General features: G+C 34.0%; 1 protein-coding gene across 1 annotated transcript; it reads right to left on the bottom strand.

The window, feature by feature from the left end:
* Window positions 1–35,450: 35,450 nt before the first annotated feature.
* On the bottom strand, window positions 35,451–65,766 carry LOC128228366 (lachesin-like). Its single transcript, XM_052939652.1, has 7 exons — window positions 65,493–65,766; window positions 41,342–41,441; window positions 38,361–38,482; window positions 37,522–37,735; window positions 37,076–37,387; window positions 36,457–36,480; window positions 35,451–36,301 (listed from the first exon to the last, which is right to left on the bottom strand). Exons 2-7 carry the CDS (start codon window positions 41,412–41,414, stop codon window positions 36,174–36,176), a joined length of 873 nt encoding a protein of 290 aa, XP_052795612.1. The 5' UTR covers window positions 41,415–41,441; window positions 65,493–65,766; the 3' UTR covers window positions 35,451–36,173.
* Window positions 65,767–72,089: the final 6,323 nt, after the last annotated feature.

The following is a 72,089-nucleotide window of genomic DNA, read 5'->3' as shown; positions in this document are numbered from 1 at the left end:
ATTAGCGGATTGAAACGGTCAGTAAAACAGAGTTCACACGCGTTAACTAGGGCCTTGAACTAATTTATTACTGTTTCAAAAACAATCTAATATCAATCAATAAATGCCAAATTCAAAAATGAGACTGCTTTAAAACCAATAAAAACTAATATAAAATTTACAAATAAACTGATTAACGATATTTGGAACGAACATCCGCATTCGAATGTCACCTGCAAGAGACTAAATGATCAACATGCCAACTCTTAATCAGTACGATGCAGACATTTAAATACAGTTATATAAAATTTGGTTCATGTTTTGTAATGAAAAAATATCTTAAGACAAGGATAGGAATAATGAGCGGCGTAGAGGGGTCTCTAGCATGTTAATCTACGATGGGTACTGAAACCAACAAAAACAACGGCATCCATGCTACGTACATTATACCGAGTTGAATCGATCCTATTTGCTTTAATAAGGAACAATATATTTATCCAAATTTGAAGATTATGAACCAGTATTTAACGTAATCCTACATTGAAGGATATTTCGGACCACCCTGAAAGTTGTATGATAATACATGACACCGTAGAAGCCTTAAAAAGAACGTCTTTATTTGACAGTCCAACGCTAAGGAATTTGAAGTTGAAGAATGTTTATGGTTATGTCTCCCTAAGTATGTATCCAGGATTTATCTCTTTACGTCTCATTACTGCTTCGTCGATTTATATTTCCAGGTATTATTTTGTTTTCCGTAAAACTTTTTTCCAGGCTGCACGTGCTATTCGAAAAAGGAGGGAAGCTTTATACAGTTCCTATGTCAAAAGAAACCTGTATTTTGCCAGTTGAACGACAGCTAAAACCTCTTAAAAATACTGCTGTTCCAAATATAGAACATATTTCCATACTTGCGAAATATCGGGGTAGGGTGATTTGATGTTTACATAACGTGATGTTACATGGTGACTTTGTTACCATCATATTAATAAATGGATGCGAAACGAACTGTTTTCTTTAAGCACAAATTAATGCATAAATTTAACATTGGCTTTAGTAATGCATAGCGTATTTTAATGATTAGATAGGATTCATTTCAAAGGTGAGAAAATGTTTCAAGATTTTGTGGGTCGCCCTTCAGTGTAATTCTCATTGTATTTCTAAGTTATACCTGTTAAAATCAAGTCGAAACCCGATTCAAAAATCAGTATGGATATCATTAGAATACCAATGTGTTTGGTTACTAGTATTATAATTGTTGACAATTTAAAAGAGAGCATCACCATTAAGCAAAAACTAGAAATGATCATTTATGCAACACTTGTAAAAAAACGAAATTGGAGATTTCTATTAGTTTATAAGATTTTCCCACTTTTCTTACGACCGAAAAATGTTATTGCATTATGTAAGTTGCAATACCGAACAAATTTTTGTTGATCTTTTTTCGAGCTCTACTATTTTTGAGCTGAGTTTCGAAAGTTGAACATTTAATTTTTGATATTTACATTACATGTAATAATCTCATTTCAGATAGTATAGTTATTAAGTGTTGAGTGTGAATTAAAAACATGAGATGGCACGGAAACATTTTTTTCTGAAAATTAGTATCCTTTCCAAAGCATCCTAAAACCATCATCAAAACAAAATCAAATTTGAACCGCGAATGGTTTAAATGATTCCATTGTCTAGGAAGAAACATCACTTGTGGCGCAAAATGTGTTCTTTATGTTGAATTGTGATTACATATGCCACAAAATATTTGCATTTTGACTGTTATCGACGTAATAATAGCTTCATTTTCAAAATTACTCCGACTACTAATGTTACCGACCGTCCCATTTGTTTTCCAGTCTAGACTTGCTTATAAATACCACGTCAATTTACAGTAAGATCTCTGTTTCATTCTTAGTTATACGGCTTTATTTTCATCTAACAACACTCATATCAACTTTATATGGTGAGTTTTTTTTATAAGTCATCAAATGAAGTCCCGATATAAAGCACGATAATTTTGGAACATACGTGTAGTTGCCCGGATGTATTGATGTATTATAGTCAAGTAAGAATGTAATCGTATTTGTCGTGCGCTCATGGAGTATGAACGAAACAAACTGTATCTGTATTTCCGGTGAATGTTTGAACTGTTCTAAATTCAAACTATAGAGTATTAAGGGAAAAGTAAATTATTGCCATTTAACGTCATTGAAAAGGAATGACGGATATTTGAAACGTCGTTTGCCAAGGCTAAAAAACATCGCGCTTGTCCAATCAGAGAATATATATATATAACAAACAGTTACGTCATAACGCCGCGCGGTTCATTAAAAATAAAAGTCAGATTTACCCTCGAGAAAGTCCTACGCTATTTCAAATGGTGAACTATAAAAACTGTTTTGCTAACAGTAAAACGTTCGAAATTGTAAATGTCACTTTGCCATCGTCGAACCGGAAATCAGAAAGTTTTACCCCGCTTTCATTTTCCGGTTTAAGCATTACCTAGTAAAAAAGGGTTAAATTTCGATTGATTTTCCCAAGGCTAAAGCAAACATCTCAGTCTTTGCTTATGAAACAGGCATATAATTTTAAACTTAATTGAGAATTTGGTGTCTTGTTAACGTTTTAACATTTGTATGTATTGTACATGTTTAAATTTGTGGTCTCCACTAAAACGTTTTGCTTAAATACCTCTGTGTTTTCATTCGGAGTTATTTTCTTTTAAAATATTTTAAATAAAGAGCGGTCTGTAATGTGGTTTGGTTGTAGATCATGGTGCAAGGAGTTGTTGATTGTAGTGCGTTATCTTCACTCATCAGTTAGTTACAATATTTTCCCAGCTACATTTGTCGAATGATGTGGCAAATATGAGCCTTATCGATATATTGTCTTTCATTGAATGCAAATAAGTAATTCTAGAAATTTTGATACCTTATTGTACTCTTTTACCTTCCATCAAAACATTGGCACTATTAAATAATGAATTATTTCCCCATGCTGTGTTCGTGTTGATAATGGATCTCTGCTCATCCAGCATCTATTAGTTGTACATACTTGACGCAAATGATATAATAAAATATCATTTAAGGTGCAGACAGTTTGCATAGATCTAGACTATTTTCGATAAGGTTACCAGTTGGGCTATTAAGAACGCAGACTGATGGATAACACCTCTTTACCCATTTTGATGTATTTCCAAAACGACACGGATGAAATATATATCAATATGCAGTAGGCATGGGACAGTTATAGATTTCGTCAAATTTATTTCGCTCATTGTGTTAATTAAGGTAGCCAAGCAACATAAATCTAGAAAGCACTTGTCTAGTTCCAACCAATCAGACGGCTGAACAAATTTACATGCTGGTGTTAATCCAATCAGATAACGCATTCTCTTTTGTTTCAAAATGATTCAGCGTGGAAGCCACGCTTGAATTTTGAAAGTTTTTACCACCACAATCCTCCCCCATCAACCTCTTGTAATTGTACTTTTGAATTTGTATGTATACTTATGTTGCCTTCTATGTTAAAATATGCATTTATTGTAATGCTGAAGGTTTTTGTGCGGATCAGTCATTATGTTTTGTTGTACTGGGAGGCGTTTCTGGACAGCCCGGATATGTAAAAATGTTTTGTTATACATCCTTTTTTCCTTTTAATGGCATTTTTGTAATAAATGCCCAGTTATTAACCAACAAACACGGTGTCGTTGTATATCATTTTAACCTACTAGTGACACTTTAACCTCTATCTCGTCGTTGTAATTAGATCACATAAATATTGTATACATGTCCGGTTGATGTAGCTCTCTCAAACCAGTACACATGGAAATGTTTACCTACACGTAATGCTTCACAATTCTCCTACCGATAAAAATATCGTGATTTTTACCTAGTCAATCACGAATATCAAATATTGAAAATTACATTTTTACATAATTGATAAGAAAATCAAATTGTTTAAATATGCAACAATGCTGGAAACATGTATTCACATCTGCGATATCCGGTCGTTGCACTGCATAGTGGATCGCGTAAATTACAGTTCATTGTTATTATTAAACGGACAGATTTTTAATGCATTAATTTAACGAGCAATCCATGCTAATGGCTTGTTTATCCATTTGGTAATTGATTTCAGAATAACTGATTGCACGTTCTTTTATACATGATTCTTCCTTTAAAACCGTATACAAAAGGGAACAAAAGACGGTGAACAAGGGATGTCCGAGGTGGTAACCCTAATATGTATTAATACGGGCTTGAAGACAAACGCGAAGCGTTTGTCTGTACAAGCCCTCTTACGGTTTGTACGTGTATGCAAGGGACGACTTCTTTTTTGCCGAAGTGATAGGCATTAAAACATTTGGGCACCACTGAACCGTGAAAATGAGAACCAGAAAAGCTCGTCATACATTGTTCATATAAAGCGCGTGCATGCCGGCAAGCAAATTGTACATGTTTAGGGCGGGGTTTGACCTCCGTTAACCAATGAAAATCAATACGGAAATACCCGAGGTACATGTGCAATCCACCTTCGGCACTTCCATAAAAGGAGTGGAGAACACATATAATGATTACACATCTAAAGAGTACTTCTTTTAACCGGAAATTATATTTCATAACTCTGCAATAATAATACAAAACGAACAGGGTTTGTCATAACAGTTGTTTTTTTAGCCCCACATCTTAAAAATTACCCTCTAAACCGGATATCTATATAATTAAGATAAATGTATTTATGCGCATTTTGCGACAGTTGATGTAAACAATGATTTACATATATCATGATTCAATAACACGGATTTAACATTGTTTTCACGGTGAGTTGAACTAAGAATTATACTTGTTATTGTAAATTCAATCGCTCATTCGTTGCTGTTTGGACACCATAATGACATAACGTTGTTTTTTACGTAATGAACAAGCTAAAGTGATGCAAACAGTATCCACATCAATTCCAAAGTGGGTGGGGAAGGTCAAAAACTAAAACGTTGAAAATGCTCGCTTTATTTAGATTTGAGAAACGATCTTTTTGGGGGTTGAAACATTTATTTTTGGCGACATGTTTGGGGCTATTTAGGAGTTGAACAAATTTTACAAAAAAAGATTTTAACGGATTATGGATCAAAAAGCATTCACATTATTACGAAAAAGTCTGTCGACATAAGTACTTCGTCATTATGTCAAAATGCCACAGAATACTTATTGTAGTGTGTGTGGGTAAGAACCAGCCACCCGGTAAGCTCAGTTGGTTAGAGCGCCGTGCTAGTGTTCCGGCGGTCGTGGGTTCGAGCCCCACACCGGGCGCACTTTTCCTCCCAGGTTTACTTTACTGGTGGCAGCGGTTAACTGCAGGAGTGCCTCCGTCGGCCTAAAAAGGTTAATGGGGGGAGGAGTGTAGTGTATGTGGGTAAGAACCAGCCGCCCGGTAAGCTCAGTTGGTTAGAGCGCCGTGCTAGTGTTCCGGCGGTCGTGGGTTCGAGCCCCACACCGGGCGCACTTTACCTCCCACGTTGACTTTATTATCCAACAATGTCTTGAGAGATCCTGATAATATTTTGTCAAATAAGAATGTTATTCAGAAAAATAGTGAATTTTACCGGTTGAAATTCATTTCCGGGTTACAAAAATGCATAAATCTTTTTAAAAATAGCTGCAATCAACACAAATTGATTGGGAAATCCCGATAAATTTGACTCTCAAACATATTATTTTTGCTTTACGACATTTCTGGGAAAGCGTTAATTTATGCTTTTTGAAAGGAAATCTAATAAAATATTCTTTTCATAAAAATTGTTCAACTCCTTATTACAGCTTTTTATGTTGCATCGGATGTATAAGTCATGCTTGTTAAATATTGAACTTCAAAATTACATAGAAGTTGATTTTTTCAATATTTTAGAATTTTGGTCCTTCAATCGACTTTTTCATCGCTAAGTAGTGAAAACTAAATCTAAAAAAAAACATTTGACATTCATTAAAAATCATTGTGCATGATTATGGTAAACCTGAGAAGAAAAGTGTGCCTGGTGTGGGGCTCAGACTCACGGCCGCAGGAACACTATCACGGCGCTCTTGCCAACTGAGTTAAACGGGCAGCTGGTCACACAGTCTAGACTCGTCCGCCCATTAAAAGGGGCGTCTCACAGATGATAAAATAAAAATTAACATTTTTGTCATGGCAGAGTGGGGCAGATGACTCGCGAATACTTTAAGCGATAAAGATGTATGAATGAAATTACAGAAAATCACTTCAGCACAAATAATGAAATCAAATGTTTAGTAATTCATAAAAAAAGTTCAGGGGAGGGATCAGGAGGGGTTTCCCCTCCCGACAACCATCAAATTTGGCGTGTTTGACCTGGTTTCAACAAGCATAATAATGTGAGTATTATAGATTATGAACCCGGGGGAGATTTCAGCATAAAAGGCAGCGTTTCTTTTTGGCAGAATTACATGATAATACTATAGCTACAGCGTCTTACTGGTGATTTTATTTACCAAGGTTTTCAGAAGGATACCTTTAGACGAGATGAAATGTATTGACACGTCTCGCTTAAACTGGCACATATTTCTGCACAACATTTCTTTAAGTTAACATATTTTCAAAATTATTCAGCTGAAGGCATGTATAAGCATGCAAGACAGTTTTAGACAAACTCTTTCCTACAAAGTAAAATATGACATTTAGGTAATTAATTATCTAAATGGGGTGGGTTAGGGAGGGGTTTCCCCTCACGACAAGCAATGTTTATAATACCTTTTTTCTTCTGCATATAATCAGAAAATGCGGGGTCATCAGTTCAGCACAAAAACAGTGGCGGTTTTCGCAATGTTTTTCAGAAGTTTTTAACATGCTTGTAGATTAATGATTTTTCTTCGTGCAGTGTGCAATTTACTCTTCCTAACTGCTGTTTCGACTTGAGAGAGATATACAAATTATAATTTGTTGCCCTACTTCAATAATTATAATTGAATGCCTTTTTATACACTTTTAGGATCTAAAATAAATTATTATATTTGTGATAGATCGCAAAATATTTCAGTTCGTTACTCTTATTAAGTTAAAATATAGCTTTTGATTCTCACTCAGTGAAATTCATGTACATCAGGATTATACACTAAAACAAAACAAATTCACTATTTATTCTTTCTTTAAGTTATAGCACATATAGGTTATGGCATGGTTCCATCCTTTTTATTTAGATTGTCAGAAAATGTGAATGCATCTCAGTAGCTCAGTTGGTGAAGAACTCGCCCTGTTAGCAAAGGGGTCCTGGGTTCCAGCCCTGCAATTGTCGTACATTTTTCTGTTCCCAATTGTACTTCAATGGATAAATTCAAATTCTGACAATAAAAATGACAATTTAGCAGGTGGAGCTATGATCCTATTCATGTCATGTGTTTTCATTTCTCAGTGATTGAATTTAAAGCTGCACAGTAACTCTCACAGATTAACTGTTTTTACCTTATTTTTTTGCCTTGGAAAGAGCAAATTTTTGCGTAAATATCTGCAAACCAATGATACAGATTGCTGATAAAAGATCTGATTGCAGATTTTTATATTTCCTTAAAATTATGCACCAGTAAATTGTAACCACGCCCCCCCCCCCCACCCCAGGTCTGGGGGTATACCGGGGATAGCCGGGGAAATGGGCCATGTTTTTACTTTCCAGTTGGCCCCGCAGGGCCGGTGACCGTGGTGGTTTTGTCTTAGCGCTAAACTTAGCGGAGATTGGGCCTTATATTGAGTCTCTGGGGTGCGGGGGCATTTGGCCGGGGTTTTACCACCAGTTCGTTCCCACAGAACAGGGATTTTACCCGGGGTTGGCTGGACCGAAAGTCAAAGTCCCCGCTATTCCCCGGACTTGGGGGGGGGGGGGGGGCGTGGTTACATTTGTTTTGTTTTTAAAACGTTACTAACGGTTTAAGAAAAATGAATAAAAAATCATTTTTTTGAAAAAAGATATAAACATCTGCGATCAAATTTTTTGTCAGCAGTCTTATATAATTTGTTTCCATGCATTTACACATTGGCTCGTTAAAAGACAAAAATAAGAAAGTTGTCAAAATGTTAAATCTGTGGAAGTGCAACTTTAAGGGACACCAGATTGTACAGTTGCAAGAAAAAGAAATAGTGAAAACCTTTGCTTATGGCGCAATGTTTCTTTCGCTGTTTTTTGTCTTTTACCAATTTAAAATTTAACTGTTTGTGTACCATATAAATACCTGTTGATTTAAAAATATTGTCAGTATATGAGTCTGTTCTTATCAAGCCACTTTTACATGCCAAATATTCACAATATGAACTGGGAAATAATATATTTGCTGATTTTTGGACCATCTGGTGTCTTAGTCCTTTCATAAACCATCTAGCTGCCAATGTGAGTTTTAGATGCATATTGGACAGTTTCATTGGAATTTATTTAGTATAAAAAATATCTTTCATGGCTAAAAGGGTAGTACTTACTCAGGGCTTTTTCTATAGTACCCACGGGTTCGACTTTCGGGCCCATTCCTAAAGCAAAATAAATGTTTTTCCCAATCTTCAGAATTTTTTTTTTAGAAAGTCTTTTAAAATGTACTGGTTCATTTTCAACATCCTAATAAATTATGTGATGTAAAGTTTGTTTGATAATTGTACTCGGAAATCATTGATTTTCATCACATTCAGATATGTCTGTATGAAATATTATCTGTCATGATTGATTAATTGCAATAGATATTTACACACAAGGATTGATATTTCAGCCATTTTGGTTCTATTAAAGGGAATTAAACTAATATAAAATCATTTCCTAATTCGCAGGAGACTAAACAGCTTTTTCTTTTAACAGTTAATTTTCCCAATTTCAGCATTTTCATACGCAAAATTATCCAAAATGTCTAGAGCTTTTACCCAAATTGGGCAGAAAAAGCCCTGTTACTTAATAATGTTTTAGGAAAAGAGTAATTCAAGGGACATTTTCATACACTTGAGATCTGTTTATGTAATGACACAAAAATAAGCTGATTCTTTCATCTAATACAAAGACTAAATAATGTCTAAACTGTCAAATGTGAAGTTGCATCTGTAAACTTCATGTTTGTTAAGGAAATCTGTGAATATAACTTTCACCCCCCAGAACATTAATATCAATATAAGAAGTAAAAGTATTCTAGTTACTAGTTTCTCATGTCAGGGACAATTCAATTGAAAAATCGATGGAAAAAACTGTTAAATACTATCATGTTGTTGTTTTTTCTAACTTTTAATTATATTTATTCCCTGTGGTCGGTCGGTTTGTCGGTTGGTCCGTTGCAACTTTGTCCGGAACAAAACTTAAAAACTACTGGATGGAATTGGATTAAACTTAATACAATGGTAGAGCATAATGAGAGGAAGTGCCGTGTACAATAACCATAACTCTATTCTTGCTTAATACTGAGCTATTGCCCTTTGTTACTTTTTTGTCTGGAGTATAACTTGAAAAGTACTGGATAGAATTCATTGGAACTTCATACAATGGTAAAGCACAATGAGAGGAAGTGCAGTGTTTAAGAACCATAACTCTACTTTAGCTAATTACTGAGTTATTGCCCTTTATTTGTTTTTTTGCTGTCAATTGTTTTTTCAGACATTAACTTGCAAACTACTATACGGAATTTATTGAAACTTTAAACAATGTTAAAGCACAATGAGAGGAAGTGCAGTGCACAAGAACCATAACTCTATTTTAGCTTATTACAGAGTTATGGCCTTTAATACTTTTTTCTTGTCCCGAGCATAACTTGAAAACTATTGGATGGAATTTAATAAAGCTTCATACAGTGATAGATCATGATGAGAGGAAGTGCAGTGTATAGGAACCTCAATTCTATTTTAGCTAATTACAGAGTTACTGCCCTTTGTTAGTTTTTCTTGTCCGGAGCATAACTTGAAAACTATTGGATGCAATTTAATTAAACTTCATAAAGTTGTCATTTATAGGTTGGCTTTCCAAATAGTTGACTGCAATTTCATATCAGGGCGGCGTTCGGGGGTATTATTCACCTTCATTGGTAGCTCTAGTTACCTTTCAGGTGGCCCCGCAGTGCCGGATGAATGTGGTGGTTTTGTCTTTGCGCAAAATATAGCGGAGAATGGACCTACCAAGAGTCCCTGGGGTGCGGGGCATTTGACAGGGATTTTACCATTTGTTCGTCCCCGCAGGGCGGAGATTTTAGTCGGGGTCGGCTTGACCGGAAGTCAAAGTCCCTGCTATTCCCCGGACCTGGGGGGGGGGGTACAATTGACAGGTGCATAAATGCCAGCTTCACCAACCCAACTCGAAGCCTTAAGTGTATGTCCTTATGAAAATATGATTTTTAGTAATTACATCAACCAGGTATAGTGGTCATCTTTTAGTAATCCAATTCCTTAATAATTTATTATTAATTTGTTATTGTTTGCAACAGGTTGGAGATGGGGATGATGACAGACCAGCCAGCCGAACTCAAATTGGATTAGACATCAAGCAGTAAATTATTAGTATTTCACAATCACTTTATGAAAATGTATCCAAACTGTAGCGGGTTTGAATCTTTTAAGTTTATCTTTTCTGTTTGTTTCATTCCTAAATAACATTGTTTCATGCTGGTTGTAAATCATTTCCGGTCACGGCCATGAGATTATATCATTTTCTAATGAACTATTTTGTTTGCTTTTTTATAAATTTCAGGTTTTTGACTTATCTCTCAATACTTCTTAATACATTTCAACATTCTGTAAAAGCACAAATGTATTGGTTCTTTATTTATAGCCACCTGATTGCTCGAGACGACCTTTATGGACAAAAAATCCTGTTCTGTCTGTATTTCCCTACCACCTCCAGAGAATGGAAAATGACCTCAAGTAAGAAGAGATTCTAAGCAAGTGCATTACTGACTCCTCAAAAATGCTTCTTTGTAGTCAATTACCTTGGAGTTGTTTAATACTCATTGCAAAATATTCAAACATAATATATTTCATATATTTTGTCTTGATCTTTGAATCTGTCAAATTACACTATGACTATCATTATGTGACTATATCAACGTTATCAATGTTGACGTCATCTGATGTTGACGTCATTTCCTGTTCATTATATACATACAACCTGATGAAGGCTGAATGGCCGAAACGTTGTTTCATAAATAAATAATTTGTGTTGAAGTTGGACTTCTTTAATTATCACCATATGTGACTATATCAAATTAATGACTACATAAAGAAGTGGGTATGCCTCAAATGATTGTTAACTGGTATACCTTCACAGTAGTAGTTAGTACTTTTATTCTTTTAAAAACATTGCATTTTGTGTTATTTGCAGTTTCTGATGTGCCAGCAGCCTGAAGTGGTCAAACAATTTGAAACTGGATGCAGCACAGAATCCCATATTTCAAGAGAATGCAGTTGTTAGTCACCCCTGAAAAACTTGTTTGTGTGAATAATACAGAATGTGACATTTACAGCAACTATGTAATAATTGAGCAACGTATAGACAATTGCAAAACTCTGTTCTGTTAATTTTGTGCCATATTTAGCATTTAAAACCAGATACTTTCAGTTTTTGCTGGTGTGTTCGGTTTCTTTAATTCATGATTTTTTCAAGAAGACACCAGTTTGGTATATAGTAGTTATGGTGTTTTAACCGTCAATGAATCCAAGATCACTGTATGTTGTCGAACTGATATATATGTTAAACATTGAAGATCCAGCTGTCAGTACAGAAAACATTGATTGTGCTTTTCAGAACACTGAATTTTATCAACATAATTTGGCACTGTACATATTGCAAGCATTTTTTTCAAATCTATATAAATTAATAGTAGATAACTGTAGCCCTAATTTTTGCATATTAACATATGTGAATAGTTTAATAGCCTCATGATGTCATTCTGTATAAATTATATAATATAATCATTTTAATTGTTTTAATTTTTTCATATATAAATGGTTTTGGAACTGAAATTTGGTCTTGCTCTATTGGCTGGTACACTCAACAAATATAAAATATATATGAAATAGTGCTTAGTGAGCTCAGCTGACAGTTTTTCACTGGGTTCTTGTTTGGGTGTGTTCCAACAATATCACAGACTTGATTACTTTTATTGTATATTCTATATAGGTGCTAAATTTAGAATATATTTTCAGCTCTGTTGAATGTTGATTGTAATTGCAATTTATCATTTCTTTTTAGATCACCCTGTGGGTTAAACATTATGTGAGGGTTAGAAGTCATTTGTTTGTAATTACACCTTGATAAGTTTAATCTTTAATACACTGGGTCTTGAAAGTCCCATGATATGAACAATTGGTTTTGACTATTTTCATGCTTCATTTAGAATATACCTCATAAGAGGTCATAACATATTGGGCCTATAAAAGTTAGAATATTTTAACATTAATTTATTTATACAATTTTATTTCCCACCAGATGTAAAGAACAACAACCTTTTTATCAAAAAGCAAGACAAAAAGGTCACTGTTGGTGATCTGTAAAAAAAATACATGTGTTGCTGCATATTTAACTGTCACAGGTCGTTTGGTTTATACCTGATTTATGCAAAGCTGTTTACAATATTCGTTAATTGAAAATTAGATAATTTTGATCATTAGACATGATATTTGTCAGATTTGTTATTGCAAACACAAATTATTTTAAAGTTTATTGAAAGCATCGTTAAGATAATTCTGTAATTAAAGCAGAATTATATTTGCCCTTAAAATCTAAACAACACATTTGTTCATAATTAACATTTTGCAACTTTTTTGGCGGGGGTGTGGTGTGTTTTTGTAACAAACAAATAAGAATATATTCTGTATTCTCACTGAGATATTTTGCAGATAATTTTCCAGAGCTGCTTGTCTACATATTATTCATATACAATCATAATTATTAGCAATTGATTAAATGTTTTGCCATGTTTTACCATCATATTTAAATAAATTTTTGCCCATTCAATTCTAGTTAAAATTATAATTACCCCTGCTTGTAATATACTTCAGTGCAACATTATTGATATGTGATCATTTTTAGCTTGACTATTCGATGAATAAGGAGAGCTATCCTAGTCACCCGAGTGTCAGCGTCAGCATTACCACTTATGTTAAAGTTTGCTTACCACCTCAAATATTTTCAAAGTCCATTGACATACTGTTTTGAAACTTCGCACGCTTGTTCACCATCATGCTCCCAACCTGTACACAGGAGGAGGTCACTATATCGAGCATTTTTACAGAATTACGCCCCTTTTTTACTTAGAATTTACGTGTAAGTTTGGGTACCACCTCAAATATTTTCAAAGTCCATTGACATCTGGCTTCGAAACTTTGCACGCTTGTTTACCATCATGCCCCCAACCTGTACACAGGAGGCGGTAACTCTATCAAGCATTTTGACAAAATTATGCCCCTTTTTCAACTTACAATTTATGTTAAAGTTTGCGTACCACTTCAAATATTTTCCAATTCAATTTATGTGAATATCTCAGCACATCATGTATTGCATTGAAATCTAATATAACAGTGATCAATGCATGTTTCTCCAAAACTTTTCAGTCCATACACCGAAAAGCGGCGGAAAAGTCGAGCGCGCTGTCTTTGTATTATTTTTATTTTCTGTTTGTAACATATTCTTCAAATGCGTTTGTGAACTTGATCTCAAATGCATAGTAGCTTTATTTAAGTTAATTAAGAAGAATAACTCTAAACTTCATATAAAATATAGAGTAATGCATTATACATAATGTATACACTATTATTGAAGATTGTTGCGTATACACTAAATAAATTGCTAACAGCAACAGAACTGCTTGTTATTTAAAAAGTTTTATTAACATATACAAAAAAACGTTTCCCTTTTACTCCTAGTATGTTTCACTTAGTCATTAAGTAAACTTAAAGTGTCCGGCAATACCACTTCAAGCCCGTAGAGGCAGCGCCTTAGTTCATATTAAAGATATGTTGATGTATGTGTAGTCTTCCTTTGTTGTTCAGTGGAATTTTGTGTATCCCGTTAAATGTCTTATAGGCCTTATCATTTTGTCTATAAACAGGGTCTGTTTTCCGCCTGTAGTTTTATTATATTATCAAATAGGCATTCTTTAAAGGAAATAACCAATAACTTTTCACTTGTTGATGAGCAACTATAATGACTAGAAGAGTTTTAAAGAAACATTACGTAATTCTGTATCGGCCGGTCTGTAATAATGCAGCTATTAATATAACTTATTGCACATGTTTAAAGCAATGCCACATCGAATACAATAATACAAAAGAAAAAAGCCTGGCAGCGAAGTATTGAACATGACCTTTAAACAATGTTTATCAATTTGTAGTCAAGTGTAAATGCGCTCACAAACTTGTATTACACCCCGTGAGGTTTTAATTAGCTTTCACTAACCGTGCCAAGGCGATTACCCACGGTGTTCACTAGTTACAATGATTTGATGTATAAAGTCAAAATAATTAAGGCCAAAGATCATTACACGAATGTCACATAACGTCACAAGGACAACGAAACACCACACGAAGGGCACAAACGTCATAAGGCACCGTACAATTTAACCACAAGCTCGGCGAAAAAAGTGATGTTTCTCTGGTGAGCCCCAGAAGATTTACTTTCTTACATCGTCTGTAAACGTGTTCTAATAGGCGATACTTTACACAGAAACCAGTTGTTTCATTTGCATATATTGTCACGCGAATTGCTTTTCACTTAACAAACACCTGGTGAACTTCTTTCAAGACCGACGAATAACAATTCATTTCCAATGGAATATTTATAAAACACTCATCTTAGTCAACGAGGTCAATTGCTTCTGTTTGGGTCATTTACAGGCATCAGTATATTTTACCGAGTACCACTACAGATTATACATCATGCAGTTCAATATTAACTGTGTATAATTTAGATTTATTAGCAGTATCTATATTTGACAATATTAACAGCATGACAACAATTATTTTGAACAGACTAATATGTACATGTTACAATCTTCAAGACTAACTTATTCTACATAATACAGTCAATGACTATGAGATGGAAAAAGTGTATGAACCATCTTTCTATCTCGATCACATTTAGGCCTTTCGCCTCAATATCCACACAAAACTGATATTATAACTGCATTTCTACGATTGCGTTACGGGTACTGGCTTTACTTTCAAGGGAAGTTTAAAAGCCGCCAACAATCCACTAACTGTTAGAATCACTCATAATATCATTCTTTTTCAAGATGAGACATAACGTAAACACAATAGCGTAATGGTTTTTTTTTATTATATGTGATACCAAACGGAAACAGTTGCTGCAGAAAATGATAACGATACCGATGAATCACATTTCATTGTCATATAAGAAGTGTGAATTTGCGAATGCAGTTATTCCTTGGAGAAACTCGCAAGGTCACTGTCACTGGCATATGATATGTGAGATTAACAGTCTTTTACGGTGCAATATAAGGTTATCCTGTAGAACGGTCTAAAATGCATTTTATGACCACATGTTTAGTCCCACTTTGACACATCGTAGTGGCTGGTTTACTTTGTATAAAACAATTATAGACACAATAGGTATGCCAGGGCACATTAAGTGACATGCCACATGCCGTTAACGGATCCCTACACAAAACTTGGCCAGTATGTGTATAATAAGCACACACAAGGCCGAGAAACGGGCTGAACTCGAGGATGAGTATTGATCGGATTGGAGATTTGCAGAGTTGTCTAATTCTGTCCCTGGATTAAAAATACAGTGTTAAGGAACAGAAAGAGTGAACGCATCATCAGTTACTTCAAAAGTGTCATCTTTTCGATGAAGAAATTGTTTCTTCTTTCATTTCACTAAGGATATCAATGTGATTAATGAAATGTATTGTAGTTCAGTTTACCTTACCTCTTTTCATGTGTGAGGTTTAATACTCAATCTCTAATAAAATCATTGAACAGAGAATAACTTAATAGATTTTTCAACGATATCAATAAAATTTTCACCACCATCCTTTTGGAGGGTAAATCTAACGTTTACTTTTCACAAATGGCAATACAATACTTACCTATGAGTTTTTTTATAACCGATTGAGAATACTGTGTTATATTATTACACACCTACAGATGAGAAAAAGACTGAATCACTTTATTTGATCAATAAGAGAATATACGGAAGGCCTTATTAATGAATTGTCTAGTCATGTTTCTTATTTGAAAATAATATAACCATCTTAATGTCGTTTTGTTCTAAATACAGCAACTCCAAATATTAACTTCAGATTGGATGATATTTTGTTGCAATTAAGATTATTACAACCTACAACTGTTTTCGTTAATGGTCCATTCTCGGCTATGGTGAGTTCAATGGTTTATATCTAGATAAATAGCCGGTTGAAATTGGCCTCTTTAAAATTTCCCATTACCCAAATACCCGATAGCTGAAGTGCCCACAAAAATGAAAAACATTTTTTTTTTCAATTTCGATTAAATTGTGTTTATTGTTAAACAAAACCCTCTCAGAGTAATTGTGTACAACTAAGTCTTAAACTGTCACCTTAATTTAGTTTTTGTCCATATTGTTTTGTAGAGTTGTACAGTTGTTTGCATGGAACACAAGACTACGATCATTGATTTGTTTACTATATAGTTGATACCGTTATTTGATACAACTCCAGAAGAAAGAAAAGTGTATTACTTCGAAACGAAATAGCGTACGTCAAAAACAAATAAAAACAACTTTTAAAGTTTCAGGGTATGAATGGAAAACGTTATTGTTTGCTGTTTTAAACTCCTCGGGAGTGGAGAGCTGAACATAAAGAGTGACAGCCGTTTCAGATGCAAATTGATTTGATGGTATTGCTTTTTCCCAAGCCGCGAATGTGATTAAAGGATAGATTGCGCTGCTATTCAAGATGGAATGATGATTAGAATATACATTATGCTGCTATTTTTTATATGGGATGGACCTCTTACAGAAGCATTATTGAAAACTTTAGATTTCAGTGTTTTATCTGAAATGAAGACATTAAAAACCAAACGTAATGGTCTTTGGTAAGGATGCATAGTTAAAAGGTCCCCGCTTTGGACTTATCGAATAAGGGTTTCTTTCTTACCGTTACTAAAAACTTACAACTAAACAGAGGTACTCTAAGGAAACACTCTTATCCATAATCCAAACTCACTTAAGCCAAGCCGGGAATCGAACACGGTGTTGGAGAGAAATGCGTTTACCACTGTGTTAACCTGGCATCCTATCTGTTCTTATTCTTATATTTATTGTTAATTTTCTAGGCTTAGAAATTTCCTTACATGTATGTTCGTTAGGTAATACATTCAATGGAGATCTACACCTCATTTTGTCATATTGCCCGACGTACCTTTCTGTACGAAATATATAAAAGTTTGAACAGAAAAACCTTTAAAGCAGCTGTAGGCCATATAAAAATATTTCAAACCTATTGAACTTACTTCTGACCTTTGTGTAGATCAAGCAATTAATTATAACGTTATTTTTTTCCGTCTGAATTCAAATTCTTTACAGAAAACAGTAGTCCGACTTTCCCTTTAAGCACGAACTATTTATTGTGCAATCAATACCAGCATACTCGGTCAATGCTGTCAAAAGGTTAATTAAGCCATTCTTACAGATATCACATAAATATTAACACTTCTATTATAATTCATGGAGGAGTAAAAAGCGATTGTATGACGTTATTTAAATGTCAAAACCAATGCCGCCTCACATGAAAAGAACTCAAGCTAATAATATTCGAAATACGAAACTAAGGATCAATAATTATGCAGAGAAATGCGAGCCCGTGTGGAAGAAACATACCGACCGAACACCACGGCAATGAATTGATATGAACGATATATCAATATCATTTCCGACCATATTGGTTGATAGAATGAGCTATCCGTATGGCATGGTGATCCGTACATGTTTGCTATTCTCATCTCATATCACAAGAAATGTTCATTAGACGAGGAGTTATGAAAAACAAACATGTCTGCAAATAAGAAAAATGGCTTGCAAATTACTATTACTAAAATTTTCCACTCAGGCAAGCTAGGACGTTGCATTGACTGCGACTTCGACATTTAAAAAACTCATCCAGGGAGTCGTTAATTGTGTGCAAACGATCTTGCAAGACATGTTCTGCGGTTATAATGACTTCCAAAAAATAGGGGTTATACGGGAAATATGTATCAGACTTTAATTAAGATTTATAAATCTCATTATACGTAAAGTCGTTAATTTAAAAAGAATACATATATTGCTCACATCAGACACACTGCACGTTTTCGTTTGGACTGAAATGAGCCAAGTGCTAGATGAGCTAAACTTACCTTAATCACGTCAAGAACTACATTCGGCCAACCCAAAAATGGGCAACTTATTTTGAACCGATTTGTTGATTCTACTCTGTGACATAAAAAGTACGCTGTTATTCTTTCCTCTACCACAATTTTCACGTCAATGTATATCCCTCTATTTCAATATTCACTTAGTAATTCATTTCACTATGTATCGGGCAAATATTTTTGTTCAAAGTATATGTTTTTCATTTTTTTCTCCACAATTTTCCAACCACGTCCCAGGTGCAGCACAAAGAAATTATAACATGTATATAGACATGGAATAAGCTTAAGGCCTTCTTCACAGTTAACAATATCAATGTAATAATTGTTCTCCGAAAATACATGATTTTGTTATACGTGTTTGAATTGTCTGTCCTATTGCATGCTAAGATAAACATTGGTTACACCAATATACACTGTAACGTGTGTTAAAACAGCCACATATGCTGAGCTAAACTAGTTAAATGGATATGTGTCCATTGCTATTAGTAATAATGCGCCAAAATAACGAATTTAGCACAAATCAAATCTATCAGATCTATGGGAACAATCCTAGTGGGAGAATATAAGATCTAAGGTCCCAAGATATTAAAGTAAAATCTCAGTCCCAATCTCAACTCATTTTTACTCGTTATAAAAGCACATTCTCGCATTGAATATGTTGATTAAAAACTTTGATCAAGATTCCAAGAAATGTCCTACAGCGAATGAGGTAATCGTTTACTAATCATTTTTTATCAATTAGGTACATTTTGGCTATTGAATAAGATTTTGCCAAGTATTGACAAAGTGTTTTTTTAAAACATTTGGTGAACAAAAAAGCTTTACAAACAGTAAAAACATACAAGATTTTGATAAATATATTGTTTATCGTGGTAAAATGAGTTGCAATTGCAATTGAGATTTGACTCAAGTATATTTTTGATATTGGTACAAAGACCATATGTGTATATCATTATGAATGTATGCATGCATGTATGTATGTATTATTTAGATCTTTCAATCTTGGAAAGTCACTGAAAGTGCTATGATATAGTTTCCAAAAGGATATTTTTGGCCGTTAATACTAAATCAAAGCAGAGGAGAATTGTCTTATTTCGAGAAGAACCTTTACGTACCATACCTTGCTTGAAGCATGGGAACACATGAGACACATTTCCTAGGTTTAACCAGTTCCCTCAAAATACTGTACACAATACAATATGAAAATGAGTCAAGCTACCTTTTGGGTATGCCCCTTTACTTCGATATACGTATAAATATATTTTCCTCACTTATCTTTAACAGTTTTCACTGCCAGAAATGAGCATTGAAGAAATGAGAGCAATTAGCAAATACCGGTGGAATGTATGTTTTCAACCAAGCTTCAAATGCAAATCGCTCGTGATTACGACGAACTCTTTAACTAGAATGATTAAAACCTTCAATTTAACTACAATTGACCCAACGGTTGACTTTAACTGTATGGTTGCCTGGTTGCTTTCACTTTAAATTTCTTACGTAATTGTTTCCTGCTTGCAAACCCCTGTTTCTCGGCAGTTAGTTTTGTGATATATTGTCTTTTTATCTCTGAAAGGCTCTCTCTGAAAGGTTAAATGAGGGGGAAATAGATTGCCTCTACAATGCGTTATATAACGTCTTCATCAATAAACGTCTCCGATCATATACATAACATCATGTCCGAAAGAGTATAGATTATTTTTAAGAAGTTACTCTAAAATACCTTGGTGTCACAAGATAACAGACTTGTTTTTTATGTGGGTCTCTAAACCTAAGGTATTGTGCCACATCAAAAAAAAAATCGTAGAAATGGTAAACCATTTTCCATTGACACTTAATTAATCAATCCCAGCATTAAGTAAATAGCAATGCTGACTATTTATGATAGGTTTTGGTCAAATATGTATTTGTATATAAAATATCTTAGCAGGTTATTATAACAAAAACAAAGGGCATAACCTGATTAAAATAATGTAAATATAACTATACTGGTGTGTTTAATTCGATGTTAAAACAAATAGTCCCAAAATAATAGCCCTCACATTTATATTGCACAAGGAGGAAAAGTCATTTTCCAAAAAGTAAAAAACCTAAATGATCAGATAAATTATTAAATGAATCACCTATTCCAAATAAACTTCTTATTAGATATAAGCTTAGCTACAAAAGTTACAAAAGTAATAATGATGGCGTAATTTTACGATCTCGTTGTGGTGTGAATGCGTCTCGCTCAGCACGCCACAACGAGAACACGACATTAAAGAGAACTTGGTGCCAATCTGCCATTTTCGGGTGCGCCAGAATGACAAATTTAGTGTCATGATCGTACTGAGGTATATCAAAATGTCGCATTAGCGCCCTTGTTTACTCGTCTTGGCATGTTGCTGTTAACAGTAAGTAGAGCAAGTTCTCTGATAAAATGAAAATAAAATTGTGTGATTCACATTCGAATAAACAAAAAGATTGGACGTGATTTATATCACGCCCTTGAATTCGTACTTTTCTGCTCTTTCTTGTACTTCTTATATCGCCTGCGTAGCATATCAGACGAATCAGGATCATGTTATCAGGCGTCGTCGTTCGTGTCACTGTCGTCTGCGGCGTCACATTTTCTTGTTCGATTTGACTGGAAAGATATTTTAGTTCTTTTCAACACAATTTCTAGACACTATTAATGGACCAAATATCTCCAAAACGTTTTTAAAATAGTCAGATATCGATTAACTCACCCTGGACTTATGTTGTTTGAATTGTTCAATTCTACCAAAACATTTTTTTCAGGAATCTTAACCAATCTCTTTCTCCATTGGATTTCTGTTTCGATGACTGTTCCAAGGCGTTAATTTCATGTTATCTTAAACACTATGTTGATGCGTGTGTTGTCAATTCGTGGTGTTTGTACATTTGTTTTGCTAGTTGGTGTCACTTGGACCATATTTATGTTCTTCTAAGCTGGATTTATTCTTGAAATTTCAATAGCCACATCTTTCTGTTCACTTTGAGGTTATGGTCCTGCAATGTGAAAGTCTTATCAAATTCATCTTGAACACTTTGGTGCGGTAAATCCGTGGTTTTGTGGGCCTGAGTGGCATTTTGAAAGAAAGAAGGCTTTGATCGAAAATGACCAAAATCTTATCGTAGAAATATGCCATCATTATTACGTTTGTAACTTTTGTAGCTAAGCTTATATCAAATAAGTTAAATTTGGAATTGGTGATTCATTTAATAATTTATCTGAACATTTAGGTTTTCTCGTTTATTAAGTTATTTACTTTTGGAAAATGACTTTTCCTCCTTGTGCAATATAAATGTGAGGGCTATTATTTTGGGACTATTTGTTTTAACATTGAATTAAACACACCAGTATAGTTATATTTACATTATCTTAATCAGGTTATGCCCTTTGTTTTTGTTATAATAACCTGCTAAGATATTTTATATACAAATACATATTTGACCAAAACCTATCATAAATAGTCAGCATTGCTATTTACTTAATGCTGGGATTGATTAATTAAGTGTCAAAGGAAAATGGTTTACCCTTTTCTACGATTGTTTTTTGATGTGGCACAATACCTTAGTTTTAGAGACCCACATAAAAAACAAGTCTGTTATCTTGTGACACCAAGGTATTTTAGAGTAACTTCTTAAAAAAAATCTATACTCTTTCGGACATGATTTTACGTATATGATCGGAGACGATTATTGATGAAGACGTTATATAACGCACTGCAGAAGTAATCTATTTCCCCCTCGTTTAACCTTTCAGAGAGAGCTTTTCCGAGGTAAATAGACAATATATCACAAACCTAACTCCCGAGAAACAGAGGTTTGCAAGAAGGAAACAATTACGTAAGAAATTTAAAGTGAAAGCAACCAGGCAACCATACAGTTAAAGTCAACCGTTGGGTCAATTGTAGTTAAATTGAAGGTTTTAATCATTCTAGTTAAAGAGTTCGTCGTAATCACGAGCAATTTGCATTTGAAGTTTGGTTGAAAACATACATACCGCCGGTATTTGCTAATTGCTCTCATTTCTTCAATGCTCATTTCTGGCAGTGAAAACTGTTAAAGATAAGTGAGGAAAATATATTTATACGTATATCGAAGTAAAGGGGCATACCAAAAGGTAGCTTGACTCATTTTCATATTGTATTGTGTACAGTATTTTGAGGGAACTGGTTAAACCTAGGAAATGTGTCTCATGTGTTCCCATGCTTCAAGCAAGGTATGGTACGTAAAGGTTCTTCTCGAAATAAGACAATTCTCATCCGCTTTGATTTAGTATTAACGGCCAAAAATATCCTTTTGGAAACTATACCATAGCACTTTCAGTGACTTTCCAAGATTGAAAGATCTAAATAATACATACATACATACATGTATACATTCATAATGATATACACATATGGTCTTGGTACCAATATCAAAAATATACTTGAGTCAAATCTCAATGCAATTGCAACTCATTTTACCACGATAAACAATACATTTATCAAAATCTTGTATGTTTTTACTGTTTGCAAAGCTTTTTTGTTCACCAAATGTTTTAAAAAAAAACACTTTGTCAATACTTGGCATAATCTTAATCAATAGCAAAAATGTATCTAATTGATAAAAAATGATAAGTAAACGATTACCTCTTTCGCTGTAGGACATTTCTTGGAATCTTGATCAAAGTTTTTAATCAAAATATTCAATGCGAGAATGTGCTTTTATAACGAGTAAAAATGAGTTGAGATTGGGACTGAGATTTTACTTTAATATCTTGGGACCTTAGATCTTATATTCTCCCACTAGGATTGTTCCCATAGATCTGATAGATTTGAGATTAGCTTGAGTTCTTTTCATGTGAGGACGCATTGGTTTTGACATTTAAATAACGTCATACAATCGCTTTTAACTCCTCCATGAATTATAATAGAATTGTTAATATTTATGTGATATCTGTAAGAATGGCTTAATTAACCTTTTGACAGCATTGACCGAGTATGCTGGTATTGATTGCACAATAAACAGTTCGTGCTTAAAGGGAAAGTCGGACTACTGTTTTCTGTAAAGAATTTGAATTCAGACGGAAAAAATAACGTTATAATTAATTGCTTGATCTACACAAAGGTCAGAAGTAAGTTCAATAGGTTTGAAATATCTTTAGATGGCCTACTGCTGCTATAAAGGTTTTTCTGTTCAAACTTTTATTTATTTCGTACAGAAAGGTACGTCGGGCAATATGACAAAATGAGGTGTAGATCTCCATTAAGTGTATTACCTAACGAACATACATGTAAGGAAATTTCTAAGCCTAGAAAATTAACAATAAATATAAGAATAAGAACAGATAGGATGCCAGGTTAACACAGTGGTTAACGCATTTCTCTCCAACACCGTGTTCGATTCCCGGCTTGGCTTAAGTGAGTTTGGATTATGGTCACTAATCCGGATAAGAGTGTTTCCTTAGAGTTCCTCTGTTTAGTTGTAAGTTTTTAGGAACGGTAAGAAAGAAAGCTTTATTCGATAAGTCCAAAGCGGGGACCTTTTAACTGTGCATCCTTATCAAAGACCATTACGTTTGGTTTTTAATGTCTTCATTTCAGATAAAACACTGAAATCTAAATTTTTCAATAATGCTTCTGTAAGAGGTCCATCCCATATAAAACAGCAGCATAATGTATATTCTAATCATCATTCCATCTTGAATAGCAGCCCAATCTATCGTTTAATCACATTCGCAGCTTGGGAAAAAGCAATACCATCAAATCAATTTACATCTGAAACGGCTGTCACTCTTTATGTTCAGCTCTCCATTCCCGAGGAGTTTAAAACAGCAAACAATAACGTTTTCCATTCATACCCTGAAACTTTAAAAGTTGTTTTTATTTGTTCCTGACGTACGCTATTTCGTTTCGAAGTAATACACTTTTCTTTCTTCTGGAGTTGTATCAAATAACGGTATCAACTATACAGTAAACAAATCAATGATCGTAGTATTGTGTTCTATGCAAACAACTGTACAACTCTACAAAACAATATGGACAAAAACTAAATTAAGGTGACAGTTTAAGACTTAGTTGCATAAATATACAGTTTAAAAAGTTAGTTGAACAAAACATTACACAATGTACACAATTACTCTGAGAGGGTTTTGTTTAACAATAAACACAATTTAATCAAAATTGAAAAAAAAAGTTTTTTATTTTTGTGGGCACTTCAGCTATCGGGTATTTGGGTAATGGGAAACTTTAAAGAGACCAATTTCAACCGGCTATTTATCTAGATATAAACCATTGAACTCACCATAGCCGAGAATGGACCATTAACGAAAACAGTTGTAGGTTGTAATAATCTTAATTGCAACAAAATATCATCCAATCTGAAGTTAATATTTGGAGTTGCTGTATTTAGAACAAAACGACACTAAGATGGTTATATTATTTTCAAATAAGAAACATGACTAGACAATTCATAAATAAGGCCTTCCGTATATTGCTCTTATTGATCAAATAAAGTGATTCCGTCTTTTTCTCATCTGTAGGTGTTTTTTCAGTAATAATATAACACAGTTTTCTCAATCGGTTATAAAAACCATTTGTGAAAAGTAAACGTTAGATTTACCCTCCAAAAGGACGGTGGTGAACATTTTATTGATATCGTTGAAAAATCTATTAAGTTATTCTCTGTTCAATGATTTTATTAGGGATTGCATTAACTTCACTCATTAGCAAGTAACAAGGTTTTCCCTGCCACAATCTTTAACTGCTTTTGCAAAGATGAGCCTTATTGATATTTTGTCTTATATTAAACACAAGTAAGTTATTCTAGAAGGTTTGATATCTCGTGGTACTCTTTCATCTTCCATCGATTCATTGTCACAATTAAATCGTGAACTATTTTGCCCATGCTATTTTTGTGTTAATAATGGATCTCATCCAGCATCGATTAGTTGTAGATACCGTGACGTATATGATATGATAAAATATCATATAAGGTGCAGACATATTGCTTAGAGACAGAATACTTTCGATAAGGTTTCCAATTGGGCTATTAAGCAAGATGTTACACCTCTTTACCCATTTTGATGCATAACCGCAACATTACGGGTAAAATATAAATCAATTATTTGAAATATTCAAAAATAAATATGTGCAATATTTAATGCAACATTACCGGTAGGCTTTATTTGAAAATAAAAGAAAAAACTCGTTCAAAGTCAAAGAAATCTCATTCATGCAGAGGTATCAAGTGAATAGTGTGGGAAAGACCACCTGAATGTGAATACTTCTTCACGTTCAATACCATAACAAGGTACTGATTTCATTTCACGTTAGGTTTGCAATTGAAGTGTGAAGTCGTCAGATTAAAGCTACTCAGTTGTATTTTATATCTCAGTTATACTATATACAGTGGTAATGGGAAAGCTCGCTTATATATTGTAAGTATATCCGAATGGTGTAGCATTCTAAAAGTTGTCTGCATGGACATGTACACCTACAAGTAGGGCTTCACAATTTTTCTACCCTTTAAAAAAAAGAAAAATGCTTGTGTTGTTGTTTTTATCTAGACTTTCACGGCAATTACACCATCAAATACTGAACAAAATAATAGACTGCATTAAAATTGAAGAAATTGAAGAGAATTTCACACTGTGTTTAAATATGCAATAATTCTGGAAAACATTTATTCACATCCGCGATATCCGGTCGTTGTAATGCCTGTAATGTGGATCGTTTAAGCACTGTTAATTGTTATTATTGAACGGACAGATTACTAATGCATCAATTCATCGTGCAATCTATGCAAAATGGCTTTGAATGCAGGTTAGTCTATCGCATGTCCTAGTATACATGACTCTTTGCCCTTTCAAAAAGGATACATAGAATAAAATGCGGTGAACAAAGGATATCTAACGCGGTAAAAACACCATGTATTAAGAAAGACATTATGATGTTCTTAGTATATGTAGTCTGTATTTGTCTTTTGACATTTTGTGTATCTATCGTCTAATGTGTGATAGGCCTTATCAGTGTGTGCCTAAAAAGGGTCTATGTTTATGTTTTGGCTACTCTTCTTGTCCCTTTAGTTTTAATTGTATTATTTAAAAAAGACATTATTTTAAGGGAATGACCAATACAGCCTACATTTGTTAATGAACTATAATTTTAAGAGGAGATGAAAATATTGTATCTGATATAGTAACAGTAGATTTGAAATAATGCGGTTAATAACATAAATTACTGAACATTTCTAAAGAAAAATGTCATATTTGATACATTAATACAAAAGGAAAATCATAGCAGCCCAAAAATTAAACGTGATCAATAAACCTTGTTTAAGTAGGAGTAATTAAGTTAAAATGCGCTCACAAAGGGCATTATACGAAGGGCACAAAACGTCACAAGGCATCCGACAATTTAACCACAGGCTCGGCGAAAATATGAGTGATGTGTCTCCGGTGAGCCCCAGAAGGCGTACTGTCTAACATCGTCTTTGAAAGTGTTCTAATGAGGCGATACTGAATACAGACACCAGTTGATTCTTTTCATATGGTGTCACGAGAATTGCTTTTCAGTTCCCAACGCCTGCTGAACACGTTTAAGGATTACAGACCCTAATGGGCACTATCAACAATTAAATGGAAACTTATTTTATTCAAATATATATTATTAAAGCAACTTATTTCCAGATTTAAAACATTTTTTACCATGTTTAACTTGAGATATTCATATTTAAATATGGTACCCCCCAACCTTGGAAAATGCAGAAAATAAAGAGGATACATATGTTACAAAACCATGTCTATTTTTATAATTAATAATTTATGAAAAATATCCAAATCTATGTTGAATAGTAAACTTTTATCACTACAATGAAAATAAAAATCTAAAAGCTAAAATATGTTTATTTATTTTATTTTTTAGCATCATAAATGCTTCAAAAGAGCTCCGACAATGCCTATTTTGTCCGGAAACTAAAATCAATTATTTTCTTCTTTTTAAATAATATCAGTTTCAGTTCAATGAAAATAGAATTGATATTAATTATTTACAACATTCAAAAAAACTAATGACCAAATTACAGGAGATTTTACCACTTCTAACCCATTTTATAGCCTGCTCAACAAAATAGGTGCCAGTTTTCAAATTGTCCGAAATTTGTTCCAAATAAGTTGAATTTCAATTATAATCAACATCTTGAATTTTTATGTCTGTTAGAGTGAGGACAACATTATAAGTCATCTAAGAGTTGTCCAAAATTTTATTGAAACATTACAAACACTTTTGAAATGGATTTAACCAGGAAATTATTAAATAAATTTTACAAGTGGTGCGAAATGGGAAATAACAATAGGAAATTACAATAGAACATTTGACGTCAGAAATACTGTCACACACATTTTACAGTTACATTGAACACTGCAAATATACTATGCTACAGAATAATGAATAGAACATTGGACAAAGACTAAATTACAATTATAATGAATTTTGAAAGGTTATATGGCCTAGTATTAATGACCCAATGGTTATATAGCAAACAAGCATTTCTACAAGGCAATATAACATTTCAAAAATTCTTATAACAAATTTATTATTCTGATTAATGTTCACCTTTATTAAATGTTGTATTGATTCAAAAGTTTGTAGCAGCTTTTTGCATGTATCATAAACTTCACAAATGTCTAATAAAAATGACGTTATCAACAAACAGTATCATAGTTCACAAAAAACTGTAATCGCATGATTGATTACCACATTATTTTTTAAAATATTCAACAAGTTTGGGTATCACACTTTCTTGCACTCTTTTTGTATTAGTTACACGCTACCGTCCTTCTGATTTCTTACAAGTAAATGTGTTATGTAAACCATCTTCCCCCTGTCGGAGAAATATTTTCTTGAGACTATTCAAGTTCAGGCCAGAACTAGCAATGTGGCCAATTTGCACACACCGCAGGCAACAAGAGCTTGTAATGTTCCCAGATTTTTAGCATTATTATTTGATGGTTTCTTCTGTTGAGTTGATGGCTCATGTAGACTTGATGGCTCATGTTGACTTGATGGCTTCTCCTCAACATCTGACCAGTCATTGTCTTGCATGTCAGTTTTGAGTAGAATCCTAAAATATTTCAAGGCAGTGTGATATATATATATTTTGCAAATCCCTAAGGCATTGTCATCTATCATTCACAAATTTGACTAATTATAATCCATATATATCAAATGTTTACCGCTTACAGCTAGGTGTCGTAAAATTTACATCTGTTATAATTCCAGTGCATTATTCTGCTACAGACCGCTATATGTTCAGATCATACTGGCTGCTGACCTCATTAAACATCATGCATGTCAGACTAACAATTGACAGAAATAGACAGCTGGGTCACATTATATATTATAGGTGACAGCTTATACAGTTTAAAATGTATATATATATAACCAGATTCAATATCTGTAAAACATATTGTGAGATCATGCAGAATCATTCGTCTATATGTCATCCATATCATACTTACTGTATTTTCATATGGAAACAATCCTGAGCAGCTTGTTCTGTTGATTTTGACGCCACTGACTCAACAGCTTCTCCTTCCATCAGCTTATTATTAGCCAATGTCGGTATGTTGAGGGTTGAAAGCATATTGTTGACATTTGTTGGTCCACCAACACAGTCAATCATAGCTGAAAATGAGTAAATATACTTTATTATCAATTGTATTAAGTTTTATGCCGAAGGTCATAAATGTTGATAAGATATGTAACCAAGGTGACTAACTGAAGACATATGAGAGACTAGTCATTAAAGTTAAAAAATGTGCATGCTGACCAGGACTTGAGCCCGGGACCCTCGAAATACAGTTCAACAGCTCTAGACTACCGACTAAACTAAGGCCCCTTCACATTTGCTATCAAACATGTGAATTTTTCTATACTTCGACACACAGATTGAACATGGACAAATGTAATAGCAATAGGTAATTCAGAAATTATTCATGTCTGCCTCTTTTTACTTGATATATTTCTCATGTTCATAATAAAGTTTGAGTAGGTAAAACAAGTTTGGTGCTCAGAGCAATACATTTATGTAAACATCAACGAACCACTCAGTTTTATATTTACCTGTTTACAGCAAAGCAAGGCATTCACAATTTCCCTGATTTTATCCTATCGGTTTTCCCATACGATACACAGTTCACAAATGCACAGTCTACATTTTTAAATTGGACATACAAATATCCACCAAGGCCTTTTCTAATAGAACGCGTAGTTCCACAATTCGCCGCCCAATTTTCCACGGTTTAATGTGATTTTGGCTAGTAATCCGTTGAGTAGAATCACCACTTCGAACATAACTGTCCGTTGCATAATAAGGTTTAACAATTTTAATTCTCTCGGGTTTTGCGTAATTTATTGTATTTGCTTTTTTAGTCCAACTACCACGACAGTCGCGTATGCGTGCCGCCATATTGGAGTATCCGAAATAATGACGCCACAGTGGAAAATACCCTTTCACGTGACAAAATTATACTAAAAATAGGTATTACGACGAATGTCGAAAGAAGGCGAGAGGGCCTTCGTGTTAACTACGATATTTACCGACATTACCCGATATTTACCGATTCATTAGGGTCCGTAATCCTAAAGACACACACAGACTCGGCTTTGTAGAACAAGAAAGATTACAAAGACGTTTGTTATTGGAACCCTAAGAAAATCCGACGAGTTGAAATGTTAGGAGTGTGTAGCGAAAATTAAGATAAATGTATTTTGGAAGATCGTGGAAAATAACTTCGCGAAATTAAGTCCTCCTGATTCGATCCGATGTCGTGTTTGAAATGCTTGCTCCCTGAAATAGGATTATTACGTATTTTTGAAATAAAACATCAACAAAAACCATTATAACAACATTTAGTCAACAAAAAAAGCAATATGTTATGGCATTCTTTCTTGATGTTTATACAGGATTTTTTTATCTATTATTATTCTATCACTATGTCAGAAACATAGAAAAAAATCATTTTGTGCAACAAAAGTATTGCACAAACATTGAAAAATTTGGAATATGTTTAAGAGGTCCATGGTGTAATCATATGAATGATACAATGTAAAATTGAGGGTCAGCCATCTAATATTCAAATATGCATCCTGTTAGGAGACACACGGTATCGGGCCAAACGACAAAAGTGAAATAAACGTACAATCAACGTGTTTGGTTCACGATCATGTTAAAAGAGAGCATCAATATTAAGAACTTTATTGAGCCTTGCTGGACTCATTTTCAAGCCAACTGTGTTTCGAAAACTAGAAATAATCATTTATGCAACACTTGTTATAAAACAAGATTGGAGAATTCTATTAACTCAAAAGATTTTCCCACTTTTCTTACCACCAAAAAAATGTTATTGCATTATGCAAGTTGCAATACCGAACATATTTTTGTTGATCACTTTTCGATCTGTACTATGTTTGAGCTGAGCTTCGAAAGTTGAACATTTAATTTTTGATATCTACATTACGTGTACTAGTCTTATTTCAGATATATTGTATGTGTTGAGTGTGAATTAAGAATATGAGATGGCACGCAAACATTTTTTCTGAAAAAGGGCATCCTTTCCAAAGCATCCTAAAACCGCCATTAAAACAAAATCAATTTTGAACCGCAAAAGGTTTAAATGATTCCATTATCTAGGAAGAAACTTGTGGAACAAAATGTGTTCTTTATGTTGAATTGTGATTACATATGCCACAAAATATTTGCATTTTGACTGTTATCGACGTTATAAAAGCTTCATTTTCTAAAGTACTCCGACTACTAATGTTACCGACCGTCCCATTTGTTTTCAAGTCTAGACATTCTTATAAATTCCACGTCAATTTACAGTTAGATCTCTGTTTTATAGTTAGTTATACGGCTATATTTTCCACTAACAACACTCATATACCAACGTTATATGAGGAGTTGTTTGTTTTGATAAGTCATCTTATGAAGTCCCGATATAAAGCATGACAATTGTGGAACAAAAGTAGTTGCCCGGATATATTGATGACGACGAAGTTATAGTCAAGTAAAAATGTAATCGTATTGGTCGTGCGCTCATGGAGTATAAACAAAACAAAAAAAAACATTTAATTCCTTAAATCTATATTTCCGGTGAATGTTTGAACTGTTCTTAATTAAAACTATAGAGTATTCAGGGAAAAGTATATTATTGTCATTAAACGTCTGTGAAAAGGAATGACGGATATTTGAAACGTCGTTTGCCAAGGCTAAAAACATGCGCGTGTCCAATCAGATAATAAATATATAACAAACAGTTACGTCATAACGCCGAGCGGTTCATGAAAAATAAAAGTCAGATTTACCCTCTAGAAAGGCCTAAGCTATTTTAAAAGTTCAACAATAAAAACTGTGTTGCTTACAGTAAAACGTTCGAATTGTAAATGTCACTTTGCCATCGTCGAACTGAAAATCAGAAAGTTTTGCCCCGCTGTCATTTTTCCGGTTTAAGCATTACCTAGGGATAAGGATTAAATTTCGATTGAATTCCCCAAGGTAAAGCAAATTTCTCAGTCTTTGCTTATGAAACAGGCATATAATTTTAAACTTAAATGAGAATTTGGTGTCCTGTTAACGTCTTGACTCTTGTATGTATTGTCCATGTATTGTGGTCTCCACTGAAACGTTTTCCTTAAATACGTCTGTGTTTTCATTCTCAATTATTTTCTTTTGAAATAATTTAAATAAAGAGCAGTGTGCATTGTGGTTTTGTTTTAGATCATTGTGCTAGGAGTTGTTGATTGTAGCCCGTTAACTACACTTATCAGTTAGTTACAATGTTTTCCAAGCTACATTTTTCAAATGATTATGCGAAGATGAGCCTTATCGATATATTGTCTTTCATTGAATGCAAGTTAGTTATTCCTGAAATTTTGATACCTCATTGTACTCTTTCACCTTCCATCAAGTCATTTGCCCTATTAAATTGTGAATTATTTTCACATGCTATTTTCGTGTTGATAATGGATCTCTGCTTATCCAGCATCTATAAGTTGTACATACTTGACGCATATGATTTAATGAAATATTATTTAATGTGCAGACATATTGCATAGATCTAGACTATTTTCGATAAAATTACCAGTTGGGCTATTAAAAAAGAAGACTGATGGATAACACCTATTTACCCATTTTGATGTATTTCCCAAACGATACGGATAACATATATATCAATATGCAGTAGGTATGGATAAGCTTGCCTATATGTATTTTATGCATTCATAAAATAATTTATGGATTTCGTCATAATTTAATTCGCTCATTGGGTTAATTTAGGTAGCCAAGCAACATAAAGCTAGAAAGCACTTGTCTAGATCCAACCAATCAGATGGCTGAACTAGTTTATCCTGTCACCTGCATACAAATCGGTCCAATAACAAGGTGCCGTGTAAACTTTAGTTTATTAGGATAGTAGCCCACGTGATGTTTATCTACAGTCAGGTGGTCATGTGACCGCGAAAACGAACTTCTTTTATATATTCTGCAATGTCAAAAGAATAGCAGAAATGCTGTTTCAGTATCTTATCAATGGACCACTAACAGCCGACCTCAACAATCACTCGCCCATAAAGTCCCATCATTATGCAAAATAATGACACTGGCAAAACAATCGACCTGAAATCTACATGTGATGTGAAAATCTTACCCCACCCGCAAATGCTGGAAACTGTGAAACAGTATTCAACGATACTCGTCGATAGTTCATTCCATTTCTGTGGTGAATGACAAAATCTCACTTACAACAGAAATGAATGATCTCTTTGCCGGTGCAGTTATGAACATTCAACACTATCAACATCATTTAAATCCATTTAATATGTTGCGATTGTTTGTAAAGACTCGTGATGTTGAATTTTGACCTGTGTACTGTACTCTGTGACTTCCGGAATAATTGTTACATCATCAGATAATGTTTGGAGACTGATCCATGCTTATGCACGTTTAAAAGTATTTTTATGTTTTGAATTGATATTTACGTATTAAAATGCAATGACTTTGAATATAAACGTACTAAAAAAATTGAACAGTTTTGAGAACTATTTTGGGGGCGATTTAAACATGGATGCCGAGTGTGATGACGTCAACAGGGAAAACACAGTTGTCCCCCTTACTTTTAAAGATTCTTATTAATTTTAAGGTTTTATAGTGTTTATTAAACTAAGTAACAGGATAAATAGAATACTAGGTTAGTGCCGTGGATGGAGAAAGTTTATCTGGCTCGGCTGCGGATTTTATCGGGTTCGCCTTCGGCTCACCCGATAAATTCCTCCGCCTTGCCAGATAAACTTCCTCCATCCACGGCACTAACCTAGTATTCTCTATTTACATGCTGGTGTTAATCCAATCAGATAACACATTCGCCTTTGTTTTCATAATTTCTCAGCGTGGAAGCTACGCTTGAGTTTTTAATGTTTTAACCCCCACAATCCTTCTCCACCATCCTCTTGTAATTGTACTTTTGAATTTTCATGTATACTTATGATGACTTATATGTGAAAATATCGTTTATTGTTATGCTTAAGCTTTTTTGGAGGGATCAGTAATAATGTTTTGTTGTAGGAGGCGTTTTTTGGACAGCCCGGATATGTAAAAATGTTTTGCTATACTGCTGTTTTCCTTTTAATGGTATTTTGTTTATAAATGCCAAGTTATTAATCAACAAACAAGGTGTGGTTGTTTATCAGTAACGCTTCACAATTCTCCTACCGATAAAAACATATCAAGATTTGTTTTCTTTTGTTTTTAGTTGTTTTACCAAGACGAATATCAAACATTAAAAATTAAATATTTACATAATTCATAAGAAAATCAAACTGTTTATTTATGCAGCAATGCTGGAAACATGTATTCACATCTGCGATATCCGATCGTTGTACTGCATAGAAAATCGCGTAAATTACTGTTCATTGTTATGATTAAACGGACAGATTTATAAGGCATTAATTGATCGAGTAATCCATGCTAATGGCTTGTTTAGCCATTTGGTAATTGATTTTAGAATAGTTGATTGCACGTTCTTTTATACATGATACTTTCTTTAAAACCGAATTCAAAAGGCAACAAAAAACTGAAAACAAGGGATTTCCGAGGTGGTAACCCCAATATGTATTAAAAAGATATGTTGATGTATGTGTTGTCTGCCTTTGTTGTTCAGTGACATTTTATGTGTCCCGTTAAATGTCTCGTAAGCCTTAACATTTTGTCTATAAACAGGGTCTTTGTCTATGATCTGGCTACAGTGCTTACCCCTGTAGTTTTATTATATTATCAAATAGGCATACTCTAAAGGGAATGACCTATAACCTTTCACTTGTTGATGAGCAATTTTAAAGTTTAGAAGAGTTTAAAAGAAAGTTTACGTAATACTGTAACAGTAGATCTGTAATAATGCAGCTATTAATATAACTTATTGAACATGTTTCAAGCAATGCCACATCGAATACAATAATACAAAAGGAAAAAGCCTGGCAGCCAATCATATAACTTGACCTTTAAACAATGTTTATCAATTTGTAGTCAAGTGTAAATGCGCTCACAAACTTTTATTACACCAAGTGAGTTCTTAATAAGCATTCAGTGACCGTGCCAAGGCGGTTATCCACGGTGTTCACTAGTATGCTATATAAAGGCAAAATAATTAGGCCCAAAGATCATTACACGTATTGCACACAGCGTCACAAGAGCAACGAAACACCACACGAAGGGCACAAAACGTCATAAGGCATCAGACAATTTAACCACAAACTCATATGAGTGATGTGTCTCCGGTGAGCCCCAGAAGGCGTACTGTCTTACATCGTCTGTAAACGTGTTCTAGTGAGGTGATACTTAACACAGAAACCAGTTGTTTCATTTGCATATGGTATCACGCGAATTGCTTTTCGCTAAACAAACACCTGGTGAACTTCATTCAAGACTGACGCATTATATTTCATTTCCAATGGAATATCGATAAAACTCTCATCTAAGTCAACGAGGTTAATTGGTTTTGTTTGGGTCATTTACAGGCATCAGTATATTTTACCGAGTACCGTTACAGATTAAACATCATGCAGTTCAATATCAACTGTGTATAATTTAGATTTATTAGCAGTATCTATATTGTACAATATTAACAACATAACAACAATTTATTTGAACAGACTAATATGTACATGTTACAATCTTCAAGACTAACTTATTCTACATGATACAATCAATGAAAATGAAATAAAAAAGTGTATGAACCAACTATCTATCTTGATCACATTTAGGCCTTTCGCCTCAATATCCACATAAAATGATTTATAACTGCATTTCTACGATTGTGTTACGGGTACTGGCTTTACTTTCAAGGGCAGTTTCAAAGCCGCCAACAATCCGCAAACGTGGAGTATGTCATTGCTTCCTGTTAGAATCACTCGTATAAACATATTTTCCAAGATGAGACATAACGTAAACACAATAGCGTAATGTATTTTATTATCTGTGATACCAAACGCTGCAGAAGATGATAACGATACGGATGATACATTTTTATTGTCATCTAAGGAAGTGTGGATTTGCGTGAAACGAGTGCCGATATTCCTTGGAGAGACTCGCAGGTTCACTGTCACTGTCATATGATATGTGAGAATTACAGTTTTTTACGGTGCAATAGAAGGGCATCCTGGGAAACTGTCTACAAATGCATTTTATGAACACATGTTTAGTCCCAATGAGCCACATCGTAGTGGCTGGTTTACTTCGTATAAAACAATTATAGACACAATAGGTATGCCAGGGCACATTAAGTGACATGTCACATGCCGTTAACGGATCCCTACACAAAACTCGGCCAGTATGTGTATAACAAGCACACATAAGGCCGAAAGACGGGCTGGATTCGCGGATGAGTTTGGATCGGATTGGAGACTTGCAGAGTTGTCTAATTCTGTCCCTGAATTGAAAATATAATATTAAGCAACAGAAAGAGGGAACGCATCATCAGTAATTTCAAAATTTTCATCATTTCGATGAAGAAATATGTTCTTCTTTCTTCACGAAGAAAATCAATGTGATTAATGAAATGTATTGTAGTTAAGTTTGCCTTACCTCTTTTCATGTGTGAGGTTTCTGCTGCAAAACGAAAAAGAAAGCTTTTGTATTCGTTATATAAGCCAGAATTGCAGACACAAATTCCCTGTGCAATACCATGCAAATCCTCAACATTAGGAGACTAAGTAAAATTGTCCCGTCCAGAAATTGCATTCTTTTAATATAGGTTTTTAGCAAGAGTTATGGAAATGGTATTCCGACTTTAGTGTTTGCTTAATGATAGTAGATGGAGAAAGCCTCTTAGATACTGAAAGGCTAATAATTTTGGGAAAATATGTCTCTCAAAAGGCATAATTATACAAACACAAGTGTGCTTGCTTTCGGAGAGTCTCGAAAAAACAAATACAGACATCATAATACAAGAGCACGCAACTATATAGTGCAATTACACGATGTTTTAAAGTATGGTCTAACATAAAAAGTTATCTTGTTTTGTTTTTTTATGTGGTACCAAGAACAAGAACTTAAAATTTTGAAAGAAGGTAAATATTTTAAGATTAAAGAATGATTTATCACTAAACCGATAGAAACATAAACTAAATTGTTTTCTTTGTCACGAGTCAAAACACTGCAAGCAGAAAGATTGATTATAAATGTAGTTGAAATGTCAACTTACCGTTTAAGACGATAACTTTTGTGCTGGTGATCTGTGTATTTGAGCTCCTACACACATATGTTCCATCATCCTCCATGGATACTCTCTCTATCTCCAGCACGCTGGCAAACCTTCTCTGAGGTATGGAAAACTGTTTGGTGATTTTAATGCCCTTTCTCGAATGAGAGACAAGTTTCTGTCCATTGCGAAACCAGTCCATTTCCTCTGGGGCATAGTACTCCCCAGTAGCATTACACTGCAAAATAACTTGTTCGCCTCGTTCAACATATTGGGGCTCCGTAATCCGGATTTCTGGCATTTCAACCATCGGATCTGAAATAAAAATATTCAAAGTAAATAATTTGGCTTCGAAAGTTCACACATGTACTTGACTTTAGAAAAAAAATGACTTAACGTAAACTGAGTACTCATTTAGAAATGAAATTAAAATGTTTTGTAGCTAATACCGACTACGTTGAGCGTAATCCTTCGCCGTACGGTGCGGTCCTTGGATGCAATCTGACACTCGTAGTCACCGGCGTCTTTTGTTTTGACATCCTTGATTAGCAGGTCCCATTTCGGCTTGAAGTCAACGTGTGCAACCTGCAGGCGCTTGTCGGCCACCACCGTGAGCGTCCCTGAGGTGAGCGGAAATGAGTTACCCATCCGCCGCCATACCACCTGAAGCGGATGGTAAAGTAGCAGTATCTAATCAGATTTAGTCATCTGAATATTATTATGGACACAATTCTTAATGGGGATAAACAAGCATTTATTGATTTATTCAAAGTACAGCTATTTTACAAATGCAATTTCAATATGTCGAACGCATCTGATATTAACCGATGGCAACACTTCCATCTTAAATATGCAAAATGCTCATAGGAGACTGTTAAAATATTACTCAATATATTTTCCTTCTAAATGGCATGCAATTTAAAATTAACTGCCAAAAACATCAATGACAGATTGCGATTGTACCAACTATTTTAGATTTACAAGAAAATTACTGATTATTTTACCAGGAAGTTTAATTTGGCCTGTATCGAGGGATGTACGGGGCAAATATTCGAATATGTGATTTCATGATTTATTTTCAAAAAAACATTTCTACACTTTTGCATTCCGATATTAGGCAAAGTTCCCAAGCATCTAATTTTAATACTTCAGTATGCTATAAGTTTCTGAAAAAAGCTCAATAAAGTGTCTTAGAGACCTTGCCAGTTAATAATCCAACTCTATCAGTTTGAATGTGAATTAGTATTTACAACAGCGTTGAAAAACGCACTATTGATAACAGACGTACAGTTTTCGTGCCGAGATTGTTGATACTACAGCTGAGCGTTGCCAATTCTCCCGTCCGGAACGTCACGTTATACGGGGAAGGGAAAAACTCCGGGGCTGGGGTGATAATGTCCGGTAGACCCACTGCAGATAATAACAACATGGCATATCTATAATACAGCGTTTATATGAATGTTCGACTTTTTCTTGAAGCTGGCATTGCATTAAAGGTTGATGCAAAATATATATATTTTTTTTTTTATTTTAATGCATTTATTATCATGTTTATCCCAAATATAGAGGGGATTGTATGATAAGACGCTTTTCTGGTGACCTGTATCACGTCGAGTTCGGTGTGTATACACGTATCCGTCGAGACCGCATGGTTTATTTACCAAACGAGAAAATCGAAAAATCACCAGAAAATTGTTGTATCGTATTATTCCATTTATTATATACCTGCCTGTTTTATTATTCCTTTTTATTTTTCGGAAGTTACAGAATTCACTTTATTGAGCAAAATAAGAACAACAATTTTGTGTTTTAGCAAATTTAACAAATTGCTAATACGAAAACAATTATCAAATGTCACAGCACAAAAAAAAACAACAACAACAAAACGGTACTTATTTTACGAGTATACACTAATCGTCATTTCCTGTAGACGTAACTCGGCCATTTTTAACAAAGTAAATATTCGTGGGATTTTTTGACGATCATAATATGCAGAATTGAAGTTCGTGAGTCAATCGCTATTTCTATCGATGACGAGAATTCGCCTTCTTCTTTGTATTGGCGAGCTGCTCATATTTATGATAATAAACATGGATAGTGCAACAATTTATGAACTTCGAAATGGCAAACAACTAGTTCACTAAAGTAGCTGTCTAGATAGATTGGAAGTGGTCTCTGCTTCATGTTTATCCTTATGGTTCTTTGAAGAACATGAGAACCATATTTCTGAATATTTACATGCTTTTGGAGCGTGAGTAAAGTTAAAAGTGGAAAAGGAATTTCATAGGCATATAAAAAGTATTAATACAGTGAGTTTGATATATTTGTATTGTCTTTTTTCCTCTGTGACATTTTGTGTAGCCCGTCAAATGTCTCGTAGGCCTTAACATTGTGTCCATAGAATATGATTAAGGTACAGATAGAAACATATCAGCCGTTATGAATGGATTTTCTAAGTTAATAGATATATGGCCACACATTTCCAAATTAAAAATTCGCCAAAAATATCGCTTATAATTTTGTATGTGTACCTAGATCATATGCATTTTTAATTAAGTCAAATGAGATTAACATGATAATGCCAACACCAAAAGAATATAAAAGTCTATATGCTGCGCCTCTTAATGACAATAATATTCGACAAAAAGGGAAACCACTTAAGAGTAGTTATGGTCATGTACGGTAGGCCCTCTGAATCGTTACGGTCTGATGCAGGAGTGAGCACATAGGCGGACTAGACACTTTGGAACGTTTTATCTAGACTGAAAGATTTTTGTAATTTAAATCGATCCATGTCAGGAAATTATGTGTCCTTTTAATTAGAAATTAATGTATGTAATATGATGAACCGCTTTACGAAAACGACATCACAAGAATAATACTTAATACATTGCATGTTAAGTCCGACCGTGTCATACATTTGAACATCGGTAAAAATAATAATAGATCAGATCCGGTTTGGTACATCATATATTCTATACTCAAAAGACACAGCCTTTACTGTTAGCTTGCTTTTAACAATGAACAAAAAGAAGAAAAGGCAGACTAAACGAGAATTACACAGCCCTTACCGATAGCTTATATTTCACAATGAACAAAGAAGACAGGAAAAGCAGACCAGACGAGAATTATTGTTGTGTTCCTCAATCTTTGGCAATCAGATCCCTCAATAAATATATTTTATAAGAAACAATACACAGACAACGTTTAGCAAAGTTAAGTCTATCCTAAATGACAAACGAAACAATCTTCGTCCATAGAGAAGTGCCAAGTCAATTTACTTCGAAGAAAACAAATGCGCCTTTTGTATAATATTCTATTCCCATAAAGCATTTGCTAGATCTCTTTGCACTAACACAACAGTAGTTATGGGAAAAAACCATATGTGTCTGCAAAATACCATGTGTGTGCAAATCGCTACTATTTACCATATTTAAGACTTCAAGTGATATCAATACTAGAAGTATAAGTTATTGAAAGTTTATGGAGATATATGCACGAATGGAGTGGTATTCAGTAACAAGTAGAAAGTTTTTTTTTCTTTTTTCATTACACTTAGACAACAAACTGTCACCATAAATTAAGTATTCAATCTGTTTATCGTATATTATCGCATATCCAATTAAAGATATCAAATAAAAGTACTATGTCTTATTATTTCATTCCTAACGTTTATACGAAAACAAGTGTTTTAAAATGTTGATGTTTTTTAATCTTTCTACAAAAAAATTACTCTCGTGGAATAAACTAACACGTTTTGAAGTCAAGCTAATACCTGGTAGTATTAATTCGACGAAGTTAAAATACGACGAGTAGAAGGTACTTATTTGGAGGTATTAAGGCAGTCAGAGCTCAAGGCATTTTTTCCGTTATTTTATATTGTCTATAGTCAAGCTTTACTTACGTTAGTTATATATCCATATTGTTTAACATAGCTAAATAAAATGTAGCCTGAATGTAATAATCAAGCTGAAATACAAAATAAAAGTAGAGTACGGAATATGTATAATACTGCATCGTTATGTTTTGTCTACTGGACTTATCCCGGTAGTTTCCATTGTATTTTCCATATAGTTTGGTTTCAGCTTTAATCCTGAAAGAAAGTCTGTCGGTCGGTGTGAGTATCTTTAACGTTGCAAAATCTTACATTTTCCACAGGTCTAATTGTACAATGCAACATATTTTGACGGCAAACATAGCAAGAGGAACTCAATCGAAAGCAATTCTTAAATGATACTAACAGTTTCAATTCTGGGTAACAATACTGACCGTAGTATTCCGCATGGATGCTTCTGAGTGTTGCTATGGTAACGAGCGTAGACAGGAAGTTAGTCATCCACATACTGGTAACCCCGTAGCTTCATCATTCCTGTGATGAAAAAATAACACACTATTTATACTAACTCGGCTAAAGTCATTGCATATTATCTTACAATTGATCGGCACTGTTTTGTACAGTGGTCAGCCTTGGTTGCGACACCATGCCGGGAATCTTTGTGTTCCTTGTGTTCCATAGTTTAGCAAACAACCTTCTTTAAAAAAAAACACTTAGACGATACTAACAACACTCTCAGAAAACTTAAGAAATAGTGTTAATAAATTAAATGAACATTGCACGATATCGAGTGAGTAGTACTGCGGTGTGCTCATTCGAAACAAATGTATTAAAACAAACGTTTACAGAAAATATATTATCTTTAAACGTGAATATATGTCATAGCAAAGTGTTTGTTGGTACTCTATTTGGTCTCATTAAAGAAAACTGTCACCTAGGTGACCGAAATATGACTACATTGATCATGTTTGTATTTCCATATTCAATGCATTTCAAAAAGCATCAGAGCAACATCAAATATGGACTGTTAATGACACCAATAATACATCATATTGGATAAACCTGTCTTGCCAAACATTTGTTCTTTGATATCAAAATGTGATTACATTTGCCACAGTGGATATGTGTCTAACAGGAATCGATCTAATGCAAAACCTTCATTTTACTAAGTCATCAGACCAATCAAACTGTTCCATTTCTCTCATATAAAGTCTAGACTTGTTTATTTGTAATATTTGATAAAGAGGTAAGACAAATGTTTCATTATATATATCAAAAGCCTAAGTCATCTATAGTACTTTGCTTTTTTTATTTGAGCTTATGTTCACTTTCGACATTTTTCAATTAAATTTGTGAACTCATTCAGACTTTCTTATACAATGTTTGATACTCGTACAGCTCTTAACGTGTTAGTACGTGGTTCAAAAAGAATGAGTAGGTTTCTTTGACCTCTGCTAGATGAAAATGATGGCCTCTACACAGTGTATTTCTACTGTCCGAATATAGGTGTAAAGTTTATTTCAATAGCTTTGATAAAACATTACGAAGAAATCAGCTATTTTTGCTGAAACCTTAAATATACTATCAATTGTATACACACATAATTAAAAATGCAACAACAAACTCAACGTATAACCTTGCGTTGCATTTAAGAAAGTCTAAACTGTTATAGGAAGTTGTCTCTAACACTAACAAAACAATAATTATTTCTTTATGAAGAGAGATTAACCTAAAACAGGTGTGTGAAAAGAAAAAAAGGGATATTATAAAAACATTGATGGCAGAAAATATAATTCTTTTTTGAAATACAACTATTATTGATATGTATACATGAAAAGCCTATTGTTTGATTTTCTTTGGTTTAATATATCGGTGTATAATACATTCTACACCTGTGCACAGCACAAATGTTACACTTGCAACACTAATATCGTTAAATTTTCGGTTTCAAGTTTCTGCTCATTTTTTCAGAATCACTGGTCGGACTTTCACACACTCAATAAAATTTTATTTTTATTTTTCAAATGACATTTTAACTAATATAATCTCATGATGTAAGATAAATATCCTTTCCAGGTAGGCATACAAATACTAAAAACTCAAATATCGTTTCCATTTTTTTTTCAAAACCACCCATACAATGTAAAATAGGACATAACACGTGATAATGGTTGGTATTATCATAATAGCCCTGATGGACAATAGGTAGTTTTCAACTTTGTATAAATACTTTCTAGCTGACAGTAAAATAGTTCTGGACAATATTATCGACATTTTCACAGTGATGGTAAAACGCAATTATGGTAGATGGATGAATGACATGTCATTTTGTCATCTCCGAACCTCAGAACGGAAATTACTGCCCCGCTGTCATTTCTCCAATTCTGCACTTACTTGAATGAGGTAAATGTATGAGAAATTGTATGTTCTTTTTTGTGCTTGCGTGCGTGCGTGAGCTTTTCACTGTTTGATCTTGGAATAGATCAAATTCGTATTTGCTGCTTTGAAATTACGTCAAAACAAAAAAGTCAACAAAGCTTTATGGTGTGGTGTTGTGAGATTTTACGGTGTTCCGGTGGTGTGGTTTGGTGTGGTGTGGTTTAGTGTGGTTTGGTTTGGTGTGGTGTGATGCTGTGTTGTGGTGTGCTGTGCTGTCCTGTCCTGTTCTGGACTGTCCTGTCCTGTCCAGTGCTGAAGTGTGCTGTTATGTGCTGAAGTGTGCTGTTATGTGCAATAGTATGCTGCAGCGTGATGTTATGTGCTGTAGTGTGCTGTTAAGTGATGTAGGACACTGTAATGTGATGCAGTGTGCTGTAATGTGATGTAGGATGCTGTAATGTGATGTAACATGCTGTAGCGTGCTTCAATGAGCTGTAGTTTGCTGTAATGTGCTGTAGTGTGCTTTAATGTGATGTAGGATACTGTAATGTGATGCAGTAGGCTGTAATGTGATATAGAATGATGTTATGGGCTGTAACACGCTGTAGCGTGCTGCAGTGTGATGTAGTGTGCTGTTATATGCTGTTATGTGCTGCTTTGAGTAGTAGGGTGCTGTAGTGTGTTACTATGTGCTGTAGGGTGCTGCAATGTGCTGTAACGTGCTGCAATGTGCTGTAGTGTGCTGTAATGGGATGTAGTGTACTGTAGTGTGTTGAAATGTGCTGTAGTGCGTGTAATGTGATGCAGTGTGCTGCAATGCGTTGTAAGATGCTGTAATTTGCTGTATCGTGCTGCGATGTGCTGTAGTGTGCTGTAATGCGATGTTGAATGCTGTAATTTGCTGTAGCGTGCTGCGATGTGCCGTAGTGTGCTGTACTGTGATGTAGGATGCTATAATGAGCTGTAGCGTGCTGAAATGTGATGTAGTGTGGTCTAATGTGATGTAGGATGCTGTACTGTGCTGTAGCGTGCTGAAATGTACTGAAGTTTGCTGTAATGTGATGTTATAGTTGTTTGTTGTAATGTGCTGTAGTGTGCTACAATATACTGTAGTGTGCTATTTCTGGGCTGTAATGTGCTGTAGTGTGCTTAAATGTGCTGTAGTGTGCTGTTATGTGATGTAGGATGCTGTAATGTGATGTAGTGTGTTGTTATGTGTTGTAAAATGCTGCAATGTGCTGTAGTGTGCTGGTTTATGTTGTATTGTGTTGTACTGTGCTGTAATGTGCTGAAGCGTGCTGTAATATGCTGTAATGGGCTGTCAATGGATGTAGTGTGTTGTAGTGTGCTGTCGTGTGATGTGGTGTGCTCTGCCGTGATGTAGTGTGCTGTAATTTGCTGTAATGTATTGATGTGTGGTGTGCTGTGGTAAACAGTTTCAGATTTTGCTCAAATTCAGTACCTTGGTTAAAATAGCAGAAGGCGAATTATCCATTAATTGTAAGATAAATAAGTTATATGAATCCACGCAGTTTCATGATTATGTTACACGAAACAGTTCGTCATTAATTTCGAATGTTAGTCACGGTACAAATTGACGATTGCCATTTTGGATGACAATCTTTAAGAACGAATAATCAACTTTTGTAATTTGATTATTAACTTCTTAAAATACGAAAGGGATTATTCCCTTAATTTCAAATTATAATTCGTAATAAAACTACACTTGCCGAAAGTTCTTACGCTTTACTTGATTTTTTATTTTAATTATTTCGAGGTATTTTACCAAATTAACACGTGGAACAAAAATTCAATGTAATTGGACAGATAATAAAAAAAGAAATCAGTGGTAAATTTAATGATTAAGGTATATTAAGTGCTATTACTCATATTAAAAAAAACCCACTGCTCTCTGTAGGGAATCAGCGAGCATGTGCGAGGAGACAACGGTTTAGCATTCTTTGTCCGTTTAAAATATAACATGAGAGCCACCCTGGTGTCGCGACGAGAACTGCAGACACATTCAGGTCAACCTCCGATCGATAAAAAAATGATTTATTTGAATATCGGACGTTAATATTCGACCGTACGCGGTTTCTGTGTGTCTAAATACCATGCTGGAAGATATTGCACTTCGACACACTAGAACTTTATGACTGCAGCTATCGTCATCATGCAGTGGTCAGCGCAATCTCTATCAGCGACATGTTTTAAACTGCAATGTCTGCTTGTTCTGTTCAATCCACTACAATTTCAGAGCTCAGACTGTGACAAACGGTTTCACTATAGTATTCCATACCGCATAAATAGGGATTGCAAACAAACAATTAATTATCAAATATGTCATAGATATAAATACTAATTTAACTTCATAGCCAGATTATAAATATATCAGATTTTGTATGTTTTTTCTACCTTTCAGTTAAGAGCCCTTAACAGCCTTGATATGATTCATACAAAACTAGATAAATTGTTAGTGGCTAAATTGGTGTTTATTCAACCTGTCTGTTAAACCATTTGCATCTCTAAAGGGCTATACTTGGTTGTTGGGCTGGTCCCTATAGTTTTCTTGTATTTGTGCTATCGGGGAAACGTATCGATACTCTCTGAGTAGCTCCTTGGCTGGTCCCTTTAGATTTCTTGTATTTTTGCTATCGGGGAAACGTATCGATACTCTCTGTGTAACTGCTGGGCATGTCCCTTTAGTTTTCTTGTATTAGTGCTATCGGTGAAACGTATATTTACTCTCTGTGTAGCTGCTGGGCATGGCCCTTTAGTTTTCTTGTATTTTTGCTATCGGTGAAACGTATATTTACTCTCTGTGTAGCTGCTGGGCATGGCCCTTTAGTTTTCTTGTATTTTTGCTATCGGTGAAACGTATATTTACTCTCTGTGTAGCTGCTGGGCATGGCCCTTTAGTTTTCTTGTATAAGTGCTATCGGTGAAACGTATATTTACTCTCTGTGTAGCTGCTGGGCATGGCCCTTTAGTTTTCTTGTATTAGTGCTATCGGTGAAACGTATATTTACTCTCTGTGTAGCTGCTGGGCATGGCCCTTTAGTTTTCTTGTATTTTTGCTATCGGTGAAACGTATATTTACTCTCTGTGTAGCTGCTGGGCATGGCCCTTTAGTTTTCTTGTATTTGTGCCATCGGGGAAACGTATCTATACTCTCTTGGTAGCTGCTGGGCATTTCCCTTTAGTTCTTGTATTATATTATCGGGGAAAGGTATCTATACTCTCTACGTAGATGCTGGACTTGTAACTGTAGTTTTCTTGTATTAGTGCTATCGGGGAAACGTATCCATACCCACTGAGTAGATGCTGGGCGTGTCTCTGTAGTTTTCTTGTATAAGTGTTATCGGGGAAAGGTATCTATACTCTCTGAGTACCAAGTTGCTAGCCTCAGTTACATATGGCCTTACAATCACTCATAAATCCTGATGCATTGCAAATCTGCTCATTTTAAACAATACTCTAAGCATTTCAAATAACCAACTATAGACATAGACAGGATCATAGAGGCATTTCAGCGAGAAACAAAAATGTCCAGACAGTCGGTGATGGAGCACAGAAAATGCCAACTAATTCATCAAAGTGAATAACTCAAAATAATGTGGCACAGAAATCCAATTTACTGGAAGTGAAACTTTGTTGATCAGCCAACGGATGAAATCGACATTTTGTTCATGACTGATTGTCTGATTGTTTTAACAAAACAATTTCGTGTCTTGTCAATGATGAAAATTGTTATGTTTCTATTATGCAGAATACGTGCGTTGATTTTGAGTTACTCAGCGGCCCTTGACAGAATAACAATGAAAATATTGACAGATTTTGAGGATTTAAGCCTTCTTTCGTTGTACTCTGTATCATATGGGTAAATCCAAGAACTCATCACAAGGGACTACTTATAATAGCATGACACCACAACAAATTTTAATTTTAATTGTTCTCGTAATGATAACATCTTAATATTAAGTTTATTGCCATTATTTGAAGATCAAGCAAGACAGACACGCAATATCAAAAGGTCATGCTTACTCAGAAACCGTTACACATAACTGTGTTAAGTTCTTTTGTGTGTGAAGTTGGCTCAGCCATTGCCAATAGACAATCGAAATTCGGATTTATATAGTATCAGTACTATGTCGAGCTGGACGGAATCATAGCTCGATATTCGATATTATAAAGTGAAATTTCTCTGTCGAGCTTGATAAGTTTTGATTGAGAAAATGAAAGATATTAGACGTTTCCACGTGTTTAAAAAAAAATTAATAACGTTATGTCTAACGTAACAACGTCTATCTATTTTGGCAAACGAACAAGAACAATGAACTTTGTTGCATTTTATCAAAATTATTTTAAATATCTTTCCTTTAAAATTTAGAATTAAATTGCAGGTTCGACATCGCACAAGAAAAATAAACGTAAACTCTCGCCTGAACAATATAAGCAAATTTAAAGAAAAAAACAACAACCACAGATAGGGTGGAAATAAACAAAAACCGCTATGAGAATTAATACAGGGTTGATTATTATTATTTTTATTAGCAAACTTTACGTATAATCCACTTACTAAGTTTGTCTTGTTTTCATCGATATAAACTTGGTACCAAACAAGTTCTTTTCACGCTCCAAACAGTGGTAACAGCCAGACAACAACCAGTTCCAGAGTTGCAAAACATCGCCAGGGAATGAGAGATGTGGCACTAATTTATATTCCATATCTGGATGTGTTTTGATGTCGGAATGAAAAGAGCGATCCTTTTATGAATAACAAAAATAGTCATTATGCCGTGTTTTACAGCCCAGACGACGCTCGTTTTCTTAGGCCTGTATGTTGGGATATATTCGCATAAATTGACGTTAGGCGCATTTATTTGCATGCCATGTGCTAAATAAGTTAGCATGAATTTTTACTGAAAAAAAAACGTTTTGTATAGCTGTTTTAAATAATCATCAGCTGAAACCAGGCTATATAAAAAGGCTGTATTGACGCCATACATTTTGTCAATCTTGCGTGTTGGCGTGAACGCCAAATGGACAAATAGAGGCCTGAGGGCGCCATTACGACAAATCAAGTATATGTTAGTCTGGCATGTTTGCGAGCACGCCGACACGACAGAGCATGATGACAGAACTCAGACACAATATGCCATCTGTATGTCTCGTAAATAAAGTACTAGGCGACATATGTATCATTATGTAAACAACAAACCAGTCTGAAATTGCATGAAGATCACCTTATTAAAACACCTTTTCTCCTCGTGTCAGACAGATTTTTGCAACGTTTTATTACACCTCTTGAACGGGCATAAAACAAAACCAAAAAAGCGATAACATATCAACAACATCAAGAAACTATAGCCTTAGATAAAAACCTTTTGTGCATTGAACAAGTACGAAATTAAACATTTTCTGAACCAATTCTTTCTCGCATTTTCATCAAGATAATTTCTCTTTTTTTCCCTAGATAAAAAACGGAATTCTTATTCATATTCTACATAACAGCAAATTAGATATTCAATATAATCAAATATGATAGCAAAAGCATTTTATCTGGAGATATCAGCAGACAATATGTGTTCTTTATGGAAGGCATTTGACACGTAGAATTCCATTACATCAAGAAAGCCTGTGCCATTTCGGTTGCGCCAGTGGGAAATATATATTCCAGAATACATATCCTATGTTTTCTGTTTTTAGCTTCCAGCGTTTACCAAGAGATAACCACCACCAGCAAGTACGGAGCCTGTTGAAATGCATTTGGGTTATGGGTAGTTTTCGCCCTTTTTAATTGCAATGGCATTGTAATGAGTTGCAATAAAACACGTCGTTATGTTCGTTAATGAAATAACTCTTAAATACTGACTATGTAATGATATTTGTTTTAAAATATCAAAAGAATTAAAAATTTCACTTCTCAACTAATGCTAGGAAATTTGAAGTCACCCAGTGCTAACAGTTAAAGGTGCGTCAAACACTCGATAGTCAAAAAAAATTATTGTTCACGTATTCAAGTAGATACAACTTCATTATGAAACCCCTTCGTGTGGCAGGTTAACTAACTCATTGCGCTACTAAATCAATGATAGAATAGCGAGCCAAAAATCAGTCAATTTTCAGGTTTATCTGTAAATACCTTGACGTGTTCATTTCTAACAGGGTTGTGTCTGGTATAAAGACATTTGGCCGGATATCTGTACACCGGAATGCATTTGCTGTCATATCGCTCATAAACAAGCATGGTAGCTGTTGACTGATTTTGTATATATCATTTGAAAGTAAATGGAAATTATGTTTGAGATTGTTATGTTATACATTCGCTTGAGACAAAGGGTCATTACTCATGTAATGCAACTGAAGTGCTGATATTATTGCTGTATAAACAAGTTGAAAAGTTGTTACTCATTCCAAAAGTATCACAATTAAGACCACACCAAATCATTCTTATGTTCCTCGGATTTTGACTAGACAATTTTGTTAATTTTCATACAAACCGAACCGAGCGGTGGGATACACATAATTTTTTTTTATAACAAAAACAGAGAAACAAGATTGTTCAACACAATTAACCTTTAAACCATCTGAACACACTCTTGAACCTAATCAACTTACCAGCCTGAATAATTTTAACATCAATTGCAACTGTATTTAGACATTCCCTATGGATAGTTTTGGATATTTTGAAAAAAGAAAAGGTTAAGCTGTTATTACACAGGCAGCATAAAACAATTTGGGAGTCTATACCAGTACAGATTAATTGCTTGATTTAATTTCGTTGTGGATATCAATGTTGAGGCAATGGCGTGTGCTTACCAAAATGAAGAGTACAATAGTGTGTTTAGAATACTAAGAGGTATGAAGGAGCTGGAGTCAAGCAAGGAGTATCAGGGAGCTGTTTTATTCACCCCAGGCTACCTTCTTTTTTTTAAAGAAAACAGATATCAAAGTGGGCTTACCTATGTTTTCGTCTGTGTCTCAGTCTATACTGATCGCTATTTTGACCTAATATGTTTTCGTATAGTTGTTTAATCAAAAGTTGGTAAAAATGAATTTACAAGCATTATCTAAGACCAAACAATGAAACAAATTTCGGTGGAGTTAAGGACGCTTCTATATCATCATGTCTAGCCTTAGTGACTTGAATCAGATAATAGCCGTTTGAACAAAATTACTCTTTCAAAAAACTCGTACAATTAGCAACATTTGTTTTGATCATCAAACATTTCTCAGTCAAGAAATTGGTATTTGCTGAGAGAACCTTTTGAAACATTTTCTTTCTCCAAGTTTTTTTTATTGACACCAATGCTACACCGGTTGATATTTAAAACTCCACGCAACGGTTACGTTCCTTTACAAAACAATACTATATAAATGCGTAGGTAAATTTTAATCGAATATATATTATACTGCAGCGTTCAAAAAAGCTGTTTTAAACATAATAACCGGTGCGCAGTATAAGTAAAGGTTGAGTCGAACATTTCTATCATTTTATTTTTTTACTTCTTCAAAAAAGTAGGTGCGGTAAATTCGCGGTTTTGTGTGGCCTGATTGACATTTTGGTTAAACAATGTTATGGACATTTCTACAACCCTAAAGATATACCACTGAAGCACTTGTTTTTCGTAATAAAAACTGCTTGTTTAAAATACTAAAAAACAGTTACGTGGATTGTTTAGACAATTCTATCATTTATCACAATTTGTAATGTTAACCATTATTTTATCATTTACTTTAGCCTATGAAACTCTTTTTTTTAAATTCCCATGCTTGTAAATAAAGAATAAACTGTTGCTGGAATGAGGTTTAAATTGCATTTAGTTGTAAACATCTTCGTCACATAAAGGAACTCTAAGTAACACTGTTGCAAATGGTTTACTTAAACGCCTTTTAAAACAAATTGGTAAGACTTTCACTAGTACATCTGACAAAATGCTCAAAATTTTCAAAGGAACAATGCCTGGGCAAGAGTTCTATATGATGGCAATAGCATGATGAATTTGATAAGACTTTCACATTGAAGGACCATAACCTAAATTGAACAAAAAGACGTGGCTTTGTTCGAATTTGACCAAAATCTTATCCTATTTGACACTAATTAAATTCATTGAAATTTCAAAAAATAAATCCTGCTAAGAAGAACATAAAAATGCTCCAAATGACACTAAACTAGCAAAACAAATGTACAAACACCACGAATTGACAACACACGCATCAACATAGTGTTTAAGATAACATGAGATTACCGCCTTGGAACAGTCATCGAAACACAAATTAATTCAATGGAAAAAATGTGGTTAAGATTCCTGAAAAATGTATTGGCGGAATTGGACAATTCAAACATCATAAGTCCAGTGAGAGTAATGAGATATCTGCCTATTTTAAAAACGTTTTGGAGATATTTGGGCCATAACGAACGACGACGCCCGATAACATGATCCTGATTTTACCGGTATGCTTCGCAGGTGATAAGTACAAGAAAGAGCAGAAAAGTACGAATTCAAGAGCGTGATACAAATCACAGCCATTCTTTTTGTTTATTCTAATGAGAATCCCACAATTTTATTTTCATTTTTTTCAGAGAACTTGCTCCTTAATGTTAACACCAAGACGAGTAAACAAGGGCGCTAATGCGACATTTGGATATACCTCAGTACGATCACAACACTGGCGCCACCGAAATTGGCATATTGGCGCCACGTTCTCTTTAATGAGGTGTTGTCGTTGTGGCGTGCTGAGCGAGACACATTCACACCAGAACGAGATCGTAGAAATACGCCATCATTATTACGTCTGTAACTTTTGTAGCTAAGCTTATATCTAATAAGAAGTTTATTAGGAATTGGTGATTCATTTAATAATTTATCTGATCATTTAGGTATTCTCGTTTATTTAGTTATTTACTTTTGGAAAATGAGTTTTCATCCTAATGCAATATAAAATTGAGGGCTATTATTTTCGATTTTCGAATTAAACACACCAGTATAGTTATATTTACATTATCTTAATAGGGTTATGCCTTTGTTTTTTGTCATAACATCCTGCTAAGATGTTCTAATATACAAATACATATTTGACCAAAACCTATCATAAATTGTCAGAATTGCTATTTACTTAATGCTGGGATTGATTAATTAAGAGTCAAGGGACAAACTGAGTTTTATAAGTAGTGTCGTAGTTTTTCTCACTGCCAAACTTGTAGGATATGTATTATATGTTTAGATGTACTATGTATTAGATGTGTATGTATTGAAGACTACAAACCAAATAAACTGTCTGTTTTGTTCTTTTTAAAAACTGTTTCTAAACATACTAAAGAAGCATTTCAAAGGGAACTCACTTAATAATAATAATACGAGTAAGTTTAAATAGCTATATGATAATTTCGGTCACTGCGAATAATCATCTTGTTCTCAATCTACATAAACTTCTTTTCTTCATTAAATTGTTATATCATATTACATATTAACGGTTAGATACATGGCATGCTTATGTATATCTATTATAAATATGTATTACGACGATGTTCACTTGTATACGTCGAATAAACTGTCTGTTCTGTTATGTTTTTGTTTTTTTAATATTTGTCAAATGATTTACCCTTTTCTACGCTCTGTTTTTGCTATGAAACAATACCTTAGTTTTAGAGACCCACATAAAAAACAAGCCTGTTATCCTGTGACACCTAGGTATTTAAGAGTAACTTCTTAAAAAGTATTCATACTCTTTTGGACATGATGTTACATATATGATCGGAGATGTTTATTGATGCAGGCGTTATATAACGCACTGCAGAGGCAATCCATTTCCCTCTCGTTTAACCTTTCAGAGAGCGCCTTTCAGAGATAAAAAGACAATATATCACCAGCCTAACTGCCAAGAAACAGAGGTTTGCAAGAAGAAAAAAATAACGTAAGAAATTTAAAGTGAAAGCAACCAGGCAACCTTACAGTTAAAGACAACCGAAGGGTCAATTGTAGTTTAATTGAAGGTTTCAATCATTCTAGTTAAAGAGTTCGTCGTAATCACGAGCAATTTGCATTTGAAGTTTGGTGAAAAACATACCACCGTTTATCCATCTCATTTATTCAATGTTCATTTCTGGCAGTGAAAACTGTTAAAGATAAGTGAGGAAAATATATCTATACGTATATCAAAGTAAAGGGGCATAGTCAAAAGGTAGCTAGACTCATTTTCATATGGCTTTAGTATTGTGTACAACATGTTGAGGGAACCGGTTAAACCAAGCAAAGGTGTCTCCTGTGTACTCATGCTTTAAACAAAGACAATTCCTTTCCGCTCTGATTTGTTGTTAGAGACCAAAAGGCCCCTTTTGAAAACAACATCATTGTACCTTCATTGACTTTCCAAGATTGCAAGATCTGTATAATATATACATACATGCAAAAATACATATACATGCACATATGGTCTTGGTACCAATATCACAAATATACTTAAGTCAAATCTCAATTGCAATCGCAAATCTTTTTAGAATAATAAAACAATGTATTTATCAAAATGTTGTATGTTTTTACTTTTTTTAACATAATGAAATACTTTGTCAATACTTAAACGAAATCTTATTCTTTAGCAAAAAATTTACTTAATTGTTAAAAAAACAATGAGCTTTACACAATTATATTTTTCGCTGTAAAATATTTTTTTGGAATCTTGACCAAAGTTTTTAATCTATTCAATGCGAGAATTAGCTTTTAAAAAGTAAATAAACATACACACCATTGAAAGACGTTTGATGTTATACGGTAGAATGAGATTGAAACTGAGATTTGACTTATATATATTTATGATATTGGGGCCTGGAACTTTAATTATCCCACTAGGATTGTTCCCATAGATCTAATAGATTTGATTTGTGTTAACATCGTTATTTTTCGAGGACTATGACTAATAACAATGGACACATATCCATTTAACTAGTTTAGCTCAAGATATGTGGGTTTATTTAACACACGTTACAGAGAATATTGGTGTAACCAATGTTTATCTTAGCATGCAATAGGACAGACAATTCACACACATTCAACACAATCATGTATTTTCAGACAACAATAATTACATTGATATTGTTAACTGTGAGGAAGGCCTGAAGCTTAATCCATGTCTCTATACATGTTATAACTTCTTTGTGTTGAACCTGGTACGTGGCTGGAATCGTGTTGAGAAAAAATGAAATACATACACTTTGAACAAAACAATATATGCCCGATACATACTACTAATAGCGAAATTAATTACTAAGTGAGTATTGAAATAGAGGGATAGACATTGACGTGAAAAATTTGGCAGAGAAAAGAATAACAGGGTACTTTTATGTAGCAGAGTAGAATCAACGAATCGGTTCAAAATAAGTTGCCCATTTTTTTGGTTGGCCGAATGTAGTTCTTGACGAAAACGTGCAGTGTGTCTGATGTGAGCAATATATATATTTCTTTTAAATGAACGACTTTACGTATAATGAGGTTTATAGATCTTAATTAAAATCGGATACATATTTCCCGTATAACCCCTATTTTTGGAAGTCATTATCACCGCAGAACATGTCTTGCAAAGTCCTTTGCACACAATTAACGATCCTGGATGATTGTTTTAAATGTCAACGTCGCAGTGAATGCAACGTCCCAGCTTGCCTTTGTGGAAAATTTCAGTTATAGTAATTTGCAAGCCATTTATTGTATTTGCAGACATGTTTGTTTCACATAACTCCTCGTCTAATGAACATTTCTTGTGATATGAGATGAGAATAGCCATGTATGGATCACCATGCCACGAGAATACCTCATTCTATCAACCAAAATAAGAGGAAATGGTATTGATATTTTGTTTATATCAATTCATTGCCGTAGTGTCCGGTCGGTATGTTTCTTCCCGATGGGCTCGCATTTCTCTGCATAATTATTGATCCTTAGTTTCGCATTTCGAATATTATTAGCTTGAGTTCTTTTCATTTGAGGCGGCATTGGTTTTGTCATTTAAATAACGTCATACAATCGCTTTTAACTCCTCCAAGAATTATCATAGAAGTGTTAATGTTTATAGGATATCTGTAAGAATGGCTTTTTGACAGCATTGACTGAGTACGCTGGAATTGATTGAACAATAAACCGTTCGTGCTTTAAGGGAAAGTCGGGTTTCTGGTTTCTGTAAAGAATTTCAATTCAGACGGAAAATATAATGTAATAATTAATTGCGTGATCCACACAAAGGTCAGAAGTAAGTTCAATAGGTTTGAAATATCTTTATATAGCCAACTGCTGTTTTAAAGGTATTTCTGTTCGAACTGTTATTTATTTTAAATTAACTGGAAATTACGTGCTAGACAAACCCAGAAAATTTTGAATTGGAAAAATATGTAAAAACTGTTAAAGATGCATGTGTCGTAAGCGATGTGATTTATCATTATTTAAGATTCAAAGCGTTGTATACGATAGCAAGTTTATGTAAGTTTCTGACATTTTTTTTTGCAATTGTATTATTTGTTGTCTAGTCCCTTTAATATGCTGCTGTTATAACTCATTCCACTTTTTTGTAAGTTTAAACTAACAGTAAGAACGTGAGATTATTCAAAAAGTCAAAAACGGGGACCCTTTTACTTTGCAACCTTATTAAAGACCATCATGTTTGGTTTTAAATGTCTTCATTTCAGGAAAAAAACACTGCAGTCTAAAGCTTTCAATAATGCTTCTGTAAGAGGTCCATCCCACATAAAAACAGCAGCATGATGTATATTCTAATCATCATTCCGTCTTGAAAAGCAGCGCAATCTATCGTTTAATCACATTCGCGGCTTGGGAAAAAGCAATACCATCAAATCAATTTACATCTGAAACGGCTGTCACTCTTTACGTTTAGATCTCCATTCCCGAGGAGTTTAAAACAGCAAACAATAACGTTTTACATTCACACGTTGAAACTTTAGAAGTTGGTTTTATTTACACTTTATATACACTTCTTTTCTGGCGTTGTATCAAATAACGGTATCAACTATACAGTAAACACATCAATGATCGTAGTCTTGTGTTCTATGCAAACAACTGTACAACTCTTCAAAGCAATATGGACAAAACATAAACTTAGGTGACAGTTTAAGACTTAGTTTGATGAATAGACTGTTTCAAAGGTAAATTAAATAAAACATTACACAAGGAGGGTTTCGGTTAAACAATAAACACATTTTAAACAACATTGAAAAAAAAAACAATACAATTTGGAAACAAAGTTTTCATTTTTGTGGGCACTTCAGCTATAAGATATTTTGGATATGGGAAACTTTTAAAGAAGCCATTTTCAACCCGCTATTTGATTGATTTATATCTAGATACAAACCATTGAACTCACCATAGCCGAGAATGGACCATTAACGAAAACAGTTGTAGGTTCTAAGAATCTTAATTGAGGTCAATATTCGAGCTGCTGTATTTCGAACAAAACGACACTAAATGGTTATTTTATTTTTAAAAAAGAAACATGACTAGACACTTCATCAATAAAGTTTTTCGTAAATTGCTTTTATTGATCAAATAAAGTGATTCCGTCATTGTTCTCATCTGTAGGCGTTTTTGTTAGTTATAAGATAGCACAGTATTCTCAATGGGTTGATTATAAAAACTCATAGGTAACGTTGAAACATTCAAGAAAACACATAAAACCAAATGAAAGGCCAGACAATCTTATCGTTTTCATTATAAGATAATTTACGACGATTTATGCGCCAAAACCTATTGCATTGCAGATACTGTTTGGCATCAAACTCATTTCCTATAATATTGTTTGTATGCGAAAAGGCAATTAACCGACAATTGAACCCTGAAGTACTCTGTGGAACTATGCAACGTAAGTATTTGTTTTACGGGTATATAATTGAAGAAAAAGTAGAAAATATGCTTTATTTATTTGTAATTATACGTTTTTCATGAACCTTGAAATCTTAATAACCAACAGACAGAGAGCATTGGGTCAAAGAAAATTCAAATATAGCCTGAACATTTTTGTTTTAATAAGATCTAATACATTAGATATAAACAAAAGCTGCCAATATTTCATCTTGCACTCATCTTATTGTACAGAAACATAAACTTGTTCAACCTCGCAAGCGTTACCACTGCTACAGTGACAAAAGAACCAATTTGACTGCAATTTTCAATAAGAAATAACACAATTGTGATTAAAGACACGCAAAGCATTTGTATAAAATACCATAGAACATAATCTCGGCTAATAGCCACTCAACAATAAATATATTATCAAACAGTCGCCGCTGGCTCAGAGGTTTGCCAGGCAGGACATTTCCTTTCATAGCCGATGTAAAACCGGTACACCACTAGAAGCTGATAGAACATTGGCCGGTGCTTAAACGTCTGTGGCAATTCCAGGCACTATTATATCGGATACAAACTTAATTTGGAAAATGTAAAACAGTTAAGAGACTCCCTGTGGTAACAATGAAGGCTGTATATAAGATGCGAATTGCGATCGAAGACAGTTCCTTGATACCATTTTCTAACGAATATTCATTTCTCGCTTGCTATTTTGAATATTTATGCAAAAAGCTACAGAAACATGCTCAGTAGCAAAAAGTTTAAACATAAACCCGGTTAGTGAATGTTGCATTCTTAATTATTGATATATTATCCAGAAACCAACTGTCAATAGATGTGGATTAGCTGGTATAACTCTTTCACTAATTTAAAAAAAAAAAGAACAGATCAAAACATATGAGAAACTTGAAAACACAAAGCTCGAAATCTCGTCTGAAATATATCCCATTTGGAACCACAATAAAAGTGGCGTGAATTATGTTATAAAGGTGAGTAAATACAGACCAACCGTTAAACGTTTATAATATTTGTAAAATATAAAATTTCGCTACAAAGTACATAAAGGAATTTGGAATAAAAAGGAGTATGCTCTACATAAGAATTTAATGAGATTACATATGAAATCGTTCGGATTCCTCTCAGTGTAGACTGTGATGTTTACATTCTGCCAAACTGCAATTGTTATTGTCAAATTGTAAGGCAATGTACCGAAGAACACGAAGCAACAGACGCATATTTAAATAATTCATAGAAATAGAACTTGATGATTGTCGACAGAGAACGGGTAATACTAACTTATATTAATTACAAGAGCATCACAAGTGGGTTGCCATGTTCTCCATTTGACTGTCGATCAATGGCTAACATTTGTTTTAGTCAGAGCTGAAGAAGCAAACATTGCTAAACGTGTACGTATTGTCATATTGAAAATGATTTGTAACTGCCAATGTCAAAGGATGTTTTTTTCTGACAAAGTTTAAAATCATTATGACAACGGCATTTGTATTTGTGTTGAAATGACATAGTGAAAATTATATGTATCAAAAGCTGCTGTTAACTCGATCTGCGGAGTTATTTCGGAGGTAGACTGAGGGACAAACTGCTCTCCATAATTAAGATGAACATTTGTAAATTATTAAGGAATGTGGCTATTTTCATGGGCTTGTCCGTGTTTTGTTTTGTTTATTTTAAATGAACATCATTTGATTTTTTAAATTAGTATAATTGGTATACAATAACATCTCTATAGCGTGTTCGATTATCAGGAAAATGACAAACGTTGTATTTGACTGATGAACCAAAGTAGTCATAGTCTGAGAGAAAAAAACAGACTTGTTTGTGGAGTTTTGTGTTGTCAGGTTTGTAATTGTTTGTTTTTTGTATTCTATGTCTTTGGCGTTAATATATACTTTGATAAGATTTACCATTTACGTTTTTACTTTATTCGGGATTGTTGGGACAAGAGTAAGGTTGTGCTCTTAAACTGGTTGAAACCCCCAGAAAGTTTACATTTTACTGACCGTTCCAAGGAGGTACCTAACCATCCTTGATAAACATACCTAGTTTTTTATATACAGTATGTATGCACTGTGCTATTTGTGGAGTTTTGTGCTGTTCTTCCATGTTTCTTGTATGTGATTTTATGTTCTTTTTCTTTGGCGTTTACCCAGTGCCATTAAACCGGGTTAATGTTTAAACATTTTGCTACTGAGCTTGTTTTTGTAGCTTTTCGCATAAATAGTGTTAACGAATGGGACTATTTATTAATTTGAAACTTCATTTGAGCGTACAATATCAACCGTAACGTAAGGTTAAGAGCTCTTGCGTATATTTCGTGTATATTTATGCAGCATTTGCTCAGTTTAAAATATTGTATAAATGTTGCCTTTGATTGGGATATATTTTCAAATTGAGTATTGGATACAAAAAACATCAAACCTATAAGTCTTAACGTTACTAGAACATATTTAATACAATGCCCTTGTTTAATCCTTTGCAAGGTCAGAGGTTGTTGGCATCATTGTGTGCAGGAAAAACATACGCAACCATTTATTGAGAAACCTTGCATTTACATAAGCAGTCTTTATTAGCTAAACACACGAAAATCATAAAGTCTGAAGAGAATATTCATGGGAACTTTCTTGAGTGTTTTACGGTTCGAGAAATTGCTTATAGAGTTGTTGTTAATACGTTTGTGACTCTAGTTTATTGTCAATTGGGCCCTTGCTTTGTGCCTCTATATTTTCTATTTTCGAGTACTGGGTTTGTCCATGTAGTTTGCATTGAAATATTGGGATATCAGGATGACATATTTATAAAGCCTCTGATCAAGACAATAGAGCGTGCGATACACGACAATTTCCCAGCTCATTCAAATAAGGTGGTGGTAGCAAAACACAAACTATGAATGATTGTCTGCTAGAAGACCGTTTTTATCTTCTAGATATAAATCTTTGTTTCTCCTTCCTATACCATATCTTTATAAACGTGCAATCAGGGTTGGGATATAGCACTGGAAATGTAATTTAAATGAAAACGTGGCAGTGCCTTAATGATATAGCAAGGGAAGACCACACATTGACACTTTTTGACTATGGATAATACGATTAAACAAAGAGGGGCTACAGCAACGCAATTTCGGGTTCTTGTGTGGGATATTTGGTATTTCCATATAACACAAAGTCTTGAAGTTCCCTGTAAGAAGACTATAATTATAAAAAAATTAAGTTATGTTTTACCTAAATTTGTTCGTCAACGTATAATTTGTCAAGGAGAAGCAATTCTAAAAGTTGGCGCTTAAAATACCTTCGCTATAAAATAACAATTCAAGTTCACGAGGTGACGAGGCAATATAAAGAGATTTCTGAAACAATCTTATCCACCTTGTAACCGATCCAATGAATCTAAATTATGAGTCTATGAGAAAACTCCTACCACTGAGATTTGATGTGCTCACTTACACCAATACCTATATAGCTTGTCATTCTTTATACTCACAGTGGTTCAAAAACATGCATACACACATATTCGACCCGTGTGGTGTTCCGAAAATTTCACATGGTGCAAGTGTGCTTTGTAAAAGGTGACTGTCACACTCAAGCCCTTATACAATGACAAGGCTCATGAACTATTTAACTAAAACACACTTTGTGTTTTTTGTAACAGCAACAGGTGAACGCTACCAGAATTTAGAACTCGTTTTTACCTTAGTTGGTAAAAGAGTAAAAAACGACAATACGTAAGTTGGAGTTATGTACCTTATTAGACATATTGTCAAAGAGTTTTTGTTTACTATAGTTATTATGTCATTTCAATTGTTTTGACGACATGGCAATTCCAACTTAAAAAGTAAGGGATTAGTTAGAATTTTGATTAAGTGTCCACAGTAATGGAAGCTCCTGATTGATAATTTTACATTAATTGTGTGACATTGACATAACAAACTTTGAATTCATTATATAGTACATATAAAAGAAACTAGACACGAGATGGCACAATTGCAGGAAGAAAAGAAAATAGTCAGAAACTTATATACAATTAAAAATTGTTGTGTACAACGCATTGAATCTTACATACTGGTGTACTACATAGACACATTTATCTTTTATGGACTTTGAGTTTTTTTCCAATTCAAATGATAGACGAACCCGGTAATTTGAAATTAACGTCGGTATAATTATCGACACTCATCACGTTACTTTCGCATACCTAATAAACACACAGCATTACCTTCCAAAATGACGGACAGTGCAATGAAGCGGACAATTGCTACAAAACAATGTAGACAAAGAGCCCGACATATATATATATATTGGTGACAAGCTTGAACGATGGAAACTTTAAAAAGAGATTACCACTGCTAAAAATGGCATCGCGTTGGCTTAAGCGTTTATGGCTGGTTAGTGTGTGAAACGATTACGTGACTTGTATGGTGTTCGGAAAAACAACCTCGCGCTATGTAAGAGTATACCGGAGCATGATATTGCAAATTAAATGGGTTTAAGCTATAAACGGGGAACTTATATAAGCCAGAGAGTTTGACGACATGCGTATATTCTTAAATTCTATAAAAAATCAATTTTCGGCCCCATTTTACCCCGTATCGACAATTAAACGCCTGTTTTGAGGGAACACTGTATTTGCTGATTTGGGGCCATCTGGTGTCTAGTCCCTGTAAACTTACACCATGTCATCAATGAAGTTTAAGAGAAAAATAAATAGAAAATTGGCATGCTGTTAATAAATCACTCTTATTAGACATTTTATTATTTGCGGCCATGATCCGGTGTAAATGTTGTGTGCATTCTTCACATATGTTTTGGTACTTATCCTTATATTTACACAATTACTCGACAGTTTTATTTCAATTGTGGTCATTGAACCGTTGTACATGAGACATGCGAATAACTGGAGAATAGGTAAAAATGTATTTTTATGTGTAATCTGTATCAAACACAATTAAACTACAGACAGAAATCGAAATTAAAAAAAACTGTTTTTAAACTTAAAATATGGTAATTTAAGACGATTGAAGATTAAATAAATGCATTTAATTATTAAAAACTTTACTGAAACAGTTAAAATTTCAGAACTATTTTCATAACTTTCGGAATCTTAATGTTTTATACAATAATATATTCAACTAGGCGTCAATTTGAACTTGGAAATAATAATTACGCGTTAAAACACTACAATTTATTAATATCATATGCATATATAAAGTAATTTTACGAACTACTCAAACTTGTCCATGTTTTGAATTTATCTTTTTCAGAACAATTTAGCCTAAGGTCTTGGCTTTCTGACATCCTGAAAATGAAAAGACAGTTTTCGCACAGAGATTCAGTCGAACAACAGTATTTAAATCATTACGCAGACTGTAATTTTGAACCTTTGCCCTTCCATAGAAAACAACCCTAAATCACACAGTGCCAGACAACGACTTCCCACTTGAAAGCTCAATGTGCCTTAGGCAACACTGTAGTAAACTTGAAACACCATCACTCATTCAACGCCCGTTGCTCGACAGGGTGACACAAACTATGTTTATCCCACCGCTTCCTTGTTCAGCTAGGAGCATCCCGGGTTATTTGTGTTTGTTTGTCAAGTGTATAGCCCCCGTACCTATCTAGGTCGGATAAATTTTACCAGTATTACTCCTTTTTCCTGAAGTCATTATCACCGAAGCGTATGTTTTGCCAATCTTTTGCACACAATTAACGATTGTTGAGAGCAAACAATTTGATTGTTTTTTAATCGAATAGCAATTTCTGAATTAGTAGTGTAGACAGCGGCAATAAGTTTCAGCCGTATGTAGCTAATTGCATGTAAAATATTTGGTAGTAAATGCAGCACTTTTTCGCCGTGTAACTAATTGCGTAGGGTGTTCCCAGTGTCTCAAACTTACAATATGACAAGTGTGACCTACCAAATATAGCTATAGGATATATGTGTAGCTGTACTTTATGGCTGTTAATTCATTTATACAGTATAGCTGTTAAATACAATTGAGGCTGTACAGCCATCGCTGTTAATTTTGAACATTTATTTTATTGTTGTAGCAAAACAAAAAATCGACGGCTGTTATTTATGACTGTTGTTGTTTTTCATGTATAGCTACGGATTTAAGTTATGATTGTTTTTTTTTTAATTTATAGCTACAGACCACAGTTGTAAATTACAGCTACAGCTACAAATGTACAGTAAGCTATATAAAACAGATCTAGCTATACAGACTTATAGAGCTATATGTTTGTCTTACAGTGTTTTTAAGTACTTATTTGAACCACTTGGTACATTTGTGGTGTTTTACCGACGAATGCCTCACGAAATCACAAGACAATCGTTAGTAAAATTAATCAACAAAACCTCCTCTTATGGCATAATATTTTTGAAGTAAATGTAGATCACCAAAACTTGACTGTACCATATGATTTAACCGTTTAAGGTAGACAGTATTAAACGAAATAAACTGGCTTAAGTAATTCCATGTGTGGTTGGTGTGGTTGTTGACAAAGTAAACGTTTTGATTATAATCCATATAAATTTTTCTATGGTTTACTGTATGTTGGCGAACTAACAGTAGCGGACTTCCTTAGTTTCGCATCAATTTGATTTCGTTTAACTTTGGCATTGATACGTTTTTTAACAACGAGTTATTGACATTTGTTTGACCATTAAAAAGCGACATAAAGCCGTTTAACAAGTCCTCAATGAATTTCATATTGAAGTGTTGTGTGCAAGAATGGATTAATTAATTTTTTCCAGCACTAATTGACAACGCTGGAATTGAATGCACTAGCGATATTTCGTGTTTAAGTGAAATACACGAAAACTGTCAAGTGTCTGCTTCCTGCATGGAATTAGCTTCATGTGGAATAAATCGCTTAATCACTGCTCGATCAACACGAACGTCACGAAGTTAGATTCATTAAGTTCGAAATGTGTTCTATTTTATAAAAGGTAATTCCGTTCAAGTGTAAATATCAGTTACACTAGTTATAACGCGATGGCATATATGGAATTGACTCAAAAATAAGTTTAAAAATCTCAAAGAAACAGTATTACCCACCAAATTTAAAAAAACAACAACACGCCAGTGTCTAAAAAACAAACTTGATATTCACAAAAAGACTCTTAATAGCAGAAATATGTTTTCCGACCTCTATTCATGTTTTTTTATTCGACATAAAAAAATATATATATTCAATGAATTAACTGAAGTTTTGACCATGTAAACATGCAATGATACATGCCATTCCTAACTCGTGTCAGATTTATATGTCTTCATTGCATGTAATACAGTAGAGTCTAACGGTGATATTTAAACTCCTGTTACAGCTCTATCCAATCTCTTACAGCATCGAAATCACATTTAAAAGAGAAGAAATAATTGCGCATTGGGAACAATACCATCAAATCAATTTTCATCTGAAACGGCTTTACCATTAAACTTCAGATCATAATTTCCGTGAAGACAGAACATTTTGTACTAACGTTTTCAATTGCAAAGCCGTCTGCAATACTTCTGTTGTCGTTAATGCCTACATACTTTCTTTATTTAGTAATGTTTTACTTCATTTGTCTGAGATTTAAAAGAAAAAACGGTATAGAGCATTTCAATAGTCAACTCTGCAGACAAGATCGCGACCGTTTTTAGAGTGAAAACGTAGCAAAATCTTAAAACAGATCCCGACCCACCTACCATATATCCAAAGTAGAAAGTGGACCTTAAATATTTAAGATGAAGTGTTCTTGTTCAACTTATGTGTCAAAAAAAGATTCAGCTCAGGAAATATATATTTAAACTTTCTGTTATGCGTTTTGAGCATATGTTTTAATTAAATTTATTCCTTTGTAATAAGAGGTTGACTGGTTGTTCACCGGTTTGGCTAAAAACCCACCCGTAACGTTGTTACAATTAAGAAAACACATACAGCTTATAAGAAGGCCGGATTATCCACTATTTTTTATTTTATTATTCGATAGCTTACAATTATTTAAACTTATAGGCACTAATAAAATTGCAGAGAGCATTTGACATCTAGTCCTTTTTCCATATATAGTAATGTTGTACCAGAAACGGCCAACAAAGATATTTTTGGTAAATTTGTTTTCACAAGGTAGAAAAATACGTTAAATTATTTCTAAGTTTATAATTAACAGGAGGCTTAAAATACAACAAAAGTTTAGATAGAAAATAACGTAACTAGCAAATGAATTTAAAATATTCAAGAGCAAAATTAATACGTAATAAATGTACACACAATAATGTAACGTGTAGTGTTCTGTTGTTTTATTTCTTTCGAACTGACAATCGAAAGATTGGTTTGATTATATGGAATTCATAACAAAAACTAACCTTGGTTTATTCCATAAAGCTGCCAGTATTTTCGCTCAAATTTTCTTTGAAATAAATCTCACTTTGTCAACCACTAAGAGCAGTAACAGCAAATTAATACTTCCTGTCAGTAAATCCCATTTCATTCGGGTTCCAATTAGTTTTTTTTTATTAAATCCCAGATTTAAACACAATCATAAAGAGAACCAAAGCATTTCGCATAATACGATAGAACGTTTCCCAGACTCCTGCCAATGTTTCAACTTAATAACAGTATCAAACAGATCCTGCTGGCCCGGCGGTTTGATAGCGATTGCCAACCAAGCAGGATCTGGAGCCGATCTCTCCAATACTCGTCCAGTTATCTCCCTTTCCCAAACACTGAACATTGGTTGTCCTCTCCAAGTCAATTGGCGCTTAGATTCCTTTCCAGGCATACACATATCTGATACAAACTTATTTTGGTAAATGCAAAACTGTTTAGAAACGTCCCTTGGTAACAATATAGGTTTTATCTAAGATGTAACTTTCGATCAAGAATGTAACATTTGATACCATTTTCTATTTTTCACTATTTTCCGCATGCTATTACTCAGGATTGAGTTGTTGTTGTTTTTGCATTCATAATTACTGAAACATTCAGAAAAGAGATTTCAATAGATGTGGAGATTTAGATATAAACACTCATTACTTCTCATGGAAAACACCAAGGTCAGTACTGCGAAGACACTAACGGGCAAAGGCATAAAGATACATAATCTTTGGAAGCACAATACAAATGAGTCTTCTAAGATACACGCACTATCTAAGACTCATGCTCTTTGGTAGCACAGCAAAACTGCATCGTTTAAGGTACATGCATCATCTTAGATACATATTATTTGGTAGCACAGCAAACATGCATCATCGAAGAGACAAACATCATATGCATACTCTTTGGTAGCACAGCAATCATGCATCGTCATAGATCGTCTAAGATACATCCATCATATCAGATACATGTATCATCTTAGATAAATTATATTTAATAACACAGCAAACATGCATCGTCGAAGACACAAACATCATATGCATTCTCTTTGGTTGCATAACATAAATGCATCGTCTAAAATACATGCGTCGTCTAAGATATATACTATTTGGTAGCACAGCAAATATGAATGGTCTAAGATACATGCATCATATGCATACTCTTTGGCAGCATAGAAAAAATGCTTCATCTAAAATACCTCCCCATGTTTGGTAGCAGACACAATATATGCTTATTTACAAGAAGTCATTCTTTACAATTAATTTCAAAAAAATTATAATCTGATTTTTTAACTGAATGTGTAAGAATTTAATGAGATGAAAAAAAGAATGGTCTGGATTCTTATCAAAGCATGTGACGTTTTGCGCAATGCTTAACTGCATTCTTTATTGCTATCCAGCTATCAAACAAAGCAAATAATAACACCTGGAAGCAGGCGCATGTCGTAATAACTCCCTGCAGATGATAAGATCAGACCAACTCGAGAATTCCTTCACATGGTTCATATGTCATTTCTGTAGTCTTTGAAAGTGTTTTATTAATATTTCATCATGAAAATCAGCACAAATGTGTGCATTGTTCAGTCTAGTTTAATCAATGCAAACTAAATTTTCACTGAGTTCACATTTTTTTTTATATTTAAACAACAAAAAACATACATAAGCCAATATCAGATGTTTTAATAAATGTCCGTGTTGTTAATAGTTCAATGAAAAGTTAAGGGGCAAGCTTTCAATGATCCGGAATGTCTGTCCGAATGTTGTCTGGTTGATTTTTTTATCGTTTGTCATGTATTTGCTATTAATCCTTGTACCATTATACATTATGTTGTATAGGGTTTACCCCTGTAGCATTGGTCTTAGTTTCAAGTTGGACTAAGATAAGCACTAGCATATGCCAAGGAAAAAGGGTCGGGTGACAAGTTGCGAACTGATTGATTTTATTAACGTTAGAAAAACAAATGGTTAATAACGAAATTATAAATTTATTAGTTGATATGATATGTAGAGCTGTGTATGGACATAATATAATCAAATGAATCTTACAAGGTTAGTGGTTTTTATACGCATTAGGAACTTTTGTGACCAAATTCTATTAAACCTCATACTATGGACAGTTGCTTAAGTGTGTCTAATTCATTATTGGCTAATATAACAATAACTGACGGTAAAGAACAATGGGCAGAATCCCTTTAAACCGGGTTAACGAAAACATCTGGAAAACATTTCAGTTTGAATGAAACCCTGTCCCAAATGGAATATCTATATCTTCAAATTGAACTCCATAAAATGTCTGGTCAACACGATAATGGCACAAATTGTCTCTTTGATGAATGAAGCAAATCATTAAAATAAACATTTCTTCGCCTTAAATAAAGCAAAACAATTCATATTGCAAGTTTTATCATCTGTAGACGGAATTATCTAATCAGCGACCGGAAGAATCCTTCTCTGTCAGTTTCGTGAATATGACGCGGCCATGATAGCACCATGAACAACTATCTACTCACATGAATGTTCCAAACATTTAATACAACAATGGGAACTGCAAGTCATCATTTATCGAAACTCCTGAAATTGTTACCAAACATATTAACATGTACGGAAAGAATAGTCAGCATCGTCAAACAAGTTTCTCTATCTAGGCATCATCTTAAGACAATTTTTTGGCATCATCTTAGGAGGCTTTTTTTGCATCATCTTAAAAGGCTTTCTGTGCATAATATTAAGAGGCTTTCTGGGCATCATCTTAGGAGGCTTTTTGTGCATCATTTTGAGAGGCTTTCTGGGCATCATCTTAAGAGGCTTTCTGTGCATAATATTAAGAGGCTTTCTGGGCATCATCTTAGGAGGCTTTTTGTGCATCATTTTGAGAGGCTTTCTGGGCATCATCTTATGAGGCTTTTTGTGCATCATTTTGAGAGGCTTTCTGGGCATCATCTTAGGAGGCTTTTTGTGCATCATTTTGAGAGGCTTTTTGTGCATCATTTTGAGAGGCTTTCTGGGCATCACCATCACAGGCTTTCTGGGCATCATCTTCAGATACTTTCTGCGCATGATATTAAGACAATTTCTTGGCATCATCTTAAAAGGCTGTATAAGCATCATCTTAAGTTACTATCTGGGTATCATCTTAATAAGCTTTCTATACATCATCTAAGAGACTTTCTGTGTATCATTTTAAGAGACTTCCTGGGCATCATATTAAGATTCTGTTTTGGGTCATCAAATCTTTTACTTTTTTCGATATTTTCTGGACGTCATCAAACTATCTTTATTTAAAAGACTTTCTGGGCATCTTAATACCTAAGTAACCATTTGGGGACAGACAGTTTACGAGATTTGACATTGTTCGCCGATTTGTCATGGGAAATGAATAATTGTCAGATGTTACATAAGACGTCTATATTAGCTGATTACATGATAATTATTTCGTCTCTAGGGAATATATTGGGGAATTTCGGGAGTATTCCCCGCATATTGTCACACTTCTTTTCAGTCCACATAATGCAATAATGGCATTTTTAATAGATTACAGAACATAACTCTTTTATTACTTGTAAACTTTACAGTTTTTGTGTTACATTTGCATATAAAAACATCGACATTACAACTATACTATTCAATGAGCGACTTAATTAATTAACATTTAAAGGATGCACTAAAAAGTACTTTTGCAAATCATCGAAGTAAGTAAAGTAATTTTATTTGAGTATCGTATACATATATATATCGTACATGTTGGAACAATCAATTTCAATATATGACTTACTAAAATGACAAAAGTATAAAATTGAGTATCTAAACATGAGGGTAAAACATGACTAAAGTATACATGATAACTTTCGATATATATTTACCTAACATGAATGCTTCAGACTTATATCATTTCAGATTTATATTTTGGCTACATGATTATCGTGCACATATTCTGTTAAACATAATATAATATATTACCTTATATATAAAAATAATTTCTGCTGAGAGAATTTCTAAAACTTCTTATGAGAAACTATAGCTTTCATAGAAAGGTAATTTTTAACAGTAGTAACACTTTGTATGACTTCGGCAACCTTGCACTTTTCACTGACATTATTGCACTGACGTATTATAATCTGGGTCTTCAATGTATATCCTTTTTTGTCTTTCCAAGCTAGAATGAGCCGAATTTTTGTTCTAAACCATCCCGTATATTGGACTGAAAGGCGTTACAGTATTCCGTTGCGATATTTAATTAGTTGTTAATAATTGATGAACTCAAGCACATTTAAGAGCTTAGCAATCTCATCGGTATTGCTTAAACTTGCAAACACCTTACACACCAATTTACTAGAGCACAGTAATTCTGAACCACAGTTTTATCGGGAAGTTAATGGTGTAATGAATGGGTATATTTCATTCATTAAATCGCCAGGCATTACATTTCAATATTTGGACGCATGTAAGAACTGACCAACACCGCCAACTAATTGTATTGGATTGCATGATTTCTTATGCAAAATGTTCCAAATGTTCGTCAATTTTTCGAAAAAAGAATCGAAGTTTAAGCATAACCTTGATGGCGTTGTAGTTGTCGGCTTCGGCGGTCTGCAAAATACATTTACATTGGCCATAAGATATTGCCATGTAATCTACGGTTTACGGATATCGGTTCAGAACAACAATGCACATGCGTAGCGTGGAATGACACGGGACACGGAAGGAATACCGAATACTCTAATGTGTATAACCCATATTATGGACCATAAAAGACATTATTCGAAGAGACAAAGCCGAGGTTGAATTTCACTTTTTTCATATAACGGGATGTAAACCTATATCAGTCTGTAAGTGTTATAATATGTTTTATAATTCTAATTCTCTTCTTAAGCATTTTTTTGACTTCATATTTAAATAAGTAAATGAAAAGGACGTTATTTCGTTTCATGCAAACATAAAGTGAGAAAAAAGTTTCAGTGAAAACAAACTGGCGGATTCATAAGAAAAGATCTGGACTATTTTTTCAAACCATTTCCTTTTGAAAAGATTGTATGTGTGTAGTGAATTACTAGTAACCATTGGCAATGATACACACTTCACGATGTTTTATATTGTTCTACGGTTAATAAATGTCAAATCTTACATAAAAAGGTTATATAAGCTAATAACATGAAAAGGATAACGTCTGCAGGATATAGACAGGGGACTTTCTGGAGCATTTTCACAAACGATACCACATAACAATATGATATAATTTTGGAATATTTGACAATTCTAAAACAAGTTCAAAAAACAAACGTAAATAAATTTACTTTTACAAAGCTGAACTAACTTACTTGATTGTCTTAATGATTCTTTAACTTTACTGAGCATTATCTATCCCGTTCGAGTAAAACAGGCAAGATGAGAATGCGCTATCCTACGTTAATTCAAGAGATATAGGAAAGAAGCTCTTGGGTATCTCACAAACGTAGGGTAGAATAACAGCATGATATCAAGTACAAAGGAAGCCAATGGATAATTTTAAGATTCTCTCTTTTCAAATGTCATAACAGCAAAGGCAACATCAGCATTACTTTTCTTTGATTTCTCTTTGAAACCTTTTTTGCCGAGTAAAGGTTTCTTCGTGCGATGAAATGCTGCCATTGTGGGTTCTAATTATTAATTTGGTACCAGTCAAAAAAGTTCATTTTGTATTATTTTGTATCTACTGAAGCTGTGGGATTGGCATAATTAAATATGTTATTGTTACCTTATCTTCAGAGACTTTTAGGGGCAAAAATACAATTATAACATCGCTTTATTGCTTTGAATTGCTTTTTGGACTTGTCTAAAATATCTACTACAGAAATAAAAATCACTTCTGGATTTTTTATAACCGCTAATATTTCGAAGTTCTGGAAGCGATCGAATTATTATTACCTTGCTTAACGGATAAGAGGGCGCAATATTGTCCAGCTGGTCAGATCAATAGAACATGTTCATGCTAAAGTACTATGCTTTCAGGCCATCGTTGCAAAAGAAGGCGTCAATTGAAAAAAAGTATCTCTTTGTTGCTGATATGTAAGCAAGAACATAACGTCGGTATTGAAGAAAATTGTATATGTGCTAGCAGATCTATTATTTCCATTCCAGGTTTAAATGGAAAACAGGATAATTCAATTTGAAAGCAACGTATTATTGAGACGATAGTTTCATCCAAGTGAACCATCTTATCTCAAAGGCCGGCGATCGGCAGGGTGAAAATTCACAACTTTAATGTTCAAGTCGTTTTTGCTTGTATTTCAGAAATGCGTTGAAATTAGTCTCGACATAAAACTTATTCTTTTGGGGATGAATATCGTTTGTTACATGTTCCCAAATCGCATTTGCATTTTTACCGCTATCAAGTCACAAAGCTCCTATTACTGAATAGGAGAATAAGTCTCAAGATTTTTAAGATTATCTTAGGTACTGCTTAATCGTGTTTTCATTTCACGAATCATATGTTTAAAAGGGATTTGGTAAACAACTTAACATCATTTAATTTCATCATTTAATTACTCTCCCACGTACATTTAGAATTTCACAGAAGTTTCTGCTTTGTTGTTAATTATTGATGAATCCCAA

This window comes from Mya arenaria, chromosome 3 (genome assembly GCF_026914265.1).
Source record: "Mya arenaria isolate MELC-2E11 chromosome 3, ASM2691426v1".
Lineage (NCBI taxonomy): Eukaryota > Metazoa > Mollusca > Bivalvia > Myida > Myidae > Mya > Mya arenaria.
Note: the sequence above shows the minus strand (reverse complement) of the source record. Positions and strands in the feature narration are given on the sequence as shown.

What these genes read in the sequence shown, in the direction of transcription:
- LOC128228366 (XM_052939652.1), bottom strand. Translation starts at nt 41,414, where the DNA reads ATGTGGATGACTAACTTCCTGTCTACGCTCGTTACCATAGCAACACTC. An exon ending in ACAATCTCGGCACGAAAACT is followed by an intron (nt 37,736 to 38,360) that starts GTACGTCTGTTA and finishes CATCCGCTTCAG; the next exon opens with GTGGTATGGCGGCGGATGGG. An exon ending in AACCTCACACATGAAAAGAG is followed by an intron (nt 36,302 to 36,456) that starts GTAAGGCAAACT and finishes TTTTCAATTCAG; the next exon opens with GGACAGAATTAGACAACTCT.